This window comes from Anomaloglossus baeobatrachus, chromosome 11 (assembly GCF_048569485.1).
Source record: "Anomaloglossus baeobatrachus isolate aAnoBae1 chromosome 11, aAnoBae1.hap1, whole genome shotgun sequence".
Lineage (NCBI taxonomy): Eukaryota > Metazoa > Chordata > Amphibia > Anura > Aromobatidae > Anomaloglossus > Anomaloglossus baeobatrachus.
Window position 1 is genome coordinate 177,911,244 of NC_134363.1, and position 50,537 is coordinate 177,961,780.

At 47.1% G+C, this 50,537-nt stretch overlaps 2 protein-coding genes across 3 annotated transcripts; both read right to left on the minus strand.

Moving 5' to 3' along the window:
- Positions 1–1,569: 1,569 nt before the first annotated feature.
- LOC142257267 (indolethylamine N-methyltransferase-like) lies at positions 1,570–24,856 on the minus strand. Of its 2 annotated transcripts, XM_075329433.1 has the most exons (4): positions 24,736–24,856; positions 19,869–20,086; positions 11,673–11,880; positions 1,570–3,191 (listed from the first exon to the last, which is right to left on the minus strand). In XM_075329433.1, exons 2-4 carry the CDS (start codon positions 20,014–20,016, stop codon positions 2,762–2,764), a joined length of 786 nt encoding a protein of 261 aa, XP_075185548.1. In that variant the 5' UTR covers positions 20,017–20,086; positions 24,736–24,856; the 3' UTR covers positions 1,570–2,761. The 2 variants fall into 2 exon arrangements, with proteins under 2 accessions (XP_075185548.1, XP_075185550.1); XM_075329435.1 differs by lacking the exon at positions 24,736–24,856 and having other exon boundaries at positions 19,869–20,098.
- A 9,757-nt stretch (positions 24,857–34,613) lies between these two features.
- LOC142257168 (indolethylamine N-methyltransferase-like) lies at positions 34,614–40,811 on the minus strand. Its single transcript, XM_075329287.1, has 3 exons — positions 40,609–40,811; positions 39,653–39,860; positions 34,614–36,483 (listed from the first exon to the last, which is right to left on the minus strand). Exons 1-3 carry the CDS (start codon positions 40,754–40,756, stop codon positions 36,054–36,056), a joined length of 786 nt encoding a protein of 261 aa, XP_075185402.1. The 5' UTR covers positions 40,757–40,811; the 3' UTR covers positions 34,614–36,053.
- Between the last annotated feature and the right edge of the window lie 9,726 nt (positions 40,812–50,537).

The window sequence follows — 50,537 nt, forward strand, 5'->3', positions numbered from 1 at the left end:
AGTACTGGCCTCTCGTGCTGTGTCTGGAATGAGAGGTACAGGGCCAGGAGTTTTGTAGATATAGGTTTGGGGATAGGAATAAGGGTTAAGTTGTAACTAGGGAAACAAGCAGCAGGAGGAAGATGAGAGGAGTAGTTAGTTCGCTATAATAAGGTTCAGCAGGAATACCGGAAGTGTAGCAAGATCGTCACTAAGAAGATGGAGACAGGAGGGAGGAGAAGCAGAGGGTATTACAATGTGTGTAGGAAGTGGTGAGTTAGTTGCGGCAGGAGCTGAAGCTTACCGGCAGGACTCAGAACAAGGGGTCTGCCTGGATAGGGAGGAATCCTCCCGTGTACCGAGATCTCACCCATTGGACAGGCAGTGGGGGGGTCTTGAGACCGGTGGGACGTCGGGGTACAGAACTGCCGACGGGACCTTGAATAGACTGCCGGCGGGACCTTGAACTGGTTGGGAGCAACCACACGTCCATGGGCCCAAGTGAAGTATGGCAGCCGCCAGGAAAGGTTACCGGGAGGAGCAAGGTCGTATATGACTCAGCTGCTGGAGAACAGTGCCCAGGGCGAGTGCCAGGAACAGAGAAGTTTCCCCCGAGGTAGGACGGACACAGCACGAGTGGTCCTAAGGGCCTGAAGTGTAATAAGAAGAGCGATCTCCAATAAAGAAGTTCCAGTTTTGTTTATCAGAGTTTGCGTGTGCTTTATGTCACCATCCCTGTCTATGACAAAGACCCAGCAACTACAGATGAAGGTAATAGAGACTGTGACGAGTACTGACAGGTGACCTACACATACATTTACATTATCTGAAGCAGGGGAACGAACCGTCGGCCATCACCTGACTCCCCACTTCATAGGGGCTGGGGAGTCACTGCTGCTTCATAATGCATTGAAGAGACGGCAGGCAGAATGCGCAGGCGCAGAATTTCCAGCTGCGCACCTGCCATCACAGGGACTCTGAAGAAAAGGGGAGGAAGACTCCTGTATAATGAGGACTGGAGGGAGGCTTATCTTCCGGGCAGCTTGGACCAACAATGTGGCCGCTTGACCAGGGCCCTGAAAATATTTTTCTCAATTCTACTGATTACATTAAAGGGACTCTGTCAGCGGGTTTTTGCTACCTCAACATAATAATATAGGCAAAGAGGCCCTAAATCCAATGATGTATCCCTTAGTTGGGTGTAGAGGTTCTGACACAATCAAGTTTTTAGATTTAGCATGCAGCAGAGCTGAGAAAGCTGCCCCTGTCCACACCAGGTCCTGTATACACAATGTGTGTAGACAGTGAGCTGCTTTATCAGAAGATTGGGCACATCAGATTACCATGCCTGAGGCAATGTAATCTAGTAAGGATAACCTACTGGTGCTAAAACAATCATTGCAAGTAAACAGCAACATTGAAAAAGATAAGAGACACATTGCTAAATTCTATGTTTTAACCCCTGCAGCATATTGTGCTTAGATTACAAAGCAAAAACCTACCTAAAGATATAGGTTTTCTTTACTCCAACTCAAAGCTGTTAAGGTAGTGAGTTAAAGAATATTGGACCCAAAGACATGAGACATAAACTTCCTCGTAAAGATTTTATTCATACAGACATGAATAGCAAATGTATAAAACGAGTTGTATACATAGAGTGTAAATGTTCCAACCATCTGAACCCCAAAACACATTGAAACCAATGTGGATTCTTTACGGTTGAATCCAGGGTTGGACTTCATCCTCTGGTAGGTCTAGGCTCGAATGCAATGATTGGTCCCTAGTACAGTAGAGTCTCCGAAGAACACCCATTGGAAATTTGGGATTAAATCACTTTCATGATGGGGGAAGGGGTGACACAGAATCTCCAAATATTGAACTAAGGATGTCCCATCAGAATCATTTATATTAGACACTTTCATACATGTGTCATGTTTGGTACTGCAGGCTAAAGATATGACATTCCAGGAATGTCCCTTTAAGCTCTCATGTTTTTGGTAGGTTTTTACAGCGCTGAAGTGTATGTTCATTAAAGAAATTATTTTGGAAAATATATTTATATGAGATATTTGTTATAGCTCTATTTTAAATGAACGCCATTCTAAGATTACATGGTGACCCATTGTAGGGTGTGCAATGACTTCAATGTCAAAAGACTTTCAACACCAACTGTGCCACACTTTTACTTCGACTTGTGAGCATTTTTGTACGATGCCGAAGTAAAGGGTCATTCCCATCTTATAAAGTTGTCTCTGACCCCTTCCCACCTATTAATCCTAAGAACGGGGTTCTGAAATGCCCAATAAGAATGGAGTGAGGTCCCTACGTGTGATATATTGCTCCATTCATTGTCTATATGTCTATTTCCATTTTGGAGCCTCCTTATTGGCATCTGTGGGAATCCCAGTTGGTGCACATTTATTTGTATCCCCTATTCCACCAGCCAGGACAATGATCTGTGACCGGGAAGTCGGAGGACCACCTCTTGCCTGCCGAGGCATCTGCAACTCATCTTTTGATTTATTGGCTTGGCACAAAGTCATCATTGTACTGTGACTCACATGTGACGTCAGCTAATCATAAAAAAGAGATCTGGATCCCGGATGGTAGTAGGTGGTACTCCAGCTCTCATGCAGTGGCCACAGATCACCGTTGTTGGCGTTGGATTGGGAGTCTACGAGTAAATTTGCACCAACTTTAATTTGAGGTCCTCGGCACAATCTGGGCTACTTTTTACATAGATAGGCAATAAGCCTTTAGCGCAAAGAATATTTTTCCAGATCTACTCATCTTTGTGAGCAGATATGAATATGAGCGCCTCATAGTCAGAAAGATGACTCTTCACCTTCACCTTCCTCTCATGGATCTCACAATGATTAATAATGAGACCTTCATCAGTAAGAGCTTCTCTCACAAACTTCTCATCATAGTTGAACATATGGAATTTCTCTTCCCCCATCATAAAAAATGATGTGTTTAGACTCCCAATTAACATCAGATGTCCTCCAGGCTTCATCAGCTTCACGATCTTCTTCAGATTTCTCTTGTAGTCATCTCCATCTTTACTGGTGGTGTCTAGGAAGGATACGGTGATCACACAGTCCGCTAGGGGTAAAATCTCTGGATCTGTAAGATTTTCTTGGTTAAGGTCACATCTCAGGACAGGCTGCATTGTAGCCTTCAAATTTGTGTCTGGGTGAATATCCCAATCACTGAAACAAAAATACAATAAAGGTCAATTAAGAAACTTTAGGGATGTAAGTCCAAAATGCTAAAGACCATTCAATGTTCCCAGCGGAAATATGGATGACTGAGAAATTTGGGGCATCTGTATAAATGATCCTTATTTATGGTGAAGCTCAGGGAGTCAGGACGTTATAGTAAGGACCCTCCTACAGTCAGAAATGATACACTGAAGAGCAAAAGGGTAACAAATCTGGGAGCTCACATTTCAAGATGGGCTTTATCGGAGCCTTCAGATTTGTGTCTTGCTGCAGAATTTAATCACTAAGGCAAAAATACAAGAAATGTCACTTAAGAAATGACAAACATGTGGTCTGAAATGCTAAAGGCCATTGACTGCGCCTATGTTCGGAGTCTCGATACAGAAAATAGCCAGATATCCCTCCGGGAAGGACCTAGCCAAGGACAGCTGTCTGTGGAAGGATACCTGGCCTTGGTATTTTCCTTGTCATATTTTTAAACTTGTCAAAGAGTTGGATATTGACTAAAAGGGCCACTTAATATGGTGGTTATGGTGGTCTCCTTAAAAGAGCCACTCCTTGGCTAGGTCCTTCCCGGAGGGATATCTGGCTATTTTCTGTGTCGAGACTCCTAACAGAGGCTCCACGGACCTTTTTTTGATTGCATACTTCCCAGGGGGCAATGCACCTAGGATTTCACTGTGTTGAGCGCCTTTGCTGGCTGCCAGCAGTGTTTTCTTTTGCTGGTCTCCCCGAGAACAGTGATTGTTTTGTCTCATGGAGAACATGGACATCTTTTACAAATTTGGGGAAACTCTAAAATTGCATCTTCTACATCGTAGTCTTCAGGGATTCAGGACACCATAGTGCAGTCCCAGTATTTGGCAGAAAATGTATGAATAGGAAAAATGTAATAAATAAGAAAATATCAAATGTTTTTGGCAATACTTTTAGGTCTTGTGCACATGGTGCGTTTTTTTATTCACTTTTTTTGAGAAATCTGCACCAAAATCTGCATGTCTATCCTAAAGCCAGCAAAGTCTAAGAGATTTCTAAAGCGTTGTGCACATGTTGCTTTTTATTTACTTACAAATATTGGTGCAGGAAAAATTTGCTGCAGGTCAATTGTTGGGGCATTTTTTTCCTGCAGTTTTTTTTAGCTCTTCCAGCCATTGACCACTAAAAAATGCACTAAAAACGCACCAAATCCTCATGTTTTTTGTGCGTTTTTCTGCCAGAAGGTGCAGATTTGATGTAGAAAATGTCTGCACCAAATCTGCAGCATGTGCACATACCCTTATAATGAAGATCTGTGTTTAGGATCAGTTCACACATCAACCGATCAGTCGTCATCACCTCCACTGGCGGCTGTGTAATGTGGTAGAGGGCAGTAGCATTGGGCGAGGTATTCAATTCCTACGCCCCACCAAGCTACATGAAACTGTGGGTCCTAGCTAGGTGTGTGTGACTTTGTGGTGGTAATTACCTCAGAGATACATCTCTACAGACTGCTCGTTAGAATTGGATACAACAGATCTGGACAGACTAGGCACAAGTTGCCAACTGAGCAGGATCCCACAAAACCCTGAAACCTTTTAACCCCTATACAGGAATTTGGATTTACTACAGGGTCCGGGAGATCGCTGCCTATGGAAAGGCTGCAGTCCAGAGAGGAATAGTTGGCAGGCAGGGTCAAAACCCAGAGGAACAAAAAAAGGGCAAAAACAGCAAGCAAGAACATTGTCAGTAGACCAGGCCGAGGTCAAAACAGAGATGTCAGCAAGGTAAAAAAACAGCAGGCAAGAGAATCATCAGTATATTAGGCCTAGGTCAAACCGGGGTGCAATAGTACAAGGATAGTAAGGAGTCTGAACCAGAGTAGCAGCAGTACAAGACTAATGCCGGCGTCACACGGGACGATTTATCGTGTGATCACATCAGCGATTGCATCCGCCCCCGTCGTTTGTGCGTCACGGGCAATTCATTGCCCGTGTCGCACAAAGTCGTTAAACCTCCCGCATGACCTCGCTGTGGGCGGCAAACATCCTCTTCCTGAAGGGGGAGGGACGGTCGATGTCACAGCGACATCACACAGCCGCCGGCCAATAGAAGCGGAGGGGTGGAGATGAGTGGGACGTAAACATCCCGCCCAGCTCCTTCCTTCCCCATTGGCGGCGGGCACAGGTAAGATGCAGTTCATCGTTCCCGGGGTGTCACACGGAGCGATGTGTGCTGCCACGGGAATGATAAAAAACCGGCGCACAGAAGGAGGACCGACATTTTGAAAATGAACGACGTGTCAACGAGCAATGATAAGGTGAGTATTTTTGCTCGTTAACAGTCGTTCGGAGGTGTCACACGGTACGATATGTCAAACAATGCCGGATGTGCATCACTAACGACGTGACCGTGAAGACATATCGCCTGATATATCGTACCGTGTGACGCCGGCATAACACAAGGAAAAGGCTATATTTGGCAGGTACCAGCAAAATGCTGGTCTAAAAAAGGCAATGGTGCTCTCCGATATGCTGAGGCAGGGGCTGATGACTTCAGCTGGAAAGCACACATAACCAAGTCAGACAGAAGCACTACAGGTCCCAGCCACACCAATCCTAGTAGGTGGGTGTGTGCCACCCCCCAAGCCAGCAGCCGCCGCTGCTCGGATCCGGACCTTCAGGGGTGGTGGCTCGAGGGTCTCCGGACCCGGGGGTCTCGCGGACACGCCGAATAAAATGGGGGACGTAGATGTACGGGCTAGGCCGTAATAGGTTTGTGACGCCACCCACAGTGTGTGGTGAGGTGGGACACCACCGCTGCTGTTAAAGGGCACCCGGGGGAGATGTTGTGCAGCAATATGTTAACCCCTCCGTGGGCAGGGATGGTGGCCCCGGGAACCGATGCCTCTGGTGCAGGGGGAATGACGACCGCAGGGGGTGTTGGTGTACTCAATTTCAGTAAAACACACGAGTCTCAGGTAAACAAAGGCGGTGGTGGCCGGTGCCACGGCCGGTTGCATTCGGGATCCCCCACCCGCCACCCGGCTGGTGGTCTCTATCCTTTTCCTGCACTGTTTAAATAGAAATGACTTCCTTGTATGAAACGTAGGAGTCTGCTCCCAGCTGGATGTGGCCTAAGGAGCCGTGCCCGCAGACGCGGCCCGTGGGATCTATGGGCCCTGGCGGTGACCTCTTATCCCTAATCGGTGCGCTGTTGTCTTCTATGAGGGACTTTGGGTGGAACAGGACCTCTAGTCCTTGCCTCAATCGGTTAATTAACCACTTCCAGTAGGTTCTGGTTCCTGGCTTCAGGGTCCGAGTACCCCCCTTTATGCTACGGTTTCCGGGTTGGTTCTCCGTGTCGGTACGGGCGGGCTACAACCCTGGCCCAGTCCACCTCGGTTCCACCGAGCCGTCTTCCTGTCTCCTGCTGACGGAGACCACCGTCTGCTTCCTAGCCAAGGCACCAGGGCTCCTACCCTGGTACCCGTCAGTTTGCTTCAGGCCTGACACACAGGCCTGACCTCCACTCTCACTGAACTCTAAAACTGATCTGCTGTTTTTCCCGCCCCGGGCAGTCTAAACCCCTGGGTGGGCGTGCACCAACCGCCTTGCCACGCCCACTGGTGTGTCTATTTTTCCCTAAGGGGTGACTAGGGTTTAATGGTTGACTGTGTGTTTCCTAGTGAGGGAAGGTGTTATGCAGGGGCCTGTCTGTGACTACCTGGCGTCACAGGTGGTGCCTGCAATCCCCAGAGACACTGGCACTGACTTCTACTCCATCACCAACACTGACTACAGAGTGAATACAGCCATGTCTGGTGACAGAAGCTGAAGTTGCAGGAGCAGAATTGAAAAAGAACAATATCCAAAAATATGATTTTTACTCAACTTTAGCTTAGTGACAACTATGTACAACAGATAGTAGTCACTAGTAATGAATGAGCACTACTACTTGGATGTTCAGTACTTGAAACAAGCAAGTTGGACACTTGCACAGGCTCGACTAGAGTACCTCGTATATTGGAAGTCAGTGGGGAGCTCAAGCATTTTTCCAGAGGTTTGCTATTGATTGCCATTATACTCGGTACTCGAGTCAAGGCCCATCTGAACACTCTTGCACCCCTCCAATCTATCCTAAACTCTGCGGCCCGCTTAATCCACCTCTCCGCTCGCTACACCCCAGCCTCGCCAAACTGCCAATCCCTTCACTGGCTTCCCATCGCCCAACGACTTCAGTTCAAAACATTAACCATGACATACAAAGCCATGCACAACCTGTCTCCTCCCTACATCTGTGACCTCGTCTCCCGGTACTTACCTGCACGCAACCTCAGATCCTCACAAGATCTCCTTCTCTGCTCCTCTCTTATCTCCTCTTCCCACAATCGCGTACAAGATTTCTCCCGTGCATCCCCCATACTCTGGAACGCTCTACCTCAGCATATCAGACTCTCCACTACCGTGGAAAGCTTCAAGAGGAACCTCAAGACCCACCTCTTCCAACAAGCCTACAACAACCCTCAGTCCAGTAGACCACTGCCCAACCAGCTCTGTCCTCACCTATTGTACCCTCACCCATTCCCTGTAGACTGTGAGCCCTTGCGGGCAGGGTCCTCTCTCCTCCTATACCATTCTGTCTTGTACTGTTAATGATTGTTGTACGTATACCCTCTTTCACTTGTAAAGCGCCATGGAATAAATGGCGCTATAACAATAAATAATAAATAATAATAATAATCTGAACGTTCACATGCTCGTTATGAGCACCAAGCATGGTAGTGCTGGCTCATCACTAGTTACGAGTACCAAGCACCTGAGCATCGTAGTGCCCGCTTATCACTAGTTACGAGTACTGAGCACCCGAGCATGGTAGTGCCCGCTCATCACTAGTTACCAGTACTGAGCACCCGAGCATGGTAGTGCCCGCTCATCACTAGTTACCAGTACTGAGCACCCGAGCATGGTAGTGGCCGCTCATCACTAGTTACGAGTACTGAGCACCCGAGCATGGTAGTGCTGGCTCATCACTAGTTACGAGTACTGAGCACCCGAGCATCGTAGTGCCCGCTCATCACTAGTTACAAGTAACAAGCACCCGAGCATGGTAGTGCCCGCTCATCACTAGTTATGAGTAACAAGCACCCGAGCATGGTAGTGCCCGCTCATCACTAGTTATGAGTAACAAGCACCCGAGCATGGTAGTGCTGGTTCATCACTATTAGGCATGGTTCTACTTGTACAATTCTCTTGCTATTAGCAGGCATAAATACTTCTCTGTTACATCACTCAACAGTTCCTTTGCAATGCTTCCTATACACTTGTACCCCACTACAGTTCTGCTAACAGTTCTGATGAATCTCGTCTTCACCTGTGAGGTCTCTGCTATAGAGATTATTTCAATATGACCCTTCACCATCACATGCAAAATCCTTTCTGCAGGGTCACAGTCTCCAGGTTGCGATGCACCATCAATCCCCCATAGAGGAATTTGTGTCCCATTGGGGCAACCATTATTCTCGTCAATGTCCACAATTAGGATCCTTTTCACTCCATAGTATAATATCACTCATGTCCCTCTGATACAATTCCTCTTCTACGTCCATTTCTCTCCACCCAGGTCTCTATTTTTACCTGGACATCTTCATTGTACCTCCATGGCCTAGATTCCAGTCTATCAGTCTTTTCTCGTTTACCAAATGCTGTAGCTCTCACAGTTTTCTCTGGTTTCTTGAACTTCATGTGGCACTATCTATAATGATCTCTCCTCTCACAATAGTAATACATCCCAAGCTCAGCAGTCTGCTAACACTTGGACCTTAGGTCCACTAACCACGAGCTCTAACGTCTTACTCTTTGTCTTCTTCACTTGGACCTCTCTCTGTACTCTTTAACTTGGCCTCCTTGGCCTAGATCGGGCCTACTGTCTTTTCTCTCTTTACCAAGCTCTCATGGTCTTCTCTTGTTTCTTGACCTTCAAATCATACTATCTCTAGTGATTGCTTATCTCCACCCAGTAACACACCCCAAACTCAGCAGTCTGCTAACACTTGGACTTTAGGTCCACTAATCATGAGCTCTGACTTCTTAGGCTAATTTCACACACTGCGGTTGTTTTATGCTGCATTTTTGTGCGTTTTTTGCCGCAAAAAACGCACAAAAACACACCCGCGGCAAAAAAACCCGGCAAAAACGCATGCGTTTTTACTGCGTTTTGGTGCGTTTTTTGCTGCGTTTTTGCTCACTGCGTTTTTATGCGTTTTTTATTAGTGAACATTGCCATTGTTAAAAACAAAAAAAGAAAAAGGTCTGATGTCATTTCCTTCTTCAATATGTTCTTCATTCTCCACTAGTGTATGCAGGAGAGCAGACATCTGCAGAACTACAAGGCTCAGCATGCTCCATCCAGGACTGTATGCTGGAGGGAGAGTAAGGGGTAGCAGAACTATAAGGCTCAGCATACTCCATCCACTAGTGGATGCAGGAGAGCAGACAGCAGCTGCGGAACTACAAGGCTCAGCATCCTCCATCCAGGACTGTATGCAGGATTTCTTTGCCCCCCAAAAAAATGATGTGGGCTTCACCATATTTCTGTATGCTAGCCGGGTACAGCAGGCAGGTACAGGCTGGGAACCAAAAATATAGGGAAGCCCTTTTTTTAGTTATTTCATGAATTTCATGAAATAATTAAAAAAAAAATGACGTGGGCTTCGCCCAATGTTTGTTTCCAGCCAGGTACAACTAGGCAGCTGGGGATTGGAATCCGCAATGCAGGGTGCCCAAGCTTTCTGGGCACCTCTGCTGTGAATTGCAGTCCGCAGCCACCCCAGAAAATGGCGCTTTTATAGAAGCGCCATCTTCTGGCGCTGTATCCAACTTTTCCAGATGCCCTGATGTCAGTTGGCTCGCTGGGTAATAATGGGGTTAGGGCTAGCTGTGTATTATCAGCTGGCCCTAAGCCCGAAATTCATGGTGTCACGCCAATATTAGACATGGCCACCATGAATTTCTAGTAAAGATAAAAAAAAAAAACACGACAGAAGAATATTTTTATTAGAAATAAAACACAACACAATTAGTGACTCCATCTTTATTGAAATAAAGAACCTCACTCTGCAGTAATCCTGGGTCAAGGGTCCCGCGCCGTCCAATCCGGATCCAATATCATCTGATCGGTTTGCTGGAAGGCAAAGCGATCAGATGATGTGTCAGGTTCAAGGCCCTGAATCACATCACACAGCAACTGATTGTATAAACGGCTTTTATACAATCAGCTGATGCATCAGTGCAAAAAAAAACAAAAAAAAATACAAACCACACACTTCTGTGCAGCATCGGACTGGCTACCGGAGGAATCTCCAGTAATGCCAGGCCTGGATTCAGGTACCTGCATTGCACTCTGGAGCTCTCACCTGAGCTCCGGAGTGCAGCCGAGACTGTACAGCGAGCGAGCGCCGAGTGACTGATTCCCCGCCACTTGCGGTTCAGTTCATGTCAGCTGCAGACATCCTGGGCTAATCTCCGGTGCTCTCACCTGAACTCTTGAGACCATCTTGGCCTGTCTGCAGCTGTCATGAAGTGACTGCAAGCGCCGGGGAATCAGTCACTCGGCGCTCGCTCGCTGTACAGTCTAGGTTGATGCATCAGTGCAAAAAAAAACAAAACAAAAAAAACACTACACACGTCTGTGCTGACTCCTATCCGACCGCTACAGGAGCTGCCGGTAATCAGCTGATGAAACCTCCTGACGGCATCAGCTGATAGCCGGCCGGGCGGTAAAATCCGGCATCACCGCGAAACTTACGATCAGCTGACGCGTCAGGTGACCGCATCAGGTGATTACCGCCAGGTCCTGCAGCTATCGTACGTGCCTGGGAGGCGGCACACAGTTGGAGCGGGGGTGACGGTACCGGGAAGAGGAGCTGGGAGCATGGTACCGGGAGTCTGCAGACAGGTGAGTATGACATTTTTCTACTGTTCACTTTTGATTTAGCAGCCGCTTCCAACTCCCGCACGGGAGCGGACATGGCGCCAGGCAGGAAATGGAAGCAGCGGTGGCAGTACCGGGAGGATTCACGCTTCTGTGGTTACTGACAGAGGGAATCCTCTTCCTGTACATGTCACTTTTCTACCCACCCCTTGCGATTATAGCTGCGTTTGTAGTCATAAAAACGCACAAAAATGTAGCTATATTTGTAATTTGCGGTTTTCATTGCGTTTTTGAACATCTCATTGAACTCAATGGGTGGAAAACGCAGTGAAAAACGCTGGGGGAAACAAAGACATGCAGTTTTCTGAGCAAAAACGCCGCGAAAAACGCACTGTGTGAACTTACCCTTACTCTCTGTCTCCTTCCTGGAAACAACCCTCTTGTCTTCTCATTTATCTCCTCCCTAGACTGAGTCTGCTTCACACATTGCCCCACCTGTGCCGGACGGCATACTGGTCAATCAAAAAACACATTCAACCACATTGGAAATAACTACGTCACCTGTTCCCTGTGATACCGGCCAGCATTTCTAATGTGTGGGACCAGTCGAACGCTCCCGTACGTGTGTCCACCCATTTATTAATCTCCATGATGCAACTGTCAGAGGCTCGCAGTATTATCATCTCTTTGAAAAAGTTGGAGGCAGAATAAAGATGGAAAATGAAGGATCCATAGCTGCAATCAATCAATGTGTCCCCTGTAATGTGACCTGCCGGAGAATAGAAAAGTGCGAAGTATTATGTAATACGTGATATAATAGAAAACACTGTAAAATATATTATATATAGATCAGAGATAGATAGATAGATAGATAGAGGGATAGATAGAGGGATAGATAGATAGATAGATAGATAGAGGGATAGATAGATAGATAGATAGATAGAGGGATAGATAGATAGATAGATAGAGGGATAGATAGATAGATAGAGGGATAGATAGATAGAGGGATAGATAGAGGGATAGATAGATAGATAGATAGATAGATAGATAGATAGATAGAGGGATAGATAGATAGATAGAGGGATAGATAGATAGATAGATAGAGGGATAGTGTCACGCTCCCCGGGTCCTCGGCTCCCCTCCCCGGGTCCTCAGCTCCGCTCCCCGGCTCACCTGCCACGCTCCCCTCGTCCCAGCCTCCGGTGCCCGTCCTCCATAGGTCCTCTGGTCGCCGATCCCGGCGTCCGACATCTTCCCAGGCCCTGGCCGGCTCTCCTGCGTCCTCCTCGCAGCCTCCTTCCCTGGCTTCTGGCACCCGAGCCGCGCGCATGCGCATTAGGGCACGCGCGCGGTCACTGACCCTTTCTTAAAGGGCCAGCGTCCAGTAACAGGAAATGAGGTTAGTCAGGTTCAGGGTATAAAGGGGGTTCTTGTCCAAGGGGGCGGGGCCTGATCTTCGTGTTCCCTGAGCTAGGAGTCAGGTCTCCTGGTGTTTATGTGCCTGTACTCACCTATCTCTCTTTGTAGAGCCGTACCTGCCTCGCCATCCAGTCTGCCGTATCCCGAACCTCGCACGCTGTCCGTCTGCCATCCGACAGCACCTGCCATCTCGGATCCCTGCGGTGACCCGTCATCTTGCTCCAGAGGTTCCGGACTCCGCCTGATATCATCTCGGCCTCCGAACCTGAGCTACGTCACCAAGACTACCTTCTGTGACTCCGTGGTCCCAGGGACTCCTCCGCTGTCTTCACTTGCACGGACTATCCTGCTGCCCTTCAGTGCTTCAGCTGCCGTACTCCCTGCCTCCATCTTAGAGTTCGGTCCAGTGGATCCACCTCCTGGGTCTGCCCGACCGCCCGGCCGTGACAGTAAGATCAGGCCATGGATCCCGCTGCTGCACTAATGGCCCTGCAAGAGGAACTCCAACGCCAGCGTGAAGTCCAGACCCGCATGCTGCAATTCATGACCTCCGTGGACACCCGCCTGTACACATTACAAGCATCAATGACGCCTGCGGCACCCAGGTCCCCCGCCAGGCAAGCCATGGCTCCCGTACCAGTGGCAGCCTCTTCAGATGCTTCCCGACTCCGTTTGGCGTCACCTCCTCGGTATGCTGGAGATCCCAAGACCTGCAGGGGCTTCATAAACCAATGTTCCCTCCACTTCACGCAGCTGCCACATCTGTTCGCCTCCGACCAAGCCAAGGTCGCCTTTATAATGTCCCACCTAGAGGGCGAGGCGCTGGCGTGGATGAACCCCTTGTGGGAGAAGGAGGACCCCATGACCAAGGATCTTCAACAGTTCCTACAGGCCTTCCGCAGTACCTTTGACGAGCCAGGACGCGCCTCTGCCTCTGCTTCATCACTCCTCCGCCTACGTCAAGGGACACTGACGGTGGGTCAATACGCCATCCGTTTCCGCACTTTGGCTTCAGAACTCGGGTGGAATAATGAGGCCCTAACAGCCGCCTTCTGGGAAGGACTCTCGAGTCGCATCAAGGATGAGTTGGCGGGTCGGGACGTGCCCTCCACCCTAGATGCACTGATCGCCCTAGCAACTCGTGTGGACATACGTTTTCAGGAGCGCTCCAAAGAGCTATCTCGGGAGAGACGCCCGGTACGGCATTCTCCTCCTCCGCAGAAGTCCTCCGTTCCTCAGTCATCAACAGCTGGGATTCCCGTCCACGAGCCCATGCAGATCGACCGAGTGCGGCAGTCTGAACGACGTCGAGCAGAGCGGCTCGCCCAGGGCCTCTGCTTTTACTGTGGTGAGGACACCCACCTGCTACGCTCCTGTCCAGAGAGGCCGGGAAACTCCAAAGCCTAGGGTTGGTAGGAGAGGCCACCCTAGGTGCTGGGACCCTCTCTGACCCAGTTACATGGACAGTGCAAGTGACCACGGGAGAGACGCGGTTCACGGCTGATGCCTACCTCGATTCCGGGGCAGCAGGCAATTTCATCCAGCAGGCCACGGTGGACAAGTACCGGGTGCCTGTCATGCCACTCGACAAACCCCTAGTGATTGCCTCGGTGGATGGGAGGCCTCTCTCTGATACCATCTCCTTGATCACCAGGCCTGTCGAACTACGCATCGGTGCTCTTCACACCGAAAAAATCGCTCTCTACGTTCTCCCACACATGTCCCACCAGATCCTGTTGGGACTCCCATGGTTGCGGACACATGAACCATCGGTTAGCTGGGGTACTGGCGAAGTCACCCGTTGGGGCTCTTCGTGTCATGAGAGGTGCCTAAAGTCCATACCACCCCTCCGACGACCTCCGGTTCCTGAGACCCTAACGGGGCTGCCTTCGGCCTATTGGTCCTTTGCCGATGTCTTTGACAAAAAGGAATCCGAGGTACTGCCGCCACATCGTCCATACGATTGTGCCATTGACCTGCTTCCAGGGACAACCCCACCTAGAGGACGGATATATCCTTTATCTCCAGCCGAAACTAGGGCCATGTCAGATTACATCTCAGAGAGCCTAGCAAGGGGGTTCATTCGGAGATCCTCCTCTCCTGCTGGAGCAGGTTTCTTCTTTGTCAAGAAGAAAGAAGGAGACTTACGCCCATGCATAGACTACCGGGGTCTCAACCAAATCACCGTGAAAAACAAATACCCCCTGCCGCTCATTCCCGAATTATTTGACCGGCTTAGAGGAGCTCGTGTGTTCACCAAGCTGGATCTTCGGGGTGCTTACAATCTGGTACGCATCCGCTCTGGTGACGAATGGAAAACCGCGTTTAATACGCGCGATGGACATTATGAGTACTGCGTGATGCCCTTCGGTCTGTGTAACGCTCCTGCCGTCTTCCAAGAACTGGTGAACGACGTGTTTCGGGACCTTCTCTACATCTGTGTGGTTGTTTATCTAGATGACATCCTTGTCTTCTCTCCGGACCTCCAAACCCACAGAGAAAACGTACAGCTGGTCTTACAAAGACTGAGAGAGAATCGCCTGTACGCAAAGTATGAGAAGTGTGTCTTTGAGCAGTCGTCCCTCCCCTTTCTGGGGTACATCATCTCTGATACTGGACTGCAGATGGACCCCAAGAAGGTCTCCGCCATCATCAACTGGCCTCCGCCTTCTGGACTGAAGGCAATCCAACGCTTCCTGGGATTCGCCAACTACTACCGCCAGTTTATCCCGCACTTCTCTGCCTTGACCGCTCCTCTCTCCGCTTTGACCAAAAAGGAGGCTAATCCTAAGGACTGGTCACCTGCGGCAGACGCCGCATTTTGTTCTTTGAAGCGAGCATTCGCCTCCGCCCCTGTACTCCACCGACCGGAGTTAAACCGCCAGTTCACCTTGGAGGTGGATGCCTCCTCCTCAGGAGCCGGAGCAGTGCTCATGCAAAAATCCTCCTCCGGGAAGATGGTGACCTGCGGTTTCTTCTCTAAGAGCTTCTCAGCACCCGAACGTAATTACACCATCGGTGACCGAGAACTACTGGCGGTCAAACTGGCTCTGGAGGAGTGGCGCTACCTCCTGGAAGGAGCAGTGTACCCCGTGATTATCTACACGGACCACAAAAACCTGGAATACCTGCGGTCCGCTCAGCGACTGAACCCACGGCAAGCCAGGTGGTCCTTATTCTTTGCCAGGTTTGACTTCCAGCTCCACTTCCGACCAGCGGACAAGAACATACGCGCTGATGCCTTGTCTAGGTCTCTCATGCCCATGGAACAGGAGGAAGAGACTATCCAGCCTATCATCTCTCCTAGCAAGATTGTTCCGGTGGCTCCTGTCACTCTGGCCCAGATACCACCTGGGAAGACCTATGTCTCGGAGACCGACAGGCTAACGGTCTTACACTGGGGTCATACCTCAAAAACAGCCGGCCATGCAGGCCAGAAGAGAACATGGGGTGCGATTGTACGCCATTACTGGTGGCCATCTCTTCGCACGGACGTCGCCGCCTTTGTCTCTGCCTGCTCCTCTTGTGCCAGAAACAAGACGCCCAAACACCTCCCACATGGCCGCCTTCTGCCTCTGCCGATACCTTCGATTCCGTGGCAACACATAGCAATGGACTTTATTACGGACTTGCCATTGTCATCCGGGCACACAGTCATATGGGTCGTGGTGGACCGGTTCTCAAAAATGGCCCATTTCGTTCCTATGGCTGGACTGCCCTCTGCTCAGGAACTCGCGGACGCTTTTATACAACACATCTTCCGCTTGCATGGCTTTCCATTACACATCGTATCAGACAGAGGAACTCAGTTCACCTCCCGCTTCTGGAGGGCTCTCTGTAACCATCTGGGAGTGACTCTGGACTTTTCATCTGCATACCATCCTCAGTCTAATGGCCAAGTAGAGAGGGTCAATCAAATCTTGACCTCATTTCTACGTCACTATGTTAACGCCCATCACGACGACTGGTCCGCTCTTCTACCTTGGGCTGAATTCTCCCACAACCACCACATCAGTGAGTCGTCCTCCAGCTCTCCCTTCCATGTTGTTTACGGACTTCAGCCTTCCATCCCATTGCCTGTATCCCCCTCTTCGGATGTCCCTGCTGCAGATACAGTAGCCCGTGACTTTGCCACCATTTGGGACTCTGTCAAGGTGTCTCTAGGACGTGCTTCCCTGCGGATGAAGAGACACGCAGACAAGAAACGCCTGGATCCTCCGTGTTTCTCTCCTGGAGACCTCGTCTGGCTTTCTTCCCAGTACGTCCGCCTGAAGATACCTTCATACAAGCTGGGTCCTCGCTACATTGGGCCGTTTAAAGTCCTCACCAGGATCAATGAGGTCTCCTACAAGCTGCAGCTCCCGGCCACGATGAAGATACCCAACTCGTTCCACGTCTCCCTGCTCAAGCCGGTGGTCCTTGGTCCCTTCTCCGCTGCTGCCAGTCCAGCTCCTCCACCTATTGCCGATGATGACATCTATGCGGTAAGGGATATCGTGGCCATGAAGACCGTACGAGGTCGACAGTTCTTCCTGGTGGACTGGGCAGGGTATGGTCCTGAGGATAGGTCCTGGGAGCCCAGGGAGAACGTAGGCACTCCTCTTATCCGTGCCTTCATGTCCCGGTTGCGGGGAGGGGGGCGTGGGGGGGGGGTACTGTCACGCTCCCCGGGTCCTCGGCTCCCCTCCCCGGGTCCTCAGCTCCGCTCCCCGGCTCACCTGCCACGCTCCCCTCGTCCCAGCCTCCGGTGCCCGTCCTCCATAGGTCCTCTGGTCGCCGATCCCGGCGTCCGACATCTTCCCAGGCCCTGGCCGGCTCTCCTGCGTCCTCCTCGCAGCCTCCTTCCCTGGCTTCTGGCACCCGAGCCGCGCGCATGCGCATTAGGGCACGCGCGCGGTCACTGACCCTTTCTTAAAGGGCCAGCGTCCAGTAACAGGAAATGAGGTTAGTCAGGTTCAGGGTATAAAGGGGGTTCTTGTCCAAGGGGGCGGGGCCTGATCTTCGTGTTCCCTGAGCTAGGAGTCAGGTCTCCTGGTGTTTATGTGCCTGTACTCACCTATCTCTCTTTGTAGAGCCGTACCTGCCTCGCCATCCAGTCTGCCGTATCCCGAACCTCGCACGCTGTCCGTCTGCCATCCGACAGCACCTGCCATCTCGGATCCCTGCGGTGACCCGTCATCTTGCTCCAGAGGTTCCGGACTCCGCCTGATATCATCTCGGCCTCCGAACCTGAGCTACGTCACCAAGACTACCTTCTGTGACTCCGTGGTCCCAGGGACTCCTCCGCTGTCTTCACTTGCACGGACTATCCTGCTGCCCTTCAGTGCTTCAGCTGCCGGACTCCCTGCCTCCATCTTAGAGTTCGGTCCAGTGGATCCACCTCCTGGGTCTGCCCGACCGCCCGGCCGTGACAGATAGATAGATAGATAGATAGAGGGTTAGATAGATAGATAGAGGGATAGATAGATAGATAGATAGATAGATAGATAGAGGGATGGATAGATAGAGGGATAGATAGAGGGATAGATAGATAGATAGATAGATAGATAGATAGAGGGATAGATAGATAGATAGAGGGATAGATAGAGGGATAGATAGAGAGATAGATAGATAGATAGATAGATAGATAGAGGGATAGATAGATAGATAGATAGAGGGATAGATAGATAGATAGATAGATAGATAGATAGATAGAGGGATAGATAGATAGATAGATAGATAGATAGATAGAGGGATAGATAGATAGAGGGATAGATAGATAGATAGATAGATAGATAGATAGAGGGATAGATAGAGGGATAGATAGATAGAGGGATAGATAGATAGATAGATAGATAGAGGGATAGATAGATAGATAGATAGATAGATAGATGGATAGATAGATAGATAGATAGATAGATGGATAGATAGATAGAGGGATGGATAGATAGAGGGATAGATAGAGGGATAGATAGATAGATAGATATAGGGATGGATAGATAGAGGGATAGATAGATAGATAGATAGATAGAGGGATGGATAGATAGAGGGATAGATAGAGGGATAGATAGATAGAGGGATAGATAGATAGATAGATAGATAGAGGGATGGATAGATAGAGGGATAGATAGAGGGATAGATAGATAGATAGATAGATATAGGGATGGATAGATAGAGGGATAGATAGATAGATAGATAGATAGATAGAGGGATGGATAGATAGAGGGATAGATATATAGATAGATAGATAGATAGATAGATAGAGGGATAGATAGATAGAGGGATAGATAGATAGAGGGATAGATAGATAGATAGATAGAGGGATAGATAGATAGATAGATAGATAATAGATAGATAGATAGAGGGATAGAGGGATAGATAGAGGGATAGATAGATAGATAGATAGATAAAGGGATAGATAGATAGAGGGATAGATAGATAGATAGATAGAGGGATAGATAGATAGAGGGACAGATAGATAGATAGATAGATAGATAGAGGGATAGATAGATAGATAGATAGAGGGACAGATAGATAGATAGATAGATAGATAGAGGGATAAATAGATAGAGGGCTAGATAGATAGATAGATAGATAGATAGAGGGATAGATAGATAGATAGATAGATAGATAGTTAGATAGATAGATAGAGGGATAGATAGATAGATATATAGATAGATAGATAGAGGGATAGATAGATAGATAGATAGAGGGATAGATAGAGGGATAGATAGATAGATAGAGGGATAGATAGATAGATAGATAGATAGATAGAGGGATAGATAGAGGGATAGATAGATAGATAGATAGATAGATAGATAGATAGATAGATAGATAGAGGGATAGATAGATGGATAGATAGATGGATAGATAGATAGATAGATAGATGATAGATGGATAGATAGATAGATAGATAGATGATAGATGGATAGATAGATAGATAGATAGGTACATAGATAGATAGATAGATAGATAGATAGAGGGATAGATAGATAGATGGATAGATAGATAGATAGATAGGTAGATGGATAGGTACATAGATAGATAGATAGATAGATAGATAGATAGATAGATAGAGGGATAGATAGATAGATAGATAGAGGGAAAGATAGATAGATAGATGATAGATGGATAGATAGATGGATAGATAGATAGATAGATGGATAGATAGATAGATAGATAGATAGGTAGATAGATAGAGGGATAGATAGATAGATAGATAGATGGATAGATAGATAGAGGGATAGATAGAGGGGTAGATAGATAGAGGGATAGATAGAGGGGTAGATAGAGGGGTAGATAGATGGATAGATAGATGGATAGATAGGTAGATAGATAGTTGTAAAATCCTATACACACCTTCATTAAAAGCAAAGTGAAGTTTTTTCAGAGGAAATATAAAAATATCATCTGCAAATGTCATATCCTTGCTAGACATATAGCTGTCAAGATGACTCCTGGAATCTAAGCCATGAACATGGTAGAGCTTGTGGTCTCCGCGATCCATCTTCTGCTACAGATGTATGAGGAGGCACGTCTGTCTGTCTGTCTGTCTGTCTGTCTTTCGGAGAGCCTGTCTATATACATTGGGGAATAAATCATTAAGCTGAGTATATCAGTGAAACAGTGTCCTACGTTAGTCATGTGGATTCAGGTGACAGTCACCAGTTGTAGACTTTTGTGAAGATGGATCATCAGGGCTCATGTGACCGTGATGAGAAAATATTATCAAGATCTTACATCTTATATAAGCTTTATACTGCAATATGTTACCAAGACCCTAGAAAATTGAAATCTCTAGAGATGGGAAAATATACTCTACCCAAGGTCACCAGAACTAGAGTGGGTCATCAACATTCAACTAAAGGTGATAGAAGTGAGACAAGATGGTCCGGCTCAAAATGAACAACTTCTTTATTGCTTGAATAATTGTTTTACCTGGGACATCAAAAGGGTAACTAATATTCAAAATAAATCAATTCATCAAAATAAATCCAATAGGAATCAACTTAAAGGGAACCTTCTACCAGATTTGCCCCCTATAAGCTGCGGCCACCACCAGGGACTGCTTATTTACAGCATTCCAAAACACAGTACTGTATATAAGAGCCCAGGCCGCTGTGTAGAATGTAAAAAAGAGCTGTTGTTATACTCACCTGGGATTGGTCGGGTCCAATGGGTGTCGCTGCTCTTGGTCCGGGGCCTCCTCCATCTTGTGCAGTGGATATCTTCCTTACCAGCCCCGTGTGGATGGTGCATCCTATGTCATCAACACAGAGGCCGCCATTGTGCTCCTTCGCATGCGCACTTTGATCTGCCCAGCTGACCAGCCACGCATGCGCACAATAATACTACCATGTTTCCCCGATAGTAAGACACCCCCGATAGTAAGACGTAGTGGGGGTTTTGGGGGGGTCGGCTAATGTAAGACGTACCCCAAAAGTAAGACGTAGTAAAAATGTATTTATTTATTTTTTTTCCTCTTTACAGTACAGTTACAGCGGCCGAGCGCTCAGCTGAGCGCCCTGACATGCCGCCGGCAAAGCGGTCAGCTGAGCGCCCTAACATGCCGGCGGCCGAGCGCTCAGCTGAGCGCCCTGACATGCCACCGGCAAAGCGCTCAGCTGAGCGCCCTAACATGCCGGCGGCCGAGCGCTCAGCTGAGCACCCTGACATGCCGCCGGCATGTGACAGCTCTCAGCTGAGAGCCCTGACATGCCGGCGGCAAAGCGCTCAGCTGAGCGCCCTGACATGCCGCCGGCAAAGCGCTCAGCTGAGAGCTGACACATGCCGGAGGTCTGGCGCTCAGCTGAACGCCCTGACATGCCGCCGGCAAAGCGCTCAGCTGAGAGCTGACACATGCCGGCGGTCGGGCGCTCAGCTGAGAGCTGACACATGCCGGCGGTCGGGCGCTCAGCTGAACGCCCTGACATGCCGGCGGCTTAGCGCTCAGCTGAGAGCTGACACATGCCGGCGGTCGGGCGCTCAGCTGAGCGCTCGGCTACCGAGAAATGTTGAAATGTTGCAGTAATGTTGTCCATGGTCCATCAGGACCATGGACAACATATAAAATCACGCAGCCTCAGTGCCCTCATGTGCAGCCGCTGGTGGTTAAGTTTCCTTAACTTGCGGTACACTTAGGGCGCAATCGCGGCAAGTCCCCATACGGTACATTGCATGGAGACTTGCTGCGATTGCTGTGGGATTTTTTCCAATATAAGACATACCCCGAAAGTAAGACATAGTGGCACTTTTGGGGGTAAAAAGAAAGTAAGACACTGTCTTACTTTTGGGGAAACACGGTATGATCTGTGTGAGAGTCTGAAATGTGATTGTGTCAGCAGTGCAGTAGGAGCCTGTGACTTCTGCCTGCACTCATCAGCAGGGTTTTGGGTCAGAGACCCTGTAGATGCAAGAGTTACCTCAGAGAAAGTGTGCTGAGGCCGGGCTGCCGGAGAGAGACCGTTGTGTGACTGTGGGCTAATAAGAGTCTGAAAAGAGAAACAGATCAGAGAGACTGTTGGAGACAATTTTTTTTTTGTTTTTTTTATTATCTTTTCCTCACAAAAGAACCAGGAGCGGTGCTGAAGAAATTGGACCGTGTTGTGTGAGAGAAAGGAGCTCCAATTTCCTGACGGGAGGGCTGTTCTCTGGACCGAGGAGGCCTGTGTTCTGTGTGAGGATTACTACAGAGCTGTGGGCCTGAGACCGTGTTCTGTGTGGAGTACTTGGCTAATATCGACTAAGTCCGGAGCCCCTGCGTTTGCCACGGGGTGAAGACATCCTTAGAGCAAGAAGAAGATTTTTGTGTTTGCTTTTTCTTCCTTCTTTTGAATTATATACAGCGGACTCGAAACACAGGCCTGTGTGAAACGTCCCTTGAAGTTAACGGTACCATAGCTTTAAGATACCCGGGTATACCTTTGTTCAGTGTAAAACCAACGTTGGTAAAATTTAAGGCTTTGTTATTAGTGGTGATAAGTTATACTCAGTGCGTTACCTCAGAGGTTCCCTCAGAGGCCCCCATTGGATTTACACCTCTTGCCTTTGTAGTTAATTGTTTTTCTTTGTTCAACCTGGTGAGTAGGTAAACTTATTCCCGATTCCTGAGGTAATATACATAACCCGGGAACTCTGAGATCGGCGCATTGATTCTGGCTAAAAGCTGAGTGTGTTAATTCCACTTTTGTGGTGCTTTGAGGGGTTCTTTAGGCTACTTTCACACATCCGGTTGTTGCTCTGCGGCACAATACGGCGCTCTGCAGAAAAACCGCCACCGGTTTTTTTGCCGCCGGTTGCGTTTTTTTTTTGCATAGACTTACATTAGTGCCGTATTGTGCCGCATGGGCTTGCGTTCGGTCCGGTTTTTGCCGCATGCGGCAGATTTAGCCGATGCCGCGGCCGGATGAAACGTTGCCTGCAACGTTTTTTTCTCCGGTAAAAAACCGCATCTGGCCGCTGCGGCGCATTTTTCAATGCATGCCTATGGACGCCGTATGCGGCGTGATGCGGAAAAAACGCATCCGGCCGCCGCATGCGGTTTCTTCCACTGCGCATGCTCAGTAGCGTGCCGCAACCGGAAAAAACCGGACCGGCCGCATGTAAAAACTTATGCAAAGGATGCGGTGTTTTCGCCGCATCCGTTGCATAGGTTTCACAGCCGGATTGAGCCGCACGGCTCAAACCGGATGTGTGAAAGTAGCCTAAATCAATCATTATTTATTCTGAATCACACTCTAAGGCGGGCTTTGCACGTTGCGACATCACAAGCCGATGCTGCGATGTCGCACGCGATAGTCCCCGCCCCCGTCGCAGGTACGATATCTTGTGATAGCTGGCGTAGCGAAAATTATCGCTACTGCAGCTTCACATGCACTCACTTGCCCTGCGACCGTCGCTATGGCCGGCGACCCGCCTCCTTCCTAAGGGGGCAGGTCGTGCGGCGTCACAGCGACGTCACACGGCAGGCGGCCAATAGCGGCGGAGGGGCGGAGATGAGCAGGATGTAAACATCCCGCCCACCTTCTTCCTTCCGTAGAGCCGGCGACGGCAGGTAAGGAGATGTTCCTCACTCCGGCGGCTTTACACACAGAGATGTGTGCTGCCGCAGGAACGAGGAACAACATCGTACCTGTCGCGGCAGCGTAATTATGAAAAAGTCGGAGCCTGCAACGATGATACGATAACGACACTTTTGCGCTCGTTAATCGTATCATCTAGGATTTACACACAACGATGTCGAAAGTGTCGCCGGATGTGCAACGTGCAAAGCCGCCCTAATTCTCAACCCAGTAAAAAACCCTTGTTTATTTCTGCCTCTGTCTCAGTTTGTGACCCACTGGATTCTCTTCGGACTTGCGGTCATTACACTGCCTTAAGCCGGACAGATCAAAGTGCGCATGCGCAGGAGTGCAATGGCGGCCTGTGTGTTGGTGACATAAGATGTGTCATCCACATGGGGCTGGGAAGGAGGACAGTGATCGCAGAAGATTGAGGAGGTGCCGAACCTGAAAGAAGCAATGCCCATTGGAACTGACCGCCCGTAGGTGAGTATTATAAAGGGTTTTTTTACATTATACAAAGCGGCTTGAGCTATTATATACAGTATTTTGGAATACTGTATATAAGGGCTGACTGGTGGTGAAAAACCTGGTGACAATTAACCTTTAACACTACAGTAACATTAGTTTTGGAATATAGCAAACAATACTCACAAATACAACAGAATTTTTATAATATCCATTCTATATTAGAAAAAGACCAAAAGATAATTAAAGTCACCAAAAATTGTAGAATTATTTCAAGACGTTCCACTTCATTAGGAAACCTGCTTTCACCTAGTTTTATTCATCCATCCACATCAAATAACAACTGGGTACCCATGAGAGTGTTTTTCAAGTGCGGAGTAAAATTTTGCTAAATGTTTCCCTAGGCAAGAAAATCTACCAATTGTAACAATTCAGATGATAATCATCTGCAAAATATCAAACACTTTAGGAATTGTAAAAGATCATATGGAATTTATGTCATTGAATGCACCGAGTGCAATTTAAAGTACGTGGGCTGCACCAAAACGACAAGATGGACCAATATCGATAAAATGCTATGGCATACGGCATGCCTACATACATTTCTTCAGTAACAACATATTCAATAGGGATTATCTCAATTTAGTCTTTCTACATCTAATCACATGGACTTCATTGACCCACCCACGCGTTTTTACCTAGTGGAGGTTGTCGAGAAATGTGTAGATTTGGTGGTTGCTTTTTCTCCTCTTTGCTTGTGGACTCTTCTCTTCGGGTGGTGAGATTTGTGCCTCTTGTCCAATGCGGTTCCTGCTCTAACTGTGATTTAAGAGCAGCTCTCACTGTGCTGCTTATCTCAATCAAATGTCAAAACGTGCCTGAGGGCAAAGTGAATAAATTCTTACATCTACACGGACCCTACTGTACAAATCATGACAGCAATGTTTGAACTATGATGACTAATTAACAATGCAAATGTTGTACTGGCAGTCAGGCTTGGACTGGCCCACAGGGGAGCAGGGGAATTCCCTGGTGGGCCCCTGTGCTGGAGTAAGCCACTTACCCCTCAATATCAGCAGTATTTAGCTCTATTATTTGGTATGTGCAGAAAAAAGCAGCACCTCATCATTCATTCAGCAAACTACCCAGTACATTGTTACTGTCACGGAGTGTCTATGGGAATACCTGTGGTCCGGGGCACTTGTACTGGCCATCAGGCAAGGAGGGGCCCTAGCTATCCTTGATATCACAAATATCCCTGAAAGTTGCAAATGGCCATTCTTTTATTGTCCACACTTTTGTGAAAAAAGCGCCAAACTGGGGATCATCTTTCCCTTGGCCTGGGGAACTTGCCCCATGTGTGTGCTCTGGGTAACAGTTACCGGTCTTCTCTCTCAGACATGAGGTGGCCATTGCTCAAAATCTTTTGAGGGTCTTTAGAAAGTCGACAGGTGGCATTTACTGCAAACTTTTTGAGGGTCATCAGGCGACCCTAGCTCAAACGTTTTTGAGGGTTATTGTGTCACCCAGGGTTATGGGGTACTCAGTCCTGGGCGGTATATAACTGGGGAATGTCACTTGGTGGCCGTTGCCCGGTTCCGTGCCCTGGGTGGTTTTTGAAAAGGGGAATATTTACAGGGGATTTGAATAATGTTCACACGTAATGCCACTTGCAGTTTTGCGGCTATGTAGATGGAGCCGCAGCTGCACAGTTATTGCTACTGGGGCTGGTGTTAATAACAGCCTGGATATTGGGCCCTCCTCAAGTAGGGCCAAGCCCCAGAGGATAGGTAATGTAGATGGGTATTGGAAGAAGGCAGGCCACACACTGGGTTGCAGTATAACTGGTTCTTTTACTCACTTTCTGGTTGTAACTTGTCACCTGAGGCTGGCTGATGTCAAGCACAGGTCCCCTTAGTCCCAGTGCCAGTTTAGTGATCTGGTGGCTTCTTTCCCCTGCACCCATCTTTAGTTGGTGGGTCCCCGTGGCCTGGAGCAACTGGGGGTCCCCTCCTGGTTGTCTTTTACAGCAGTCTGTATGATGGTAATGTGAACTCTGTGGGGTCGGAGTCTCTGGTCTTGTCCCCGGTTCTCCCGTTACTACTGAGTCCCAAACTTCAAGGTAAGTGAGGTCCTTGATGGTCCCCTCACTGTGCAGATTTTATCAGGTCTGCACGGAGCTTTTGCCTGACCTAGGATTCTGTACCCCGTTGGTGCGTAGTTCCGGGAGTACTCCACCGGCAACTATCCGACTGGGCCCACAGGTCACTGTCACACTCCTGTCAGTGCTTCCACTCTCCTTCACTGTCACTGCTAAACTCCTCACTGGCCACTGTCTGCCCCTCCCACCTGGTCGTCTAGTAGACTGGATTGGCTCCACCTCTGAGTGGCCATCCATTGGTCCAACCCTAGCCTGGTACCAGTCTATGGGGAATTTGGGGAAAAACAGGGATTATCTGGAATGTTTGGTTGTTACTGGCAGTGCTCTTCTGGGTACCCTGGGGGTAGGCCCTGCATCCTGGTGGGGATGCAGTACCTTGTAGCTCCCTGATGGATTCAGGCGCTCTACATTATCAGCCTGCTTTCTTTCCAAATCTTTTGAGGGTCATCAGGTGAACCATGTTCAAAATCTTTTGAAGTTAATCAGTCAGCTCTCGTTCAATCATTTAGAGGGTCATCGGGTGGCTTATGCTCAAAATCTTTTGTGGTCACAGGCAGCCCATGCTCAAAATATTTTGAGGGTCATCAGATGGTCTTTGCTCCAAATCTTTAGAGGGTCATCAGGCTGCACTCGGTCAAAATCTTTTGAGAGTCATCAGGTGGCCCTTGCTGCAAATATTTTGAGGGTCATCAGGCGGCCCTCACACCAAATATTTTGAAGGTGATCAGGTGACCATTGCTCAAAATCTTTTGAAGGTCATCAGTTGGCCCTTGCTCAAAATCTTTAGAAAGTCGACAGGTGGCACTAGCTGCAAATCTCGAGGGTCATCAGGCGGCTGTTGCTTCAAATCAGTCATCATGGGACACTCGCTTGTAATTTTTTCAGGAGGTGTATGAAGCCTATATCTACAATATTCTTACATATATAGATGTATACCCTCTCCCTGTCTGTCTATCTATCTCTGTCACTTTCCCTGTCTGTCTCTTTCCCTGTCTGTCTCTTTCCCTGTCTGTCTCTTTCCCTCTCTTTCCCTGTCTGTCTCTTTCCCTCTCTTTCCCTGTCTGTCTCTTTCCCTCTTTCCCTCTGTCTCTTTCCCTGTGTCTGTCTCTGTCTGCCTCTTTACCTGTCTTTGTCTGTCTCTTACACTGTCTATCTCTTTCCCTCTCTTTCCCTGTCTGTTTCCCTGTGTCTGTCTCTGTCTCTTTGTCTGTGTCTGTCTCTTAACCTGTCTGTGTCTGTCTCTTAACCTGTCTCTCTCTTTCCCTCTCTTTCCCTGTCTGTCTCTTTCCCTGTCAGTCTGTCTCTTTGTCTGTGTCTGTCTCTTTGTGTCTGTCTCTTACCCTGTCTATGTCTGTTACCATGGCTTCGGCACTGCATCCTCAATGCAGAACAAGTGCTACAGTGATCGGGTGTTAATACTTACCTCCATCATGCAGCACCTCGCTTTCCGGCGGCCGTGTCACTCTGTCAGCGTCTGCAGGAGAAGGTGGGCGGTCCTGAACTAGCTCCGGCTGTCACATGACCGGAGCTCGTGCAGGCCCCGCCCGCCTCTTCCTTCCTGTATCTGGATCCACCGCGCAGCTGTACACCGGATGGAGAAAGTGACTTGGGTGTCTGCTATCAAGGCAGGTAAGTATATGGGACCCTGCGGAGAAATCCGCAGGAATAACTGACATGCTGCTGATTTTTCCGCAGGGAAATCCACATTATTTCCGCTGCGGAAAAATCCGCAGTGTGGGCACAGCAGTTCCCAAATGCCATAGAAATGGCTGGGGAGTAGCTGTGCTGCAGATTTTTGAAAAATCCGCGGAATTTCCGCGAAAAATCCGCTGCAAATTCCGCGCATTTTCCGCAGCATGGGCACATAGCCTTATATATTAGATAACTAATGGGGGGATTATTATTTACATATTCCTTTCCCCTTGTGACAGTTTGGAAAGGACGACGGGGATGTGACTTTCTCCCCTGTTGTCAGCTTTGATCCCCTGGTGAACCCCAGGCACAAATGGGGGGAAACGCGTTGGGTGAAGGGCGAGGTCAAAGACACAACTGAGCGTTGCTGACATATGAATTGTCATTCTTTGCTGACATGCATGTGTGACGCCCTGGACTAGCCAGGTAGTCACAGATAAGGCCCCGCACAACACCAGTCCCCTCACAGGTAACATCAGCCAACCACATAACACCCTAGTCTCCTCCCTCAGGGCTGGATGGACACACCAGGGGGCGGAGCCAGGTGGTTGGACACACCCACCGAGGAGTTCAGAGAGCCTGAGGCAGGAAAAACACAGTCAGTTCCTAGTTCAGTGAGTTGAAGGGGAGTTCAAGTGCAGAGTGGAGTAGAGGAGGTCAGGCCTGTGTGGCAGTCTGTGACAGACTGAAAGGTGCCGGGGTTGGAGCCCTGGTACCTCTGGCTAGGAGGCATACGGAGGCCTCTGTCTGCAGGAGCCGGGAAGACGGCTCGGTGTGTGTCGCCCTGGACAAGCCAGGGGACACAGGTAACAACACACACACACCCCCACCCCCAGCAGTTCACAGCAGACATCCCCAAAGTGACATGCTTTCTGCCTCGGGCTCAGACTGACACACCAGGTGGGCGGAGTCAGGAGATGGAGACGCCCACCCATGGGTTTGGCTGGCCTGAGGCAGGAAACAAGCCTAGTCAAGTCCTAGGAGAGGAAGAGAGAAGGTCTGCAGAGAGGCAGACATGGCCAGAGGCCTAGGTTGGAGCCTAGGGCCTCGTACAGAGAGTCCGGCAGACGTGAGTGGCCGTCTGCAGGGAGACGGGGAGACAGCTGGTGGAACCGCAGGTAGCCGGGGCTGGGCGGTGGCCCCCCCGGTACTGAATCGGGGAGCCAGCTGGAAGCCGGAGCGCAGGAGGAGTGTACAGAAGGTGCAGGAAAGGACTTACACCACCAAAGTGGGTCAGGGGAAAACACCGCAGCGTCTGTGGGACCCGTCCATCCAGCCGAGTGTTTTACTAAGAACTGTGTCCTGATTTCTGGCAGAGTGAGTACCACAGTGCCGCAAGGCACAGCGCTGCCCCCGCGTCCCTGCACCCCACCAAGCCCTGCATCACCCACCTCATCACTGGGCCCCGGGATCACCAACCCCTACCCACGGAGGGGCAACCCAACAACTGGCTGCTCCATACCATCCTTCCCGGGATCCCCATACAGAGCAGCGGTGGTGTCAACAAATCACCACAACCGTGGGTGGCGTCACGGACAATAACCAATCCCCACACCCAAAATCCCCTTTCACTCACGGGCGAGGAGCGCCGCTAGAGTCCCCGGGATCCGGCCCATCGCTCAAGCCACCGAGCAGTGGCAGCAGCAGGCCGCAGCAGCGGCAGCCGGACCCGAGCAGCAGTGGGAGAGCGCGGCGTCCCCTCCTCCGCCCGCGACAGGTGGAACCGTGGAGGACCGGGACAGGGTAGTGGCCCGCCGGTACCGACCCGGGGAACCGACTCGGAAACCGGAGCACAAGAGGGGGTACTCAGACCCTAGAAACTACTGGACTGAGTTAATTAACTGATTGCGGTCTGGACTTTAGGTCCTTTCCCACCCAAAATCCCTCATAGAAGGCAACAGCCCAAAGAGGGGGATAGAAAGCCACCGCCAAGGCTCAGAGATCCCACGGGCCAGCGTCTGCGGGCAAACGGTTTCTTCCGACATCCACAAGCCGGCGAGCGGACTCCTGACGCTGCAAGCTCAGGCAGTCCAACACTTTAAACAGGTGCAGGAGAAAGACAGAGACCACCAACCGGGTGGGGGAACCCGACTACAGCCGGCTGCAGGCACCGACCACCATCATCTTGGTTTACCAGAGACTCGAGTGTTTCATTACAATAATGAGTACACCAGTGCCCTCCGGCCGCCCATCTCCCTGTACCGCCAAAACACACCCAATGGGTCCCTTGGCGACCATCCCTGCCCACGGAGGGGTTAACAACTTGCTGCATACCATCTCCTCCGGATGCCCCGTAACTGCAGCGGTGGTGTCCACCTTCGCCACATCCCATGGGTGGCGTCACGAACTTAAAACACGGCTACGGCTGTACACCTACGTCCCCAAACCGCCAACCCCCTTTTTGGTCGGAGTGACCGCAGGACCCCCGGGTCCGGAGACCCTCGAGCCACCCACTGAAGGTTCAGAATCGAGCGACTCAGTTGCGGCCGAGCACGGGGCGGCACACATGGCTGGACAGTAGGCCTGGAGGCGCTACCAACAAATCGTAAAGTACTCAATGGGTGTATTCCTTTTTCTCACCCACCTATCTATAGTCATCTGATATGATTCATGCCTCTTTCTAGGGATGTTTCTGGGGACATATTATCCTTGGAATAATGGAGTATGGTACTTTATCCTTTATATGTGAACTGTAATCCCTGGATTGTAGACATTCAACCAGTGAGCTGTATGTTATTTTGCATCTCCTTCTTTGCTAGTGAATTTAGGTTAAGAACACACATCCGTCTTTTCTGCCATTTGTCGGATCTGCTGCGCTCCCATACAGTCTATACAGTACAGTGGCTGCGCTGCAACTTGCTGGTCACATGCTCCGGTCACATGACAGTACGTGACCGGAGCTTGTCGCGCAGCCACTGTACTGTATAGACTGTACGGGAGCGCTCCGGATCCGACAAATGGCAGAAAAGACGGATGTGTGTTCTTACCCTTAATGAGTGACAATCTAGAGTGCCTCGATCTCATATTGTTCAATTTCAACTGATCCAGTGAATTACTGATGATACCAATCCTGGGTAACTGTAAGGTGTCACCTAGTGTAAGTATTTGTTGCAGTTGACTCTTTTGGGTAGCAACCGCTCTACTAATTTGTGTCTGTTGTATGTGTATATGTGGTTTTGCACTCAGCACTTTATTCTGGTAATATTTGGTGATGGTTATTTTCAAGTTAGTAAGTGATACAATAGGGGCAGCTGCCGTGGAATGGGGGCACCAAGAAAGTTAGGGTGTCTAAAGCCCCATTGCTAGGCAGGGACAAATTAAGGGTGAGTCGTTTCCCCTAGGGTCCAGCATCTGAATCCATTAGGTTTATTTACCATTGATCTGCACGGCCCCTAGATACAATTAGCCTTATGGGTACTTTGCGCAATACGACATCGCAGCTGCGATATCGGTGGGGTCAAATCGAAAGTGACGCACATCCGGCGTCGTTGTCGACATCGGAGTATGTAAATTGATTAACGAGCGCAAAAGCGTCAAAATTGTATGATCGGTGTAGGGTCCGACATTTCCATAATGTCGTGGCAGCAACAGGTACGATGTTGTTCCTCGTTCCTGCGGCAGCACACATCGCTGTGTGAGAAGCCGCAGGAGTGAGGAACATCTCCTTACCTGCGTCCCACAGCTCACGCCGGCTATGCGGAAGGACGGAGTTGGGCGGGATGTTTACGTCCCGCTCATCTCCGCCCCTCCGCTTCTATTGGCCGCCTGCCGTGTGACATCGCTGTGACTCGGCACGACTCGCCCCCTTAGGAAGGAGGCGGGTCGCCGGCCAGAGCGACGTCGCAGGGCAGGTAAGTGCGTGTGAAGCTGCCGTAGCGAAAATGTTCTCTACGGCAGCTATCACAAGATATCGTATGGGCGACGGGGGCGGGTACTATCGCGCTCGGCTACAATAGGCTTGCGATGTCGTAGTGTGAAAAGTACCCCCTACACGTTCCATCCGGTGTATCTAACACTATATGCACATTGTGTCTCTGGTTGCATGAATATAACCTTTTTAATTGATATAGAAATAAAGTATACATTTTTATTAGGAGTTTTTTTGTTTGGTTTAATGATTATCACCCTTTATAGACTTTAGTGAAGTTAGACCCACGGGGCTCAAGCAATCGCTGCTGGAGATAAGATCAAGATACTAAACCCTATAATACCCTGTTTCCCTGAAAATTAGCTCTAGTAGGATTTTTTGGTCTTTTTGGAGTATGCTTTTAATATAGGTCCTACTCCAAAAATAAGCCCTAGTTGTGGTGTCATAAGGAAGTATAAGGACAGCTAAAAAAGAGAGCAGTACCCGTCATCAAAGAAAGCAAAAAAAAAAAACCCCGCACAAAAAATCAAACAAAATCGCACTCACCAGACCCCAAACAATTGCAGTTGGCAAGTGCCGATGGTGGATGGGCTCTCACACAGGGATCTGTGTTGCTGTCAGGTTCCTCACTGTTCCAGCTGCATTGCACTGCGGCTTTCACACACAGATCGGGTACCAGTATCACTCCATGAAGTGATACTGCTTTCAGTCACCAGGGGGAGCCAATCGCAGTAGAATGCAGGGGGACCTGACAGCGACGCAGATTTGTATGTGAGAGCCCATTCATTTGGCAATTCTAATTGCTTGGGGTCTGATAAGTATAATTCGCTTAGGGAGTGCTTGCTTTCTTTTGGGGCTAATCTTAGCAGTACATAGAGAATAAAAAAAGTGAAATTAGCCATACCTGTATGCCTCCTGGATGAGGGGTCATTTGGCAATAATCCTTTTTTATATCTTCTATTTTCCATGCTATGGTGCCTGTGCTGCTCGGAAGTTGAGCCGGCCTCCAGTCTTCATTACATAGGATTCTTCTTCCCCTTCTCTTCAGTGTCCCTGTAATGTCAGGCACACAGCTGGAAATCTTGCGCCTGTGCATTATGCTTACTGTCCTACCGTCTACACTGCTCCGACTTTTTGTGGGCACGGGCTTCAATTTTGCTGTGCGTAGGTGTAGGAGGGGGGCTGGCGGCTCCCACTCCTATGAAAGTAGTGTCAGTGTAAACTTAATGTGTATAAAAGTGTAATGTGTATATGTACTGGGAATACCATGTAAAATGTATAGTTCGAGTACTGGCCTCTCATGCTGTGTCTGGAATGAGAGGTACAGGGCCAGGAGTGTTGTAGATATAGGTTTGGGGATAGGAATTAGGGTTAAGTTGTAACTAGGGAAACAAGCAGCAGGAGGAGGATGAGGGGAGTAGTTAGTTCGCTATAATAAGGTTCAACAGGAATACCGGAAGTGTAGCAAGATGATCACTATTGAGATGAAGATAGGAGGGAGGAGAAGCAGAGGGTATTACAATGTATGTAAGAAGTGGTGAGTTAGTTGAGCCAGGAGCTGAAGCTTACAGGCATGACGCAAAGCAAGGGGTCTGCCTGGATAGGGAGGAATCCGCCCGTGTACTGAGATCTCACCCATTGGACGGGCAGTGGGGGGGTCTTGAGACCGGTGGGACGTCGGGGTACAGAACTGCCGACGGGACCTTGAATAGACTGCCGGTGGGACCTTGAACTGGTCAGGAGCAACCACACGTCCATGGGTCCAAGTGAAGTATGGCAGCCGCCAGGAAAGGTTACCGGGAGGAGCAAGGTCATAAATGACTCAGCTGCTGGAGAACAGTGCCCAGGGCGAGTGCCAGGAACAGAGAAGTTTCCCCCCTAGGTAGGACGGACACAGCACGAGTGGTCCTAAGGGTCTGAAGTATGAGAAGAAGAGTGATCTGCAATAAGTAAATTCCTGTTTTGTTTATCAGAGTCTTCGTGTGCTTTATGTCGCCATCCCTGTCTATGACAAAAAAACAGCAACTACAGATGAAGGTAATAGAGACTGTGACGAGTACTGACAGGTGACCTACACGTACATTTACATTATCTGAAGCACGGGAACAAACCGTCGGCCATCACCTGACTCCCCACTTCATAGGTGCTGGGGAGTCACTGCTGCTTCATAGTGCATGGAAGAGACGGCAGGCAGAATGCGCAGGCGCAGGATTTCCAGCTGCGCACCTGCCATCACAGGGACTCTGAAGAGAAGGGGAGGAAGAATCCTGTGTAATGAGGACTGGAGGCAGGCTTATCTTCCGGGCAGCTTGGACCAGCAATGTGGCCGCTGGACCAGGGTCCTGAAAATATTTTTCTAAATTCTACTGATTACATTAAATGGACTCTGTCAGCGGGTTTTTGCTACCTCAACATAATAATATAGGCAAAGAGGCCCTAAATCCAATGATGTATCCCTTAGTTGGGTGTAGAGGTTCTGACACAATCAACTTTTTAGATTTTGCATGCAGCAGAGCTGAGAAAGCTGCCCCTGTCCACACCAGGTCCTGTATACACAATGTATGTAGACAGTGAGCTGCTTTATCAGAAGATTGGGCACATCAGATTACTATGCCTGAGGCAATGTAATCTAGTAAGGATAACCTACTGGTGCAAAACAATCATTGCACATAAACAGCAGTATGGAAAAAGATAAGAGACACATTGCTAAATTCTATGTTTTAACCCCTGCAGCATGTTGTGCTTAGATTACAAAGCAAAAACCTACTTCAAGATATAGGTTTTCTTTACTCCAACTCAAAGCTGCTAAGGTAGTAAGTTAAAGAATATTGGACCCAAAGACATGAGACATAAACTTCTTCATAAAGATTTTATTCATACAGACATGCATAGCAAATGTATAAACCAAGTTGTGTACATTGTGAGTAAATGTTTTAACCATCTAAACCCCTTGAAACCAATGTTAAAATAATAAGCAACCGATTCTTTACGGTTGAATCCAGGGTTGGACTTCATCCTCTGGTAGGTCTAGGCTCGAATGCAATCATTGGTCCCTAGTACAGTAGAGTCTCCGAAGAACACCCATTGTAAATTTGGGATTAAATCACTTTCATGATGGGGGAGGGGGTGACACAGAATCATCTCATATTATTGAACTAAGGATGTCCCATCAGAATCATTTATATTAGACACATAGGCACTTTCATACATGGGTCATGTTTGGTACTGCAGGTTAAAGATATGACATTCCTGGAATGCCCCTTTAAGCGCTCATGTTTTTGGTAGGTTTTTACAGCGCTGGAGTGTATGTTCATTAAAGCCATTATTTTGGAAAATATATTTATATGAGATATTTGTTATAGCTCTATTTTAAATGAACGCCATCCTAAAACTACATGGTGACCCATTGTAGAATGTAAAGGCCCCGTTACATGCAACAACATCGCTAACGAGATATCGCTGGGGTCACGGAATTCGTGACGCACATCCGGCATCATTAGCGACGTCGTTGCGTGTGACACCTATGAGAGACCGCTAACGATTCGAAAAGTGCCAAAAATCGTTGATTGTTGACAAGTCGTTCCTTTCCCAAATATCGTTGCTCATTTAGGAGGTAGGTTGTTCGTCGTTCCTGAGGCAGCACACATCGCTACGTGTGACACCCCGGGAACGACGAACAACAGCATTACTGCGTTCTCCGGCAACGAGGTGGGAGTGACGTTAATGTGGCTGCTCTACTCCCCTCTGCTTCTATTGGTGGCCCTCTGTGTAACGTCGCTGTGATGCCGCACGAACCTCCCCCTTAAACAAAAGTTTGTTCGCCGGCCACAGCGACGCCGTTAGGAAGGTATGTGCGTGTGACGCGTATCAGCGATCTTGTGCGCCACGGGCAGCGATTTGCTAGTGACGCACGCACGATGGGGGCGGGTGTGATCACCAGCAACATCGCTAGTGATGTTGCTGCTTGTAAAGAGGCCTTAAGCAAAACTGTGCAATAACCTCTGTGACCGGGGAGTGGGAGGACCACCTCCTGCCAGCCGGGACATCTTTTTATTTATTGGCTTGGCACAAAGTCATCATTGTACTGTGACTCACATGTGCCGTCAGCTACTATAAAAAAAAAAGGAACGGGAGATCCCGGCTGGTAGTAGGTGGCCACAGACCACCGTTGTTGGCGTTGGAATGGGTGTGTGCGAGTAAATTTGCACCAACTTTAATTCGAGGTGCTCGGCACAATCTGGGCTTCTTCCTTTGATAGGCAATAAGCCTTTAGCACAAAGAATATTTTTCCAGATCTACTCATTTTTGTGAGCAGATATGAATATGAATTTCTCATAGTCAGAGAGATGACTCATCACCTTCACTTTCCTCTCATGGACCTCACAATCATCAATAATGAGACCTTCATCAATAAGAGCTTCTCTCACAAACTTCTCATTGTACTTAAACATATGGAATTTCTCTTCCCCCATCATAAAAAATGATGCGTTTAGACACCCAATTAACATCAGATGTCCTCCAGGCTTCATCAGCTTCACGATCTTCTTCAGATTTCTCTTGTAGTCATCTCCATCTTTACTGGTGGTGTCCAGGAAGGTTAAGGTGATCACACAGTCCGCCAGTGGTAAAATCTCTGGATCTGTAAGATTTTCTTGGTTAAGGTCACATCTCAGGACAGGCTGTATTGTAGCCTTCAGATTTGTGTGTGGGTGAATATCCCAATCACTGAAACAAAAATACAATAAAGGTCAATTAAGAAACTTTAGGGATGTAAGTCCGAAATGCTGAAGACCATTCCCAGTGGAAATATGGATGATTTTGAGAAATTTGGGGCATCTGTATAAATGCTCCTTCTTTATGGTGAAGCTCAGGGAGTCAGGACAAAATAGTGATTACCTTTCTACCATCAGAAATTAGGGTAACAAATCTGGGAGCTCACATTTTAGGATGGGCTTTATCGGAGCCTTCAGATTTGTGTCTTGCTCCAGAATTTAATCACTATGGCAAAAATACAAGAAATGTTACTTAAGAAATGACACACAAGTGGTCTGAAATACTAAAGGCCATTGACTGCTCTCATGGAGAACATGGAGATCTTTCACAAATTTGAGGAAATGCCAAAATTGCATCTTCTACATCGTAATTTTCAGGGATTCAGGACACCATAGTGAAGACCCAGTTATTGGCAGAAAATTTATAAATATGAAAAATGTAATAAATAAAAAGATAACACATGTTTTTGCCAATACTTTTAAGGCCTGTGCACATGGTGCGTTTTTTGAGAAATCTGCAACAAAATCTGCATGCTTATCCTGAAACCAGCAAAGTCTAGGAGATTTCGGAAGTGCTCTGCGCATGTTGCTTTATATTTTCTTGCAGATTTTGGTGCAGAAAAAAATCTACATCACATCAATTGTTGGGGAGTTTTTTTCCTGCGTTTTTTCGACCGACGCAGATAGTGACAGGATTGAGAGAGAACAATGTCCAAAAATATGATTTTAACTCAACTTTAGCTTAATAACAACTATGCACAACAAATAGTACTCACTAGTGATGAACGAGCACTACCATGCTCGGATGTTCGGTACCTGAAATAAGCAGGTCAGACACTTGCACAGGCTTAACTAGAGTACCAAGTATAATAGAAGTCAATGGGAATTCAAGCATTTTTCCAGAAGTTTCTTATTGATTTCCATTATACTCGGTACTCGAGTCGAGGCCCGCCTGAGCATCCACCTGCTCGTTATGAGTACCAAGCACCCGACCATTGTAGTGTCCGCTTATCACTAGTTACGAGTATCGAGCACCCGAGCATGGCAGTGCTTGCTCATCACTAGTTACGAGTACAGAGCACCTGAGCATGGTAGTGCCCGCTCATCACTAGTTACGAGTACAGAGCACCCGAGCATGGTAGTGCTCACTCATCACTAGTTACCAGTACTGAACACCCGAGCATGGTAGTGCCCACTCATCACTAGTTACCACTACAGAGCACCCGAGCATGGTAGTGCCCGCTCATCACTAGTTACGAGTACAGAGCACCCGAGCATGGTAGTGCTCACTCATCACTAGTTACCAGTACTGAGCACCCGAGCATGGTAGTGCCCACTCATCACTAGTTACCACTACAGAGCACCCGAGCATGGTAGTGCCTGCTCATCACTAGTTACCAGTACTGAGCACCCGAACATGGTAGTGCCCGCTCATCACTAGTTACGAGTACAGAGCACCCGAGCATGGTAGTGGCAGCTCATCACTAGTTACAAGTACTGAGCACCCGAGCATGGTAGTGCCCGCTCATTACTAGTTACGAGTACTGAGCACCCGAGCATGGTAGTACCCGCTCATCACTAGTTACGAGTACAGAGCATCCGAGCATGGTAGTGCCCTTTCATCACTAGTTGCAAGTACTGAACACCCAAGCATGGTAGTGCCCACTCATCACTAGTTACGAGTACAGAGCACCCGAGCATGGTAGTGCCCGCTCATCACTAGTTACGAGTACAGAGCACCCGGGCATGGTAGTGCCCGCTCCTCACTAGTTACTAGTACAGAGCACCAAAGGATGCTAGTGCTCACTCATCACTAATTGGCACGGTTCTTCTTGTACAATTCTCTTGCTATTAAGAGGCATAAATACTTCTCAGTTACATCACTCAACAGTTCCTTTGGAATGCCTCCCATTCAATCGTATCCCACTACAGTTCTGCTAAAAGTTCTGATGAATCTCATCGTCACCTGTGAGGTCTCTGCTGTAGAGGTTACAGCGATACGACTCCACATCATCACATACAAAATCTTTTCTCCAGGGTAACAGTCTCCAGGCTGTGATGTGCCCCCAAACCCCCATAGAGGAATTCATGTCCTATTATGGCAACCATTATTCTCTTCAGTGTTCACAATTAGGACACCTTTCACTCCATAATATAACAGCACTCACGTCCCTCTGATACAAGTCCTGTTCTCCGTCCATTTCTGTCCACACAGGTCTCTCATTTCACCTCTATTTCTTTCTGGACCTCTTCACTCTGCCTCTCTGGCTTAGATTCCAGTCTATCAGTCTTTTCTTGTTTATCAAATGCTGTAGCTCTCACGGTCTTCTCCAGTTTATTGAACAAATCGTGCTATATGTAGTGATCTCTCATCTCACACCAGTAACAGACCCCAAACTCAACAGTCTGCTAACACTCAGGACTTAGGTCCATTAACCACGAGCTCTGACTTCTTACTCCCTGTTTCCTTCACCTAGACCTCTCTCTGTACTTTTTAACTTGGCCTCTCGCTCCTTGGTCTAGATCGGGACTATCGGTCTTTTCTTATTTACCAAATGCTGTAACTCTCACGGCCTTCTCTGGTTTCTTGACTTTCAAATCATACTATCTCTAGTGACTGTCATGTCCACTCAGTAATAGACCCCAAACACAGTAGTCTGCTAACACTTGGACCTTAGGTCCACTATCCATGAGCTCTGACTTCTTACTCTCTGTCTCCTTCACCTGGACCTCTCTCTATACTCTTTAACTTGGCTTCCTTTGCCTATATCAGGCCTGTTAGTCTTTTCTCGTTTACCAAAGGCTCTAACTCTCATGTTCTTCTTTGGTTTCATGACCTTCAAATTGTACTATCTCTAGTGATTGCTCATCTCAAGCCAGTAACAACCCAACACTTGAACCCAACCCATCTAAACCCAAAACTCAGCAGTCTGCTAACACTTGGACCTTAGGTCCACTAACCATGAGCTCTGACTTCTTACTCTCTGTCTCCTTCCTGGAAACAACCTTCTTGTCTTCTCATTTATCTCCGAGTCAGCTTCACACATCAACCCCACCTGTGCCGGACGGCATACTGGTCAATGAACAAACACATTCAACCACATTGGAAATAACTACGTCACCTGTTCCCTGTGATACCGGCCAGCATTTCTAATGTGTGGGACCAGTCGAACGCTCCCGTACGTGTGTCCACCCATTTATTAATCTCCATGATGCAACTGTCAGAGGCTCGCAGTATTATCATCTCTTTGAAATAGTTGGTGGCAGAATAAAGATGGTAAATGAAGGATCCGCAGCTGATATCAATTATTGTGTCCCCTGTAATGTGACCTGCCGGAGAATAAAAAAAGTGCAAAATAATATGTTTGTGATATATATGTGATATAATAGAAAACACTGTAAAGTATATTATATATGGAGATAGATGGATAGACAGATAGATAGGTAGATAGGTAGATAGATAGGTAGATAGATAGAGGGATAGATAGATAGAGTGATAGATAGAGGGATACATAGATAGATAGAGGAATAGATAGATAGATAGTTAGAGGGATAGATAGATAAAAAGATAGATAGAATCATAGATAGATAGAGGGATAGATAGATAGATAGAGGGATAGATAGATAGAGGGATAGATAGATAGATAGAGGGATAGATAGATAAAAAGATAGATAGAATCATAGATAGATAGAGGGATAGATAGAGGGATAGATAGATAGATAGATAGATAGAGGGATAGATAGATAGAGGGATAGATAGAAGGATAGATAGATAGATAGATAGATAGATAGATAGATAGAGGGATAGATAGATAGATAGATAGATAGATAGATAGATAGATGGATAGATTGAGGGATAGATAGATAGATGGATACATAGAGGGATAGATAGAAGGATAGATAGATAGATAGATGATAGATGGATAGATAGAGGGATAGATAGATAGATAGATAGAGGGATAGAGGGATAGATAGAGGGATAGAGGGATAGATAGAAGGATAGATAGATAGATAGATGATAGATGGATAGATGGATAGATAGATGGATAGATAGATAGTTGTAATATCCTATACACACCTTCATTAAAAGCAAAGTGAAGTTTTTTTAGAGGAAATATAATAATATCATCTGCAAATGTCATATCCTTGTCAGACATATAGGTGTCAAGATAACTCCTGGAATCAAAGTCATGAACATGGTAGAGCTTGTGGTCACCACGATCCATCTTCCGATACGGATGGTATGAGGAGGCACGTCTGTCTGTCTGTCTCTCGGAGTCCTTGTCTATACACATTGGGAAATAAACCATGAAGCTGATTATATTAGTGAAATGGTGTCATATGTTAGTCATGGGGATTCAGGTGACAATCACCAGTTGTAGACTTTTGTGAAGATGGATTTATGTTTCTCATGTGGCCGTGATGAGAAAATATCATCAAGATGTTACATCTTACATAAGCTAGATACTGCAATATGTTACTGAGACGCTAGGAAATTGATATTGTGCAACTGGGTCTCCAGAGATGGGACAGTATACTCCACCCCAGGTAATAATCAGAACTAGAGTGGGTCATCAACATTTGACTAAAGGGGATAGTGGTGAGACAAGATGGTCCGGCTCAAAATGAACAACTTCTTTATTGCTTGAAAAATTCTTATACCTGGGACATCAAAAGGGCAACTAATATTATTCAAAATCAATCAATTCATCAAAATAAATCCAATAGGAATCACCTGAAAGGGAACCTGTCACCAGATTTGTCCCCTATAAGCTGTGGCCACCACCAGGGAGCCTTTATATACAGCGTTATAGAATACTGTATGTAAGAACCCAGGCCACTGTGTAGAATGTAAAAAAGAGCTGTTGTTATACTCACCTGGGGCGGTCGGGTCCAATGGGTGTTGGTGGTTGAGTAGTCATCTTCCTTCCCAGCCCCGTGTGGATGACGCATCCTATGTCATCCACACAGAGGCCGCCATTGTGCTCCTGCGCATGCACACTTTGATATGCCCTACTGAGGGCAGAGCAAAGTACTGTAATGCACAGGCACGAGGAAAGGTCAAAGGCCGCCAGTGCATGCGCACTACAATACTATGATCTGCCCTAAGCCAGGCACATCAAAGTGCGCATGTGCAGGAGTGCAATGGCGGCCTGTGTGTGGGTGACATAAGATGTGTCATTCACATGGGGCTGGGAAGGAGGACAGCAATCAAAAAAGATGGAGGAGGCACCGGACCTGAAAGAAGCAATGTCCATTGGAACTGACCACACACTAGGTGAGTATGATAAAGGTTTTTTTTACATTATAAAGAGCAGCCTGGGCTCTTATATACAGTATTCTGGAATGTCGTATATGAGAGCTCAATGGTGGTGAAAAACCTGGTGACAGATAACCTTTAACACTACAGTAACTTTAGTTTTGGAATATAGCAAACAATACTCACAAATGCAACAGAATTTTTATAATATCCATTCTATATTAGAAGAAGACTAAACGATAGCTAAAATCACCAAAAATTACAGAATTATTTCAAGACGTGCCACTTCATTAGGAAACCTGCTTTATTCATCCATCCACATCAAATAACAACTGGGTATCCATAAGAGAGTTTTTCAAGTGCGGATTCAAATTTTGCTAAAAGGTTCCCTATGCAAGAAAATCTACCAATTTCAACAATTCAGATGATAATCATCTGCAAAATATCAGAAACCTTTGGAATTGTAAAAGTTCATATCGAATTTATGTGATTGAATGCACCGAGTGCAATTTAAAGTACGTGGGCTGCACCAAAATGACAAGAGGTAGCAATATGGATAAAATGCTACGGCATACGGCATGCCTACATACATTTCTTCAGTAACAACATATTCAATAGGGATTATCTCAATTTAGTCTTTCTACATCTAAAATCGATGAACTTAAAGTTTAATCACATGGACTTCATTGACCTTCCCACGCGTTTTTACCTAGTGGAGGTTGTAGAGAAACATGTGGATTTCATGGTTGCTTTTTCTCCTCTTTGCCTGTGGAATCTTCTCTTCGGGTGGTGAGATTTGTGCCTCTTGTCCGATGTGGTTCCTGCTCTAACTGTGATTAAGAGCAGCTCTCACTGTGCTGCTTATCTCAATCAAATGTCAAAACGTGCCTGAGGGCATAGGGATTAAATTCTTACATCTACATGGACCCTACTGTACAAATCATGACACTAATTTTTGAACTATGATGACTAATCATAGTCAATGTAAATGTTGTACTGGCAGTCAGGCTTGGACTGGCCCATAGGGGAGCAGGGGAATTCCCTGGTGGGCCCCTGTGCTGGAGTAAGCCACTTACTCCTCAATATGAGCAGTATTTAGCTCTATTATTTGGTATGTGCAGAAAAAAGCAGCACCTCATCATTCATTCAGCAAACTACCCAGTACATTGTTACTGTCACGGAGTATCTATGGGAATGCCTGGGGGCCGGGGCACTTAGACTGACCATCAGGCAAGGAGGGGCCCTGGCTATCCTTGATCTCAGAAATATCCCTGAAGGTTGCAAATGGCCATTCTTTGATTGTCTGCACTTTTGTGAAATAAGCGCCAAACTAGGGATCACCTAACCCTTGGCCTAGGGAACTTGCAACATGTGTCTGCTCTGGGTAACAGTTACCCGTCTTCACTCTCAAACATGAGGTGGCCATCGCTCAAAATCTTTTGAGGGTCTTTAGGTGACCATCGCTCTAAATCTTTAGAGAGTCGACAGATGATATTTGCTGCAAAATATTAGACGGTCATCAGGCGGCCCTTGCTCTACATCTTTAGAGGATTATCAGGTGGCCCTCGCTCAAACGTTTTTGAGGGTTATCAGCCTGCCTTCCCTCCAAATCTTTTGAGGGTAATAAGGTGGACCTTGCCCAAAATCTTTTGAGGGTAATCAGTCAGCTCTCGTTCAAACATTTAGAGGGTCATCAGGTGGCTCACGCTCAAAATATTTTGAAGTCACAGGCAGCCCTTGCTCCAGATCTTTTGAGGGTCATCAGATGGTCCTTTTTCCATATCTTTAGAGGTTCATCAGGCAGCACTTGGTAAAAATCTTTTGACAATCATCAGGTGGGCCTTGCTCCAAATATTTTTAGGTGACCATCCCTCAAAATCTTTTGAAGGTCATCAGTTGGCCCTTGTTCCAAATCTTTAGGAAGTCGCCAGGTGGCACTCACTGCAAATTTCTAGAGGGTCATCAGGCGACAGTTGCTTTAAATTTTTAGAGGGTCATCATGGGACCATTGCTCTTAATTTTTTCAGAATGTGTATGAAGCCTATATCTACAATTTTCTTACATATATACAGTAAGGGCCAGAAATATTTGGACAGTGACACAAGTTTTGTTATTTTAGCTGTTTACAAAAACATGTTCAGACATACAATTATATATATAATATGGGCTGAAAGTGCACACTCCCAGCTGCAATATGAGAGTTTTCACATCCAAATCGGAGAAAGGGTTTAGGAATCATAGCTCTGTAATGCATAGCCTCCTCTTTTTCAAGGGACCAAAAGTAATTGGACAAGGGACTCTAAGGGCTGCAATTAACTCTGAAGGCGTCTCCCTCGTTAACCTGTAATCAATGAAGTAGTTAAAAGGTCTGGGGTTGATTACAGGTGTGTGGTTTTGCATTTGGAAGCTGTTGCTGTGACCAGACAACATGCGGTCTAAGGAACTCTCAATTGAGGTGAAGCAGAACATCCTGAGGCTGAAAAAAAATCCATCAGAGAGATAGCAGACATGCTTGGAGTAGCAAAATCAACAGTCGGGTACATTCTGAGAAAAAAGGAATTGACTGGTGAGCTTGGGAACTCAAAAAGGCCTGGGCGTCCACGGATGACAACAATGGTGGATGATCGCCGCATACTTTCTTTGGTGAAGAAGAACCCGTTCACAACATCAACTGAAGTCGAGAACACTCTCAGTGAAGTAGGTGTATCTGTCTCTAAGTCAACAGTAAAGAGAAGACTCCATGAAAGTAAATACAAAGGGTTCACATCTAGATGCAAACCATTCATCAATTCCAAAAATAGACAGGCCAGAGTTAAATTTGCTGAAAAACACCTCATGAAGCCAGCTCAGTTCTGGAAAAGTATTCTATGGACAGATGAGACAAAGATCAACCTGTACCAGAATGATGGGAAGGAAAAAGTTTGGAGAAGAAAGGGAACGGCACATGATCCAAGGCACACCACATCCTCTGTAAAACATGGTGGAGGCAACGTGATGGCATGGGCATGCATGGCTTTCAATGGCACTGGGTCACTTGTGTTTATTGTTGACATAACAGCAGACAAGAGTAGCCGGATGAATTCTGAAGTGTACCGGGATATACTTTCAGCCCAGATTCAGCCAAATGCCGCAAAGTTGATCGGACGGCGCTTCATAGTACAGATGGACAATGACCCCAAGCATACAGCCAAAGCTACCCAGGAGTTCATGAGTGCAAAAAAGTGGAACATTCTGCAATGGCCAAGTCAATCACCAGATCTTAACCCAATTGAGCATGCATTTCACTTGCTCAAATCCAGACTTAAGACGGAAAGACCCACAAACAAGCAAGACCTGAAGGCTGCAGCTGTAAAGGCCTGGCAAAGCATTAAGAAGGAGAAAACCCAGCGTTTGGTGATGTCCATGGGTTTCAGACTTAAGGCAGTAATTGCCTCCAAAGGATTCGCAACAAAATATTGAAAATAAAAATATTTTGTTTGGGTTTGGTTTATTTGTCCAATTACTTTTGACCTCCTAAAATGTGGAGTGTTTGTAAAGAAATGTGTACAATTCCTACAATTTCTATCAGATATTTTTGTTCAAACCTTCAAATTAAACGTTACAATCTGCACTTGAATTCTGTTGTAGAGATTTCATTTCAAATCCAATGTGGTGGCATGCAGAGCCCAACTCGCGAAAATTGTGTCACTGTCCAAATATTTCTGGACCTAACTGTAGATGAATACCCTTCCAGGGGTAATTGTTTATCAATCATTGCAATTTGTGCATAGGCTTTACAAGTCTAGGAGTCCCATTCCTTAAAAAAGGGGAAAAAAATTCATTAGGCCCTCCTCTATGTGTCTTCCAGGGTTTATTGCAGTCCTATCTTCTAAGTTTTGACAGTTCTTGCACTTAGTACATAGCTTTATAAGTGTAGCAGTCCCACTACCTAAGAATTATAACAGAATGTGTATGAGGCCCTCCTCTATGTATCTTCCAGGGTGTTTCGGAGTCCCTCTTCCTTTTGATATTTGCCAGTTCTTGCCTTGTCCTCACAGGTTTTGTGAAGTTTAGGTTGCCTCCTTCATAAATTGAACAGGATGTGTCTGACACCATATGGCCAGATAAGGTAGTAAAATGTTAAAACTATATTATTATTATTTATTATTATAGCGCCATTTATTCCATGGCACTTTACAAGTGAAAGAGGGTATACGTACAAAAATCATTAACAGTACAAAACAGACTGGTATAGGAGGAGAGAGGACCCTGCCCGCGAAAGCTAACAGTCTACAGGGAATGGGTGAGGGTACAGTAGGTGAGGACAGAGCTGGTTGCGCAGTGGTGTACTGGACTGAGGGTTATTGTAGGTTGTATGCTTGTTGGAAGAGGTGGGTCTTCAGGTTCATCTTGAAGCTTTACACAGTAGGGGAGAGTCTGATATGCTGAGGTAGAGCGTTCCAGAGTATGGGGGAGGCACGGGAGAAATCTTTTACGCGATGGTGGGAAGAGGAGATAATAGAGGAGTAGAGAAGGAGATCTTGTGAGGATCTGAGGTTGCGTGCAGGTAGGTACCGAGAGACTAGGTCACAGATGTAAGGAGGAGACAGGTTGTGGATGGCTTTGTATGTCATGGTTAATGTTTTGAACTGGAGTCGTTGGGTAATCGGAAGCCAGTGAAGGGCTTGGCAGAGTGGCGAGGCTGGGGAATAGCGAGGGGAGAGGTGGATTAAGCGGGCCGCAGAGTTCAGGATAGTTTGGAGGGGTGCAAGAGTGTTGGAAGTAAGGCCAGAGAGCAGGAGGTTGCAGTAGTCGAGGCGGAAGATGATGAGGACATGCACTAATGTTTTTGCTGATTCTTGGTTAAGGAAAGCACGGATCCGGGAGATATTTTTGAGTTGTAGTCTGCATGAGGTGAAGAGGGCTTGGATGTGTGGCTTGAAGGATAGAGCAGAGTTGAGGGTTACTCCAAGGCAACGAGCTTGTGAGACTGGGGAGAGAGAGCAACTATCAAGTTTGATGGAAAGGCTTGTTGGAGGAGATAAGTGAGGAGGAGGAAAGACAATGAACTCTGTTTTGTCCATGTTAAGCTTTAAGAATCGCACAGAGAAGGATGATATAGCAGACAGACATTGTGGAATTTTGGTTAGTAGAAAGGTAATGTCAAGTCCAGATCTGTGTGTCATCGGCATAGAGATGATACTGAAAGCCGTGGGACTCTATGAGCTGTCCCAGGCCGAAGGTGTAGATGGAGAACAGCAGGGGTCCAAGAACTGAGCCTTGGGGGACACCGACAGATAGGGGGCGAGATGAGGAAGTGGTGTGAGAATGGGAGACGCTGAAAGTTCGGTCGGTTAGGTATGAGGAGATCCAAGATAGGGCCAAGTCTGTGATGCCCAGAGAGGAGAGAATCTGTAGTACGGTAGGAGGGAGTAGTCTACTGTGTAGAAGGCAGAGGACAGGTCCAGGAGGAGGAGGATAGAGTAGTGTCGCTTGTGATACCGGTGACCACCGTTATTATTTCCCTCTCTAATATGTCATCTACTGTAGTTATAGGCGACAGGGAAATATGGTGAGAGATGGCCCATATTAAAGTGTGGAGAATGCATTTTTTTCTTCTTTTTTAATTTTGCCTTATTTACAAGTAATTAAACAGGAAATAATGTTACTAACAATTTTTCCTGTAAAATCTATTTTATCTTTGGTTTTGTATGTTTTATTGTCAGTCCTTAAAAGTGGAGTAATTTTAAACAAAGTTCAAAAAGTCAGCGTAGAGATGATAATCAGATATAATTTGCCAAAAGACAACTAAACCCCTAAACTAAAGACTCCTATTAAAATAAGACAGGGAGGACAGCAGGTTGAGAGGCCTCTTCTTAGCTCAGCACTTCTGGTATCTCCAGTGTTAGATCTTATAGACATGGTGGATAGCAGTGTGAGCAGCCTCTTCTCACCTCAGTATCCCTATTATCTCCAGTATTATATCAGATACACAGGGTGGACTTCAGCGTGAGAAGCCTCTTATTACCTGAGCATCCCTGCTATCTCCAGTATTAGATCAGATATACAGGGTGGACAGCAGTGTAAGCAGCCTCTTCTTACCTATGCATTCCTGTTATTTCCAGTATTATATCAGATACACAGGGTGGACTTCAGCGTGAGAAGCCTCTTATTACCTGAGCATCCCTGTTATTTCCAGTATTATATCAGATATGCAGGGTGGACAGCAGTGTGAGCAGCCTCTTCTTACCTGAGCATTCCTGATAACTCCAGTATTTTATCAGATCCACAGGATGTACAGAAGTGTGAGCAGCCTCTTCTTTCCTGAACATTCGTTTTACCTCCAGTATTTTATCACATACACAGGGTGTACAGAAATGTGAGCAGCCTCTTCTTACTATACTTCCTTGTTATTTCCAGTATTATATCAGATACACAAGGTGGACAGCAGTGTGTGCAGCCTCTTCTTACCTGAGCATCCATGTTATCTCAGTATTATATCAGATTTCACAAGGTGGACAGCAGTGTGAGCAGCCTCTTCTTACCTGAGCATCCCTTTTATCTCCAGTATTATATCAGATTACACAGGGTAGACAGCAATGTGAGCAGCCTCTTATTACCTGAGCATCCCTGTTACCTCCAGTATTTTATCAGATACCTTGGGTGGACAGCAATGTGAGCAGCCTCTTCTTACTTGAGCATCCATGTTATCTCAGTATTATATCAGATTACACAGGGTGGACAGCAGTGTGAGCAGCCTCTTCTTACCTGAGAATCCCTGTTATCTCCAGTATTATACACAGGGTGGACAGCAGTGTGAAGTGTGAGCAGCCTCTTCTTACCTGAGCATCCATGTTATGTCCAGTATTATATCATATTACACAGGGTGGACAGCAGTGTGAGCAGCCTCTTCTTATCTCCTCACCCCTGATATCTCCAGTGTTAGATCATATCAACATATCTAATGTAAATACCCCTGGTATCTCCTGTATTACATCCAGATATCTACTGGGAGCCCATGTTCCTTTACATGAATGGAGGAATAGGAGCTTTTTATTGCACATTCTCTCAGGTTTTTCTAATTATAACAGACAGCAGCCATTGTTATGTACTATAGTGATACGTCCATAGAGAATCAAGAGTGGTTTGTAAAAATAAAGTTATTTAGGAATTTAAACATAATTATATTTTCTTTATTTTATTTATTTGTTCCATTCCCTGGAACCAACTGATATCAACTAAATATGTGTTTATTGGAATGTATAAACCTTGTCTTCCTAAAATAGGAAATATTTAGCAATAAAATCCTCCTGGTTTCAGCAAATTTCCATTGTTTTTAGATTATATCTGGGATCGTCAGCCTTGACAATGGGTCTAACACTGAAATATGGAATTTAGCACACAGTTAAGGTTCCATATTTTGTCACTGTACTCTTTCTCCTGTCTGCATTATGTCTTACAGTATACGCAGTTTTTTTATCATGTCTTTTAATATCTTGTTACATTTCTGTATGTTTTGTCTTTTGTCTTTAAGTTACCTGTAATATTTCTCTTCTCCGTTCTGAGTGAACCTATTTGTTCTTGCATCGTTAAATCCACTGTAAAACAATTATACTATGGAATTTTACTCCGTGACAAATCCCAAAATCAATGTTTTCTTTATTTGTGATTTGGATTTTGAAAAATCCCATTAAATAAATACAAATAAATTATGATTATTAATATTTATTTATAAAGCACCATTGATTCCACAGTGCTGTACATGAGAAGGGGTTACATACAGAATACATATACAAGTAACAATAGACAGTTTTCATGAAAAAAGGGGAGTTACAGTGAAACAGTTTTCATGAAAAAAGGGGAGTTACAGTGAACAGTTTTCATGAAAAAAGGGGAGTTACAGTGAACCATATTACAACTTCGTGTTCTCACGTAATGATCCCCAAAATTGGGGGATCATTACGTGAGAACACGAAGTTGTAATATGGTAAAATTGGGGGATCATTACGTGAGAACACGAAGTTGTAATATGGTTCACTGTAACTCCCCTTTTTTCATGAAAACTGTTATAAAAGTAACAATAGACAGACTGGTACAGAGGGAAGAGGGCCCTGCCCTTGTGGGCTTACATTCTATAGGATATTGGGGAGGAGACAGTAGGTGGGGTGTTTGTTGGGTGGCAGTTCTGGCACAGTGGTGAGGCAGCAGCTTGGGGGATGGTGAGGCAGCAGCTTGGGTGGTGGTGAGGCAGCAGCTCGGGTGGTGGTGAGGCAGCAGCTCGGGTGGTGGTGAGGCAGCAGCTCGGGTGGTCATGAGCCAGCAGCTCGGGTGGTGGTGAGGCAGCAGCTCGGGTGGTCATGAGGCAGCAGCTTGGTGGTCGTGAGGCAGCAGCTCGGGTGGTCGTGAGGCAACAGCTCGGGTGGTCGTGAGGCAGCAGCTCGGGTGGTCGTGAGGCAGCAGCTCGGGTGGTCGTGAGGCAGCAGCTCGGGTGGTCATGAGGCAGCAGCTTGGTGGTCGTGAGGCAGCAGCTCGGGTGGTCGTGAGGCAGCAGCTCGGGTGGTCGTGAGGCAGCAGCTCTGGTGGTCGTGAGGCAGCAGCTCGGGTGGTCGTGAGGCAGCAGCTTGGTGGTCGTGAGGCAGCAGCTCGGGTGGTCGTGAGGCAGCAGCTCGGGTGGTCGTGAGGCAGCAGCTTGGGTGGTCGTGAAGCCGCAGCTCGGGTGGTCATGAGACAGCTGCTCGGGTGGTCGTGAGGCAGCAGCTCGAGTGGTG

Bases quoted from the DNA above. Each gene is read 5' to 3' on its own strand.
- LOC142257168 (XM_075329287.1), bottom strand. From the start codon at position 40,756: ATGGATCGTGGTGACCACAAGCTCTACCATGTTCATGACTTTGATTCC. The intron at 39,861-40,608 runs GTGTGTATAGGA...ATTCTCCGGCAG, and splicing joins TCACTTTGCTTTTAATGAAG to GTCACATTACAGGGGACACA. The intron at 36,484-39,652 runs GTGACGTAGTTA...TTTTTGTTTCAG, and splicing joins GCCGGTATCACAGGGAACAG to TGATTGGGATATTCACCCAC.
- LOC142257267 (XM_075329433.1), bottom strand. From the start codon at position 20,016: ATGGATCGCGGAGACCACAAGCTCTACCATGTTCATGGCTTAGATTCC. The intron at 11,881-19,868 runs GTGTGTATAGGA...ATTCTCCGGCAG, and splicing joins TCACTTTGCTTTTAATGAAG to GTCACATTACAGGGGACACA. The intron at 3,192-11,672 runs GTGACGTAGTTA...TTTTTGTTTCAG, and splicing joins GCCGGTATCACAGGGAACAG to TGATTGGGATATTCACCCAG.